Here is a 62,146-nt window from a genome sequence, read left to right on the forward strand (position 1 = left end):
ATAGATGGCCTGCACAAAAGTTTCAGGATCAGTATAGCCACTTCCCACATGGAAGCTGACATCAATGACATCAATATCGAGCTCTTTAGCCCATTCCAAAAGAAGCTTGCTGGTTTTCTGTGTGGCTCCAAATTTAACACTGAGGTGGCAGACTGCTTTGGAGTCATCGGTGGCAATCCACAAAATCAACTTTTGCCTTTGGATATGCCCTGGCCACTTTCATCAACTCAACCTCGCTGTCAAAAGTCATCATCTCAACTCCATTATTGGCGGCATAGTTAATTTGAGACACTTGTTTACAAGGGTTTGCATAGATTATCCTCTCTGGCGGCACCCTGAGACTCTGCACCAACTGGATTTCAGTCTTGCTAGCACAATCAAATCCTGTCCCTATGGAAGCCAGGGTCTTCACTATGGCTTTACTGTCATTACATTTGACTGTAAAGAAGGGGGTGACACAAGGAAGAACTTTTAACCATCTCAGATGTTTCTTTAGAATGTCTCCAAGGTCCGCAACATAGAAGGCATCTTTATCATCATCAGAAGAAACTTCATTAATTTTTTGGCCCAGAATGTCCTTGGCAGTAAAACCTTCATCAGGAAATGGCAGTCAGACTCCTCATTACTGAAGTTGTTCATGGTTTCTTGATGTTCCACTGAAACACAACAAAATGGAAAACTAAGAGACAGAATTTAAAGAGATTTCTTTCAACTTTTCAGGAAGGCAATTCTCCAGGAATTCCAAATCTTGCTGAATTATAAGACTTGTGCCCTTGATGCAGCAGTAGAAATGTTCTCCTAGCACTTGGGTGCTGGGGCCACACCCCAAGGAGGTCCTGCAGCCCGCAATGCTGCCACCACTGCTGCCCACCTCGCTCCCTCCCGCTGGAGGACTGCTGGCCCAAGGAGGCACCAGAACTGCTGCCAGAGGGTGGTTGGTGGCAGAGCTGCAGAGGCCTGACTTATTTTTCTTTTTCAATATATCTTTACCTATTCGGGGCCTCTTTCCTTTCCAAATAAATTTCATAGTGAGTTTTTCTAATTCCTTAAAGAATGCTGTGTTGATTTTTATTGGGATTGCATTGAATGTGTAGATCAGTTTTGGTAGGATAGACATCTTGATAATATTTAGTCTTCCTATCCATGAACAGGGAATATTCTTCCATTTATTTAGGACTTCTTTGATTTCCTTGAACAGTCTTGTGTATTTCTCTGTGTATAAGTTTTTCACATCTTTAGTTAAATTTATTCCCAGGTATTTGAAATTTTAATTTACTATTGTAAATGATATTTGTTTCTTGATTTCCTCCTGAGCTTGCTCATTATTTGTATATAGAAATGCTACTGATTTTTGTGCATTCATCTTATAACCTGCAACTTCACTAAACTCATTTAAGTTCTAGAAGCCTTGTTGTAGACCTCTTAGGGTTTTCTATGTATAGGATCATGTCATCTGCAAATAATGAAATTTTGACTTCTTCCTGTCCAATTTGAATGCTTTTTGTATCTGCTTCTTGCCTCAGTGCTCGAGCAAGTACTTCTAAGACAATGTTAAATAGAAGGGGTGAGAGTAGGCATCCTTGTCTTGTTCCTGATCTTAGAGGGAAGGATTTTAGGATTTCACCATTGTAAAAGATGTTGGCTGTGGGTTTTTCATATATACTCTTTATTATGTTAAAAAAATTTCCTTGAATTCTGATCTTTTGCAGTGTTTTTATCAAGAAAGGATGCTGTATTTTGTCCAATTCTTTTTCTGCATCTATAGATATAATCATGATTTTTTCCCTTTAATCTGCTTACATGGTGTATAACATTGATTGATTTGCTTATGTTGAACCATCCTTGCATACCCGGAATGAATCCCACTTGGTTATGGTATATAATTTGCTTAATGTATTGTTGAATACAGTTAGCAACTATTTTGTTGAGGATTTTTGCATCTAGGTTCATTAGAGAAATTGATCTGTAATTTTCCTTTTTGTGGTGTCTTTGTTTGGCTTTGGTACTAGGATAATGTTGGCATCATAGAAGGAGTTAGGTAATGTTCTTTCTGCTTCGATTTTTTGAAAGAGTTTCAGCAGGATTGGTGTTAGTTCTTTCTGGAATGTTTTGTAGAATTCACCAGTAAAGCCGTCTGGCCCTGGGTTCTTCTTTGTTGGGAGGTTTTTAATGACTGATTCTATCTCTTTACTTGTGATTGGCTTGTTGAGATCATCAATTTCTTCTTTCATCAATATAGGCTGCTTATGTGTTTCTAGGAATTTGTCCGTTTCCTCTGAATTGTCAGTTTTGTTGGAATATAGTTTTTCAAAGTATCCTCTCATGATAATCTTTATTTCTGTGGGGTCAGTGATGACATCTCCCTTCTTGTTTCTTATTTTGTGTATTTGCATCTTATCGCTCTTTTTCTTTGTTAGTCTAGCTAAGGGTTTGTCAATTTTATTGATCTTCCCAAAGAACCAGCTTCTTGGTTTTGTTTATCTTTTCAAGTGCTTTCCTATTTTCTATTTCATTTAGTTCTGCTCTTATCTTTGTTCTTTCTTTCTTTCTTCTTCCTGTGGGGTTACTTTGTTGTTTTTTTACTAATTCCTCCAAATGTGCAGGTAGTTCTTCAATTTTTGCTCTTTCTTCTTTTGGATGTATGAATTTATGGCTATAAATTTCCCTCTCAGTACTGCTTTTGCTGCATCCCATAAGTTTTGTATGTTGTGTTATCATTTTCATGAGATTCAAGGTAGTTATTAATTTCTTTTGAGATTTCCTCTTCGACCCACTGTTTTCTAATAGCATGCTGTTTAATTTCCATATCTTGGTGTGAAATCTGGCTTTACTCCACTGTGGTCAGAGATATTATTTTTTATGATTTTGATCTTTCTGAATTCACTGAGCCTTTCTTTGTGGCTAGCATATGGTCCATCTTGGAGAATGATCCATGTGCACTTGAGAAAAATGTATATCCTGCTGTATTCGGGTGTAATGATCTGTAAATGTCTATTAGATCCAACTCCTCTAATATACTGTTTAAAGTTTTTATTTCTTTAGTGTTTCTCTTTTGAGATGTTCTATCCAAAGTTGATATGGTGTATTAAAATCTCCCACTATAATTGTAGAGTCATCTACTCTTTCACTTAGTTTTTCCAGTGTTTGCCTCATGTATTTGGAGGCACCCTTGTTAGGAGCATAAATAATTATGATTATTTGTTCTTCTTGAGAGATTGGCCCTTTCACTAATATGTAGTAGCCTTCTTTGTCTCTCACAATTTTTTCACATTTAAAGTCTATTTTGTCTGATATTAATATAGCTACTCCTGTCTTTTTTGGTTATTGTTTGCTTGTAAGATTGTTTTCCAACCATTCACTTTCAACCTCCATGAATCCCTGGGTCTAAGATGTGTTTCTTGTAGACAGCATATAGATGGGTCATATTTCCTTATCCAATCTCCAAGTCTGAATCTTTTGATAAGTGAGTTTAATCCATTGACATTCAGTGTTATTACTTTCAAGGAATTATTTATGTTAGCCATATTTTGATTGGACTTGTGTTTGTCATATTTTGTTTGTTTTTTTCCTTCTCTCTTTGTCTTTTTTGTTGCTCTTACACTCTCCTCCAACTCTGCCTCTCCTGTTTTTTCCTTTCTTCCTGAAGAACTCCTTTTAGTATTTCTTGAAGGGCAGGGTTCTTGTTGGCATTCTCTTTCAATTTCTGTTTATCTGTGAATATTTTGAACTCTCCATCATTTTTGAATGTTAGTTTAGCTGGGTAGAGTATTCTTGGTTGTTTTTTTTTTCTTTTAGTACCTTGACTATATCATACCACTACCTTCTTGCCTCCATGGTTTCAGATGAGAAAGCAGCACTTAATCTTATGGAGCCTCCCTTGTATGTGATGGTTTTCTTTTCTCTTGCTTTTAGAATTTTTTCTTTGTCTTGAGCATTGGATAATTTGACACATATATGTCTTGGGGTGGGCCTGTTGGGATTTATGATGTTTGGGGTGTGTTGTGCTTCCTAGACATGTACATCCATCTCTCTCAGTAGATTTGGGAAGTTTTCAGTCATTATTTCCTCCAACAGTCCTTCTGTCCCCTTTCCCTTCTCTTCTCCTTCTGTGATGCCTATAATACATATGTTTGTGCATTCTGCATTGTCATTCAGGTCCCTAAGTCCTAGTTGGATTTTTTCTATCTTTTTATCAATCAGTTCTATTATCTGTTTTATTTCAGATGTAATGTCTTCCACGTCGCTAATTCTCTCCTCTGCCTCTTCTAATCTGCTGCTATTTGCAGCAAGTGTATTTTTCATTTCTTGAACTGTGCTGTTCATCCCCATCATATCTGCTATCTTTTTGCATAGGTCTGCAATTTCCTCTCCAAGTGTTTTCTTCATATTGTTAATCTCTAATATATGTTTTGAGATCTTTAATTACTTGTCCAATGTTCTGCTCCCCTTCCCAGCTTTTAGTTTGTTCATTGGATTCAGCCATGTTTTCCTGATTATTGGTTTGGTTTGTAGTTTTTGTTGCTGTCTGGTCATCATTTTATCTTGATGGGTTTAATCAGTTCCTTAGCTTCTTTGTCTATTCTTGGGGATTAATTAGTTGTTCTTGCATAAGTGTTATGTCTTCTCTTTGTCACTTTGTTCTTCTTATTCTATGTTCTTGTTGCTGGCTAAGTTCACTTTGAAGGAAAGTATTAGGGCCAGGGAAAGCAAAATGAGTAAGAAAAGAAAGTGTGTAATGTAGTATTGGTAATAATTGTTAACAGAGCAAAAATGTGAGATCTGGGAGAATGGCTATTAGACTCACATAAGTTGTGTTGAGTTATAGCAGTAAATAGAGTACCTATAATGAGACAGTCAACTGAATATGGGAGAAATAGAGTATGAATTAAAAAGCAGTGTTTTAATGAGAGAGGGAAAGAGAAAAGAAAGATAATAATATCAAGAGTGGATAAAAGACAAAAAACAGAACAAAGGTATTAGAAATTAAAAGTCAGACAATTTGGGGGCCAAAGAAAGGGAGGTGGAATGTAAGGGAGACAGTAGATGATGGAGGATAACAAGATGTAGGGTGGCCAAAATCAATTCACACAGAAAAGAGGAAATGGAGGATGAGGAAACACAGCAAATGTGAAGCGCTCCCTGCAGCTCCTATTATATAAATTAAATATAATAAAATAAGAAGAAAAAGAGAGAAAAGAAAAAAAGAGAAGAAAAAAGAGGGTGGGCAAAGAAAAGGGAGGGAAACAAGCAAGAAAAAGAAAAGGAGAAAAAAAACTAAATAAACAAAAAAGGACCTTGGGGGATAAAATGGGAGAAAAGACCAGGAGATAATGCAATATTAGCAACCAAGACAAAAAAAGAAGAAAAAAGAAAAAGAAAAAAAACAGAAATGCTGAGGGCTAGGATAATCAAAGACCTCAGTGGACTTCATTGCACGGTGGATTCAGGGATGGGAAGGCTGTGATATTGCAGACTTAAGGTGTGTGAGCCTCTGGAGTGTGGGCCACCAGGGTTTAGGGGACACAGACCTGGGAACCATGCATCCAGTTAACAGGGGGCCTGGGAGCACTGCAGTGCAACACAGCCTTCAGGGATCCCTGCAGCTGGGCACAGCCCTAGGGAGAGGGGCCCCACCTGCAAACTCTGACCTCTGTGTCAGAAACCCAAAATTCCACCTCTTACAAGAATCTCCTCTGTTACTGTCTCACCAAATCGACATCCAGACACCTCCTGCCCTGCAAGCCCCTGAAACAGCCTGCTGGGTGTGCTGCTGCACTACAAAGAGTTCAGGGACCACCCAGACAGGCTGCCAGCCCTAGGTGGAAGGGTTCCTCCTAAAACTTCTGACCTCCATGTCAGAAACTGCAAGTTCCACCTCTTGCAAGAATCTCTTCTGTCACTGTCTCACCAAATTGACATCCAGTCACCTCCTGCCCTGCAAGCCCCCAAAACAGCCTGCTCAGGTTTAGGAACACCCCACACAACAAAGATCCCAGGGATCACCATGGCCCAGCCGCCAGCCCTAGGGGGAGGGGCTCCAGCCAGAACATCTGGCCTCTGAATCGGAAACCCAAAATTCCACCTCTTGCAAGAATCTCCTCCATCACTGTCTCACCAAATCAACTTCCAGACACCTCCCACCCTGCAAGCCCCCAAAACAGCCTGCTCAGGGCTTGGGAACTCCCCAGCAAAGCAAAGCCTCCAGGAATCACCACCACCGGGCAGCCAGTCCCAGGGGGAAGGGTCCCACTCACAACCGCAACCTCCGTGAAAGAGACCCAAAATTCTACCTCTTCAAAGAATCTCCTCTGTCACCATCCCACCAAATCAACATCCAGACACCTCATTCCCTTCAAACACCCAAAACAGCCTGGTCTAGCAGGACTCCAACCCTACTCAGCCGCTTCTTTGCAGGAGAGATTATAAGGTGCACTCACTCAGACGCCATCTTGCCTCCTACCCACAACTATCTTTTTAACATAGGGTAAAGCATCTGCCATATCTGAAAAGATTCCAGGTGTTGATGCTGGGGCAGCCATAATTGCTGGCTTAACAGGTGCATTAGGTTGAACTGGATATAAGCTAGGATAAAGACCTGGATGATATATGGAGACCGCATATTTTATTAGAGTAGACAGGTATTTTCTTAACTATAAAAGGGTTAGTACTAGGACTAGGCATAAAGCCAGGAGACTCTCCTCTGCCTTTTGACTCAGAATTTCTTTCTTTCAAATGGCCCTCCACTTTCTGTTTCTCTATGGGTTTTGAAAATATAGTAATTTCTTCTTTGTCATCTTCCTCTGATTGTAAAGGATCTAAGGTGGCAGTAATTTGCTGGCACAAAGCTCACACAGATAAAAGGAATGGATTCCCCTCTTTGATATGCTCTCTGTAAAGCTTTCATTACACATCTCCATTGTTTCAAATTTAAAACATTATGCCCCTGAGGCTGAAACCAACCACAATGCTTTTGTATTAAAGCAAACAATTCAATTAACTCACAACTTTTTACAGGCACCCCACTAGCTTTCAACAAAGTTTTTAACACTTGCAAATATTCTTCCACACTTCCCATTTGAATACCCATTACCCTGATGACTTCGTGGAAATGTTACTTACCTGAGTCACACTGCTTTGGACGTCATTTACAACCCTCATAGGAGTCCTTTCCATGGGTCCCAATACTGTTTTGGAAGACTCACTTCTTTGGGCTCTGCATTGGGCACCATTTGTTGGAGATTTGGGCCTGAATGTTATTGGGAATGAAAGAAAGAGAAAAAGAAGAATGAAAGAAAGAGAGAGCTGGGATCAGGGGGTCTGTGAGTAGAGACTCATCAGACAACTTTTTGTTTACAAGGCACTCTATATATACCCGTCTACATGAGAACAAGCAGTTAACTATCAGAATTACTCATAGTCTAAGGAACTTAAAAAAATCTTATCTCAAGGTACAAAGTCTAAGTGTTCAATTTACTACAAAACGTATGTGCTCATCTTTTCTTTTAGTCTTTAACAGCTTCCTCCTGTTTACTGGGGAACTCTTTATTACCACATTCCTTCGGTTGCAAGCATAGCCATGGAAAGAGTATGTCTCTCCTTGTGAGACCTCTGTGCCACAGTTTCCAAAGGGAAAAAGCTATAAAATATTCCAGTCTGTAATTGGATGCAGAAGTTATACCATACTCAGCCATGAAAGGATAGTAGCTGCGGTTGCAACATTACATGAGGTGTCAGCTGACTTGGGCAGGGGGCGTACATTTTAGTTAATAGAGCTCATGATTTTCTGGTTGCTAATCTCAAGAAAAACCTAGCATATGTCAACTCACAGACTGACCTTTTTTGAAATCATACTGCTCACTCCTTAAAATATCCAAATCCTCTACTGTGATACTTTAAATCCAGTACTCTGTTGTCCATGCCTGAAAAAGATGATTCTCAAGATTGTGAGGTTCCTGTTTCTCAATTATTATCCCCAGGACCAGATTTACCAAAAATAAAGCAAAACAAAGCAAAACACACACACACAAAACAAAACAAACAACAACATAAAAATCCTTGCTAAACCTGGGTTAGATCAAATTTTAAGATGTGTCTTACCATAAAACAGAAACAGATAATTATGAGGCAGACTATGAAGTAACCACTACAGTAGAAGCAATTACTGGTCAAGAAGCCCCTAGCCTCACCATGCCCTAGTGAGCTGTGGTAAAACTTTTAAATAGAGGCAGTCATTTAGCTAAAAGGAAATCACAATATTTATACTGACCGTAGGTATGTGTTTGGAGTAATTCATGATTTGGGAAGTTTATGAAAACAAATGGACTCCCTGAAGTCATTAGGAAACAAATAAAAAATGGTAAATATCTGAAATAATAGATGTATTTCTATCACCTAAGGAAAAGGTAAAACAAAGAAAAAATGCTGTGATAAAAGTGGAAGCTCACACTCACAAAACTTAGAAGAAAAATGCCAACCTAGCAGCTCAACAATATGTGGAGACAACAAAACAGTTTCCTTATACAATGTCCCTCATAAGCCCTCTCCAAATGAGTTAGCTCACAGTTAGGAAAGTGTTTTTGTATTTGAAAAAGAAAAATAGAGTCAGTAGGGTCACCAATTAAATTCTGGGGATAGAATCTAGGAAGAGCTGGATGGTGCCCTGTTTGCCCTAGAGTCCCTAGAAGAAACTACATGTGAGCACTCCATGACATTACCCATTACAGAATGCAAAAAATGAAAAAGGACAAGGAAATATATTGGTGGGCAGTCTTTGATAAGGTACTTTAAAAAATCTGTAACCAGATTCATACATGACAGGCTTGTAAACTAGGCAAAATTTATTAATGTATGTATCTCCATAACCTTAACCCCCACACCTGGACTATTTGAACATCAGCTGAAGGGCTTTACCAGCCAGTTCTTTCAATGGATTTTAATTATATATAGTTTATGGCTTACAGGTATTAAGAATGGGTTGAGGCATTCTCTTGTCAAAATAAGAATGCTTTAACTGTAGGGGAAAAAAAGAAAATGGTTTTCCAAAGCAGGGAGTACCCTTTGAACTCTCAAGCAAGCTTCAAACTCACTTCACTGGAAAGGTTATAAAAAAGTGTGTCAATAAACATTTTTGGAGAGTTGAGGCAAGATGGTGGCTGCGTGAGCTTGCCTGGTAATGTCTCTGCAGGGGGCGGCTGGGCAGCGTTGAAGGCTCTTTGGGACCGCACTGTTTCGGGGATTTTTGCTGATTGGAAGGTGTCTGGACGTCGATTTGGTGGGAAGGTAACAGAGAGGATACGTCTATAATATATAAACAGAGGTCCCAGCTGGGTGCGGGAAGTTCCCTCCTTGGGTGGGCGGAGCCACGGTAGCAGGCGCTCCTGAAGCTCCGGAGCCGCAGCGGCCAGGGTTTTTGGTTTTTTTTTTCCTTTTTCTGGAGGCTTTGTGGTGCTGAGAAATTCGCGGATACTGGGCTGGCTGGTGAGGGTTGTTGGGACAAGACTCCTTTGCAGATCGATTTGGGGAGACAGACGGTGTTTTGTTGTGAAGCGGGGGACGTTTTGGTCGCCGGACAGGGGGGGTAGCGCTTCCGCCTGGAGCCCCATCCCCACAGGTCCGGCTGCTGATCTGCAACGGAATTGGATTTTGGGCAATAAGGGGACACAATTGGGAGACTGTTGTAGGGTGCAGCGAGGGAGGAGGACACGTCTGGAAGCCGATTGGGGAATATTTTGCGAAGTTTGGGATTTCGGATCTTAGAGTCTGTTTTCGGCGTTTCCAGCTGAAGCCCACCCCACCCCGCGGGGCTTGGGATCTGGGTCATTGAACTGGCTGTGGTGTAGAGGCGCCCTCAAGTGGCCGTTTTGTGGGAGCACAGGGAGGGAGCTGTCCAAAGGCTGAAACCCTGAGGAGTAGGTGAATTGCAGGGATCAGACATTCAAGATAGAGTTCGCGGACCTGGCTTCCCCCACGGGGCTGGCACCCAGCTACGGGGATCCCTGAGGGCTGTGTTGCACTGCGGGGCTCCTAAGCTTTCTGTGGACCAGATTTGAGGTTGCCAGGTCTGGGTCCCCTGGACTCTGGCGGTCCACACCCCAGACTCACACCTCTTGAGTCTTCAGTGTCTCAGACTTTCCACCCCTGAATCCATCATGCCCTGGGGTCTACCTGGGGTCCTTGAGTGCCCTGGACCTTAACGTTTGCATTTTATCTTTATTGGTTCATATTGTTTTGTTTTTATTTTCACTTTATCTTACTTTTTACTCTTTTTGATGCCCTGATTGCTAATATTGCATTATCCCCTAGTCTTTTCTCCTAGCGTGTCCCCCAAAGTCCTTTTTTTTTATACAGTTATTTAGGGGTTTTTTGGTTGTTGTTTTAGATAGTGTTGCAATTGTGACACGTGTATACCTGTATCTCTCTTCCCCCTATTTGTTCCCCACCGTTTGCCCATCCTCTTTTTCTTTCTTCCTTTCTTCTTGTCTTTCTTTATTATAATTAGTTTTTTTTTCGGTTTTCTCTTTCCCTCTTGTCCCTCATCTTCCACTTATTTTATTTTAATTCAAGTATACAATAGGTGCTACAGGGAACACCTCACATTTGCTGGGTTTTCCCATCCTCCACTGCCTCATTTCTGTGTGAACTGATTTAGGCTACCTACACTATCCCCCTTCCCCTGCATCTTGATATCCACTATCATCTACTGTCTCTCCTATATTCCACCCCCGACCTCCCATTCTTTGATCCACAAAGTGTCTAACTCTTAATTTCTAATACCTTTGTTCTGTTTTCTGTTTGTTATCCACTCTTGAAACTATTACATTTCTTTTCTTTTTCCCTCTCTCATGAAAACAATAGCTTTGTAGTTCATACCATATTCCTCCCATATTCAGTCATCTACTTCATAAAAGGTACTCTACCTACAGCTATAACTCTATACAATCTACATGAATCTAACCTCTATCCTCCCAGATCTCATATTTTTGCTTTGTTAACATACATCACCAATTCTACTTTACACTTTTCCCTTGCTTACACAATTGCCCTTCCCCAACACTAATACTTGCCTCTAAAGTGAACTTAACCAACAACAAGTAACTAGAATAAGAAGAAAAAAGTGACAAAGAGAAGATATAACACCTATGTAAAAATAACAACTAATTAACCTCCAAGAGCAGACAAAGAAGCTAAGGAACTGATTAAATTCGTCAAAATAAAGAGATGACCAGAAAGCAACAAAAATCTACAAACCAAACCAATAATCAGGAAAACATGGCTGAATCCAATCAACAAACCAATAATCACGAAGGGGAGCAAAACTTGGCACAAGCAATGAAAGATCTCAGAACATTTATCACCAACAAATTTGATGCAGTAATGAAAGAGGTTAACAACATGAAGACATCACTTGGAGGGGAAATTGCAGACATACGCAAAAACATAACAGATATGATGGGAATGAACACTACAGTTCAAGAAATCAAAAATACACTTGCAGCAAATATCAGCAGACTAGAAGACACAGAGCAGAGAATTAGTGATGTGGAAGACAGTACATCAGAAATCAAACAGATAGTAGAAGGGGTCAATAAGAAGATAGAAAAAATCCAATTAGGATTTAGGGACCTGAATGACAATGCAAAACGCTCAAACATACGTATTATAGGCATTCCAGAAGGTGAAGAGAAGGGAAAGGGGTCAGAAGGAGTGTTGCAGGAAATAATGGCTGAAAACTTCCCAAATTTACTGAAAGAGACAGATGTACATATCCAAGAAGCACAGCGCACTCCACAAGTCATAAACCCCAACAGGCCCACCCCAAGACATATACTTGTCAAATTATCCAATGCTCAAGACAAAGAGAAAATCCTAAAAGCAGCAAGAGAAAAGAAAACCATCACATACAAGGGAAGCTCAATTAGATTAAGTGCTGATTTCTCTTCTGAAACCATGGAGGCAAGAAGACAGTGGTATGATATAGTCAAGGTACTAAAGGAAAAAAATTTCCAACCAAGAATACTCTATCCAGCTAAACTAGCATTCAAACATGATGGAGAGTTCAAAATATTCGCAGACAAACAGAAACTGAAAGAGTATACCAACAAGAAACCTCCCCTTCAAGAAATTCTAAAGGGAGTTCTGCAGGAAGAAAGGAAAAAACAGGAAAGGCAAAGTTGGAGGAGAGTATAACACCACCACCAACAACAAAAAAGACAAAAAAAATATACAAACAAAATATGACAAACACAAATCCAATCAAAATATGGCTAACACAAATAATTCCTTGATAGTAATAACACTGAATGTCAATGGATTAAACTCACCTATCAAAAGATTCAGACTGGGACATTGGATAAGGAAATATGACCCATCCATATGCTGTCTACAAGAGACACATCTTAGACCCAGAGACGCATGGAGATTGAAAGTGAATGGCTGGAAAACAATCATACAAGCTAACAATAACCAAAAAAAGGCAGGAGTAGCTATATTAATATCAGACAAAATAGACTTTAAATGTGAAACAATTGTGAGAGACAAAGAAGGATACTACATTTTAGTGAAAGGGAAAATCTGTCAAGAAGATCAAACAATCATAAATATCTATGCCCCTAACAAGGGTGCCTCTAAATACGTCAGGCAAACGCTGGAAAAACTAAGTGAAAGAATAGATACATCTACAATTATAGTGGGGGATTTTAATACACCACTATCAACTCTGGACAGAACATCTCAAAAGAGAATCACCAAAGAAACAAAACATCTGAATAGTATATTAGAGGAGCTCGATCTAATAGACATATATAGATCGCTACACCCAAACACAGCAGGATATACATTTTTCTCAAGCGCACATGGATCATTCTCCAAGATAGATCATATGCTAGGCCACAAAGAAAGGCTGAACGAATTCAGAAAGATTGAAATCATACAAAACATTATCTCTGACCACAGTGGAGTCAAGCTGGAGATTTGCAAGGGACAGAAGCCCAGATTTCACACCACGATTTGGAAATTAAACAGCACACTCTTAGAAAAACAGTGGGTCAAAGAGGAAATCTCAAAAGAAATCAATGACTACCTTGAAACAAATGATAATGATAACACAACATACCAAAATTTATGGGATGCAGCAAAAGCAGTATTGAGAGGGAAGTTTATAGCCATAAATTCATATATCAAAAAAGAAGAAAGAGCAAAAATTGAAGAACTAACTGCACATTTGAAGGAATTAGAAAAACAACAACAAAGTAACCCAACAGGAAGAAGAAGGAAGGAAATAACAAAGATAAGAGCAGAACTAAATGAAATAGAAAATAAGAAAGCACTTGAACAGATAAACAAGACCAAGAGCTGGTTTTTTGAGAAGATTAACAAAATTGACAAACCTTTAGCAACACTAACAAAGAAAAAAAGAGAGAAGATGCAAATACACAAAATAAGAAATGAGAAAGGCGATATCACCACTGATCCCACAGAAATAAAGACTATCATAAGAGGATATTTTGAAAAACTATATTCCAACAAAAATGACAATCTAGAGGAAATGGACAAATTCCTAGAAACACATAAGCAGCCCATATTGACAAAAGAAGAAATTGATGATCTTAACAAACCAATCACAAGCAGAGAGATAGAATCAGTTATTAAAAATCTCCCAACTAAGAAGAGCCCAGGGCCAGATGGCTTCACAGGTGACTTCTACAAAACATTCTGGAAAGAACTGACACCAATCCTGCTGAAACTATTCCAAAACATCAAAACAGAAAGAACATTACCCAACTCCTTCTATGATGCCAACATTACCCTAGTGCCAAAGCCAAACAAAGACATCACAAGAAAGGAAAATTACAGACCAATTTCTCTAATGAACCTAGACGCAAAAATACTTAACAAAATACTTGCTAATCGTATTCAACAACACATTAAACGTATTATACACCACGACCAAGTGGGATTCACCCCAGGTATGCAAGGATGGTTCAACATAAGAAAATCAATCAAAGTAATACACCATATAAACAGATTGAAGGAAAAAAATCACATGATTATATCTATTGATGCAGAGAAAGCATTTGACAAAATACAGCACCCTTTCTTGATAAAAACACTCCAAAAGATTGGAATACAAGGGAATTTTTTGAACATGATAAAGAGTATATATGAAAAACCTAAAGCCAATATTGTTTACAATGGAGAAATCCTAGACTCCTTCCCTCTAAACTCAGGAACAAGACAAGGATGCCCACTGTCTCCGCTCCTATTTAACATTGTCTTAGAAGTACTTGCTCGAGCACTGAGGCAAGAGCCAGAAATAAAAGGCATTCAAATTGGAAAGGAAGAAGTCAAAATTTCATTATTTGCAGATGACATGATCCTATACATAGAAAACCATGAGAGATCTACAATGAAGATTCTAGAACTCATAAATGAGTTTAGTAAAGTCGCAGGTTATAAGATCAATGCGCAAAAATCAGTAGCATTTCTGTACACCAATAATGAACAAGATCAGGAGGAAATCAAGAAACAAATACCATTCACAATAGTAAATAAAAAAATCAAATACTTAGGAATAAATTTAACAAAAGAGGTAAAGAACTTATACAACGAGAACTATACAAGATTGTTCAAGGAAATCAAAGAAGACCTAAATAAATGGAAGACTATTCCTTGTTCATGGATAGGAAGACTGAACATTATTAAGATGTCTATCCTACCAAAACTGATCTACACATTCAATGCAATCCCAATAAAAATCAACGCAGCCTTCTTTAAGGAACTAGAAAAACTAACTATGAAATTTATTTGGAAAGGAAAGAGACCCCGAATAGCCAAAGACATACTGAAAAAGAAAAACGAAATTGGAGGAATCACACTACCTGACTTCAAAACATACTATAAAGCTACGGTGGTGAAAACAGCATGGTATTGGCATAAGGAGAGACACATAGACCAATGGAATCGAATTGAAAGCTCTGATATAGAACCTCACATATACAGCCACATAATATTCAATAAAGCCACCAAACCCTCTCAACTGGGAGAGAGTGGCCTATTCAACAAATGGTGTCTGGAGAACTAGATAGCCATATGTAGAAGAATGAAAGAGGATTACCATCTCACACCTTATACAAAGATCAACTCAAGATGGATCAAAGACCTAAATATAAGAGCCAAGACCATAAAAACCTTAGAAAGCAGTGTAGGGAAACATCTACAGGACCTTGTAATAGGAAATGGATTTATGAATATCTCACCAAAAGCATGAGCAGCAAAAGAACTAATAGATAAATGGGACTTCCTCAAAATTAAAGCCTTCTGCACCTCAAAGGAGTTTGTCAAGAAAGTAAAAAGGGAGCCCACACAGTGGGAGAAAATATTTGGCAATCATATATCTGATAAGAAACTTATAACTTGCATATATAAAGAACTCCTATATCTTGAAAATAAAAAGATAAACAACCCATTTAAAAAATGGGAAAAAGACTTAAACAGACACTTCTCCGAAGAAGAAATACAAATGGCAAGAAAGCACATGAAAAAATGTTCCAAATCTCTAGCTATCAGGGAAATGCAAATAAAAACTACAATGAGATACCATCTTACACCCATAAGATTGGCAGCTATGAAAAAAACAGAAGAATACAAGTGCTGGGGAGGATGTGAAGGAAGGGGAACACTCATCCACTGCTGGTGCGAATGCAGAAGGATCCAACCATTCTGGAGGACAGTATGGCGGTTTCTCAAAAAACTAGCCATAGATTTGCCATATGACCCAGCAATACCACTGCTGGGTATATACCCAGCAGAACTGAAAACAAGGACACAAACCAATATATGTACACCAATGTTCATAGCAGCATTGATCACTATTGCCAAAAGTTGGAATCAACCCAAATGCCCATCAACAGATGAGTGGATCAATAAAATGTGGTATATACACACAATGGAATACTACTCGACTGTAAGAACACACTACAAACACATGTGATAACATGGATGAATCTTGAGAACCTTATGTTGAGTGAAGCAACCCAGACATTGAAGGACAAATACTACATGACCTCAATGATATGAAATAAACAAGCTGCCCTAGATAGCAAGAGACTGAACGATAGGCTTACAGGAAATCAGAGGGTGGAGGAAGGATATGAGCCAATGTCTGCAGGGGTGGAATTTAAGACGAGATGGTGGTAAGTATGAACACAAAGAAGAGATAAAAGGGGGGCAAGGGGTTGCCTTTTGTTGGGGCTTTGCGGGTTTGAGGGAGGCTGGGGATGGGCGGATGGGTAACATTGCCCAAAAGTGGGGGGAGGGAGGGGTATCATACGAACACAGGAGAGGGTCAGGTGTTGGTGGAGAGTAAAATGCCGAGAAAATCATATCAAAATATAATAAAGAGGGTTACCTGTTTAGAATGCTCGGAGGGGAGGGTCTGATGCAGGACGGGCTCCTGGGGAATGTCTAAATGCTCATTCTGCCAGAGTGGGTGACACCATGGGGTAGAAACCCAAGTAGTGAGAGTGGGGGTGGACCCACATCCTGGGGAGGACTAATGCCATCAAATAGAGGGAACTGTATCCCTCGAGAGAAAGGGTGGCTCCCAGGGCATTGGGGCAGTTGAGCAAGTTAGGCCCTGAACACTATTCCATCTATCTCTGGAAGTGGCTCCTCAGGAAACGGAGGTTGGCTGTCACTGTGGGCACCAAGGTGGAAGGGAAAATGGACATTAAATGTGTGGAACCAAAGTAAATGGGGGGTAAGAGAGGAGTTTCTTGAGAGTACACAAGGATGGATATAAAACATGTAATATTACACCATAACATATAGGAGATGACAGACTGATAATGTAAACCATAATGTAAAACATAGGATAACTAAAAATGTAAAGGACTGTGTATCCTAAAGTATGCACCATAATGTAAGCACAGATGTCACCTTGTTAGAAAGCTAATGTCTCAGACTCTGTACATCACTTTAAGTAAATATGATATGAATAGGGCGTAAGATTATCACTTTGGAAGGGAAAAGGTTTTCTGGTGGATGTGTGGGAGTGCTGTATATAATATATATGCATTGCTGTGGTCTAGGACTCCTGTGAAGAAAAGCTGAATAATTAGGGGGGGGAAAAAAAAAAAGAAAAAGATAGGATGTGGAATTTTTTCAAGTCAACATTCTTTATCTAAGTTCTTTATCTAACTTTATCCAAGTTCTTTATCTATCCTTTAAACCCATCGCTATATGCCATTCCCTAGTTAGGGACCATGACATTATATTGGGCTTCAAATTTCGGGGAGTTCTGGATCACAGAGTGTTTCAACAATGGCAATGGAGGGATACTGGTATGGGATACCAATGACAGGTGATATATGGCTGACAGGGAGCTGTACAGAACATATGTCCAGGGTGCATGGTAATGTTTGGATATACTCATAGTGGCAACAATTAAAAACCACAGCAGGGGGGTACTGGGTTCCTGGCCAGTGGTGCTCTGTCGTGGTCCCTAGGGGAGAAGCGACAGTCTCCCAGGTACAGTGGCGGGGACCGGGAGGGAGTGAGGGTTCAACAGTGAGCCCCTGATGCTAATGACTATGCTTGTGAGCTGATAAACCTAAAATAAGAACAAGGCCTAGAGCAACGTTGTGCCTGGGAATTTCCTCCTGTCAGCCTTCATGTTACTCAAATGTGGCCAGTCTCGAAGCCAAACTCAGCATGTAAATGCAATGCCTTCCCCCCAGCGTGGGACATGACACCCGGGGATGAGCCTCCCTGGCACCGAGGGACCACTATCAACTACCAACTGATGATGCAACTGGAAAATGACCTTATACGGAAGGTTCAATGTGGATCAGCAGAATATCCATGTCTACATAAAATAACACGACTTTAAAATGCTGTTTGACCTAAAGTAAGGGGGAAATGGAAAGGAGAAATGAGTTTATATGGCTACGAGTTTCTAAAAAAGAGTCTGGAGGCTGGCAGAAGGATTGCCCTCATGCACAACTGAGCAGAGTCAGAGAGACAGATAAAGCAGATACAACCCCCAGATATTGGTTCCTTTGAGGGCTAAAGAGACCCATGGGAGTTATGGTCATGGCCGATGGGGTTAACTACCAGGTCAGATGGCCCCTCTTTGGAACTGGTGTTTATGTGTGATGAATCTGGACTCAGATGGGATCTCCCTTCATAAGACTTTCATGCTAATGTGCTGGAGGTGCAGTTAATGTTGGGGTTTAAGATATATTTAGGGGATTTGAATCTCTGGACTGACAATGTGATAGCCAGGTCCTGAGCCTCAACAGACTCCAGCACCTACAATCTGATCTATTGGACTTACCACACTCAGCTAAGATGGAGTTGAAGAAGGACAACCACCACACCATGGAGCCTAGAGTGATTACAACTGAAAATGGGAGGATTGCATCCAGCATCCATGTGGAATCTGAGCCTCCTCTTGACATAGAGGTGCAATGGACACAACCAATCCAATGTCCACATAGAAGAGGTGGCATTGGATTGGGAAAAGTGGACATGGTGGACGATGGGTATGGGGAAAGGCAGGAAGAGATGAGAGGTGGAGGCATCTTTGGGACATGGAGCTGCCCTCGATGGTGCTTCAGAGGTAATCACCGGACATTGTAAATCCTCACAGGGCCCACTGGATGGAATGGAGGAGAGTATGGGCCATGATGTGGACCATTGTCTATGAGGTGCAGAGGTGCCCAAAGATGTACTTACCAAATCCAATGGATGTGTCATGATGATGGGAACGAGTGTTGTTGGGGGGGGAGGGGGGGGGTGGGGGGTGGGGTTGAATGGGACCTCACATATATATTTTTAATGTAATATTATTACAAAGTCAATAAAAAAATAAACATTTATGTAATCTAAGTATCTTTTTAAAAATGTATATATATATATATATATATTTAAAGTTTGTGTCAAATGGTTCCCATCCCGCAAATCACCCACTGCCCATACCATCCAACACCTATGGTAAAGTAGAATAAATCCATGAGATATACAAATTAAAGCTTAAATATTGACTCACTGGTTCTGTCTTGGCCAAAACATTCCCTTTGGTCCTCATGGCCCTGAAGTCTATGCCATCAGGCAACACCACTGATCCCACAAGAGGTAATTATAGGGCAGCCCATGTATGGGGAACAGTTCACTAGAGAGGATCTGTAACAGTTTGATGCTGGATGGATCCCAGAGAATCATGTCCTTAGAGCCAATCCATTCCTGTGGGAGTGGACCTATTGTAAATGGGACTCTTTGATTAGATTACTTCTGTAAGGCATGCCCCAGGGTGGGACTTAATCCTCTTACTAGAGTCCATATGGAAAGAGACAGACACAGGTGCTCAGAGTGAAATGCTCAGAAGCTGAGAGAGAAACCAGAAACTGAAAGCAACAGAGTTCAGAGGAGAAAGCAGAGACTGACAGATGACACCATGTACCTTCCCATATGACAGAAGAGTCCAGGATCACCCACAGCTGATCTTTGAGGAGAGAGCATTGCCAGAAGATGTCTTGATTTGGACTCTTTTCTCAGCTTCACAACTGTAAGCTTGCAAGTCAATAAACTCCCTTTGGAAAAGCCAACTCATTTGGGGAAATACTGTTTTCATCAGCCTCGGTTAACTAAAACAGGATCCAATGATAGTGAATTGAGGTTTTTTCAGTACTGTAGGAAATCAGTGGAATATCTTCAGGGATTTTTTTTTTTAAGTTACTGAAGATTTACTGACCCTCTACCACCTAAAGACAACATCCCACCACCTGCAAACTGATGACATTATATTCTGGAAAAGAAAACAATGAAAAACCAATCTCTGACCTACTTGAAATAAACTTATCAGGTGTTAATAACTTCACATATAGTTGTCAAATTAGAAGGAAATGAGACTTGAGTACAACACATGCAGCTAAAACTGATGTCACTTCCAAGGTGGGTATATGAAATGGTACATGATTCAAAATTAAAATTAACCAAAATAATCCAGAAGCACTTGACACTGTGTGTGTATCTGATGTGGACAGGTACTGCCAAGATCATGGAACAAGAACCCATTCAGCCAAGTGTTTTGTAGATTATGGGGAAGTTTTTTCAGTGATGAGGTTCAAACACAGATACCCAGCAAGACTGCATGAAATGAGAGGCTCATAACATCAAAGAATCTGGAGGGGGAGAATGGAGAATCTTGGCATGGCAGGTCCCAGCTTACCTAGCCTAGGTTCCTGTGAGGGTTCATGATAAGGCAGGTTGGAGCACATGTTTATTCCAGGCGCTTGTCTTTACTGTGACCCAGATGGGAAGGATCCAATGGAACCTGGGCCTGGCAGTTTCACAATATATGGTACAAAAAGCAGATGTGACTAAGGCCATGTGGAGAAGCTGGGAGCAGCTTCTTATCATCCAAGGCATAAGGAAATTGATGTCTTGCAAATAAATTATGCAGCAGGAAAGAGCTGTTTTTCCAAAGCTGCACAGAAAGCTCACCTAAACACTTGGGCCCTGAGAGAGTGGCCTTTAGGGAGCAAGCTGGGCACCCAGCAGCCTCTGGGGCTGAGGTCCAGAAGCAGAACCCCCTGTGAGTGGGGACTGGACCATAAAGGCAGCAGAGAGGCCACAGGAGCCCAGAGACTTGGTGGGAAATCTCAGTCTCTATTCAGCCATGCTCCATTTGGTGTTCTCTGCACAAACCAAAGGCACCTGGATCCACTGTGTAAGGAGAGTGATAAAAGCACCTGGGGAAGTGGCTGCCTCCAGGGAGAAGACCAGGCTGGGGGAGCTCTCATTTACCCCCATGGAGCAGGGAAGAGCCTGAGGGCCATAAAGGACCACCTACTCACAGGGCCTCTATTCTCTAAGCACCAAGCTCAAGCCCTTGCGTATAAACCGGTATAAACCAATGGTCTCTTTCTGACTGCACTCACCACTGGGGAGGCATTACTACTGCCCATGTGCAGAGAATGGTTTGTCAGGTCAAATCCTCCAAAACTGCAGGTTCTCTGTGTGAAGGAGAGGCAGACAGGAGAGGAGTTACCCCTGAAGTAGCTGGCAGAGCAGCACACCAACCCCAGACCCCACTTGCAGGGTGTCACTGAGTCACAGATGTGTGGGCAGGTGGAAGTGATGGGGGAGAGGGTGCAGGACTCAGGTTCCCAGGAACCTCTTGCCTAAAGAGAGGTCCACAGTGCCCCTGACATACAAACGCCATGATCACCACAAAGCTCTCTGCATATTCTGTGCCCTAAGATTCCCAGTCTTGTCATGACCCAGCCTCCCATTCAACCTCCCTTATGTCAGTGACAAACAAAATAAGGGCTATTTATACAGGGTCATGCAGTTTTAGAAGAGAAGACAGAAGCCCAGTGGCTGCAGAGAGCCTTCTAATGGACTTCTGTGTAGTTTAAATCACTCAGAAAGGAACAAGGCTATGTTTATTGCAGGCTGACAGGCAGGCTCGTGCACTGGTGTCTCCTAACCACAGCCACAACTTTACCAACCTACTTAAATATGACCCTTTTTCTAAACGTGTAAAGGGAAGAGACCACATTTCCCCAGAAAGAAAAAGTTGGATGAACAACTGTCTTCAACCACACTCTTTAATTTCATCAGGAAATTATTGAAGTTTTATAAGGAAGAAGAACTTCAGTGTCCTTTTAGCTTGTTTCAAACTTCATGGAATGCCTTTATATTAGGTAATATAAGGCAGTAATTTTATATTTCCAGAACTTGATTTGAATACACTGTTGACTAAAAAACTAAACAAACAATACCTAAACTTCTAAGAAAATAAGTGAAAGCAAAAACACCCTATTTTTGGCACGGCTGATTATCTTTGGCACAGCTGAAAATCTTTGATTTTGTGATATAAATGAAGCTATGTACTCCTTGCATCTTCTGTACAATTATAGAAATGTTTCAGACATACTTGTGGAGAAGGCAGCTAGTAAGTGGAATATGCCATGCAGTTGTCATGCATGTCTCTTCCCCCAAACAAAAATTTAATGACCAAATAAAATAAAGACAAGTGACACATCCAGTGTGTATGAGGCATTATCATTTCCCTGAGGTTTCATTAAGCAAATATGGCATTTTTAGAAGACAAAAAGATCAAGGTTGAAGAATAAAGGACAACTTTCAGTAAAATGAAGGAAATATATGAAAAGGAGAATGCAGGGAAACGGACTTTGGTCCAGTGGTTAGGGCGTCCGTTTACCATATGGGAGGTCCGCGGTTCAAACCCCAGGCCTCCTTGACCCGTGTGGAGCTGGCCATGTGCAGTGCTGATGCACGCAAGGAGTGCCATGCCACGCAAGGGTGTCCCCCGCGTGGGGGAGCCCCACGTGCACGGAGTGCGCCCGTGAGGAAAGCCGCCCAGCATGAAAAGAAAGAGCAGCCTGCCCAGGAATGGTGCCGCCCACACTTCCCGTGCCACTGATGACAACAGAAGCGGGTGCCGCTGACGACAACAGAAGCGGACAAAGAAACAAGACGCAGCAAACAGACACCAAGAACAGACAACCAGGGGAGGGGGGGACATTAAATAAAATAAATAAATCTTTTTTAAAAAATTAAAAAAAAAGAAAAGGAGAATGCAAAAGAACTTTAAAAATAAATAGAGCAAAGAAAACAATCCTAACCCCCTGAAAAACAACAAGAAATATGTCTTATTTCTCAGTAAAATGTTGTTTTACATTACTTTCTCTGGATAATTAGAAAATTAAATGTTGTTTTCCTTATTGTACAGTAAAGAAATGTGCACAAATATAATTGAACACTGAACACATTTCAGCAAGTGCTAAACTGCCCAGTGCTGCCCTAAGTTCATAGTACCTTAAAAATATTTAAACTTGGGCTGAGATTACATACATTGCTATCATTATGGAGCAAAATAAATATTTTCTTTTAAACAATGGTACTTGAAAACAACCTTGTCTGATGTCTACATGATGCCTGTGGAATCAGTCCCTGACCCCCATGTTAGCACAAATCTGAAAAAAAGAACTTTCAGAGGCAAGTTCTTGATGAAGTTACATTGTTATAAATGATGACATATACAGTCTATGATTTAGGTATCATATTGATAATGTATCATCTTCTGTTGTGAACCTACATATATCGTGAATACCATGAGGGTCATATGAACAACTGAAAGTACTCAATTTGGAAAAATTGTCCGTGTCACATAATTTAAACCCACAAGGTTGGTCAGCCAATTAGGGAAGTGGGCTGTTTTATCATGGACATGAGCTGGGAAGACACTGGTGTGCTGAGCCTTTACCGAGTCTGGCCATGGTATATTATACAGAACAGATGTGAAGCTGACTGAGCAAGAAAGAGAACTGTCATTTCAGCACAAAAACAAAACCCAAACAAAAAATACCATGCTAGAAAGGAAGAGAAAACTTTTGCTACATAGTAATAGTATTAAAAGAGCCACACAAGATTCCTTTTTAGAATCTTTTAGAATGGAGAAGGGTGTTTCACATTGGTGCTGACCAGACAAGGACCTGGTGACATATAAGTAGCACAGCCTTGGGCTGGGGAGGATGGCAGGATGGAGGGCCACTGTCATCCTGAAGAGCTGGGTGGGAGCCCATGGCTTCTCCAGGCTCTGGGCATTCATACAGACCATGTGCCAGCTTCAAGGGGACAGACACATCCTCTTACCAGTCTAGCCACACAGTAGTAAAACTGAGAAGCATTTTATTATCTGTAAGCAACTGCTTCATTTCTGGCTACATACAGGAGAATAGACAAGATGTGTGTGTACATTTCCAAATGCTGCTTCTTTTGTTTAAAAAGATAAGAGCATCTAAGAGCTTAAGTAAAACAGAAGAGCTCTAATCTTCTTCCCTTTTAGTTAGCAGAGACAACAAGCATGTCTCTCAAGGCATCAAAGCAGAATGCTCTGATCCATATGGGTTCTCAGGAGGTTGGGGGGGGCCTCCATACTTAGCTTCCCAGCCCCAGTGGCCTCCCACTATCAAGAGGACAGATGGGAAGAGGGGGGAGCATGGCTATTAGCAACCTTTGTTCCTTTTGTTTGGGGCTTGTGTTACCCTGTGTGACTGGAAGGGGGATGGAGCAAGAAGTTGAGCCTTTTTCTGGTCAGAGCCTCTGACTCAGGTTCTGATGCTTTTGCCTCAAGGGATCTCCTATTCCCAACCTAATGTGTTGGAATACAATAGTGGTGTGAAATTGACACGCAGGCTTCCATGTGCCCCATGAACAGAACTGGGGAGCCTCAAAAGATCCCACTGTAGGCATGAAAAACCCTGCATGGCAAATGTGCAATATCAACAATTATCTATCTACTGATATGCTATGAGCGCCTCACAGATTCCTGTTTCAGAACCAGAGACCCTGGTTAGAACAAAACAATCATTACTGAAGTTGCTAAAGTCTGTTGGTGCACAAAAACACACACAATGAAAGACATTATATTTTATCTTGGCCACTATATTATGACCAAGTGATGAGAAACAATAATATATTACATATTGTTTAAATTATCTTCTAGGGGAGTTGTTTGTAGTGCCAAGCTCCTCTGTGAAAGAACACAGGAAAATGTCTACAGAAAGCTGGTAGTAGTCAACCAGCAGGAACCATCAGATTCAGGTGCATCTCTAAGTGAAAACAGGCATCACCTTCAAGATGGCAACCATCAGGAAGCAGACTTGGTCCAGTGGATAGGGTGTCCGTCTACCACATGGGAGGTCTGCGGTTCAAACCCCGGGCCTCCTTGACCCATGTGGAGCTGGCCCATGTGCAGCACTGATGCACACAAGGAGTGCTGCCCCACGCAGGGGTGCCCCTGCATAGGGGAGCCCCATCACAAGGAGAGCACCCCATAAGGAGAGCCCACCAGTGTGAAAGTTCAGCCTGCCCAGTAATGGTGCCACATGCACGGAGAGCTGACACAACAAGATGATGCAACAAAAAAGAGACACAGATTCCCATGCCGCTGAAAACAACAGATGCAGACAAAGAACACACAGCAAATGGACACAGAGAACAGACAACTGGGGCAGGGGAGGGGGAAGGGGAGAGAAATAAATAAAATAAATCTTTAAAAAAAAGATGGCAGCCATCAAAGGGACCCTGTGCAAGAGGTGTAGGAGGAGAAACCTTCATCCTCAAATTTGATTTTTAGACCTTCATCTAAAAGGAGAGTAATTAGTGAGACAGAAAATTCAGAAGACTTAGCTGGTGGACAACAGAGAAAGCACCACAAATCTGCTAGCATTTACCTTTCCTCTGATGAAAGTCTTGCTCTATAATAAGGAAGATATGGTGTAAAAGATTCTGTAGGAGTGAATCAATGGAGACTATCAAATCTGGATGTTGATACTGGTTTAAGTGAACATTCTGGTGATTGGTTGAATCAGGATTCAGTTTCAGATCAATTCAGTGTATAATTTGAAGTTGAATCTCTTGATTCAGAAGATTAGTGAAGAAGGACAAGAACTCTCATATGAAGATGATCAGGTTTATCAAGTTACTGTATATCAAGCAGGGGAGAGTGATACAGACTCATCTGAAGAAGATCGTGAAATTTCCTTAGCTCTCTGTGGGAAATGTACTTCATGCAATGAAATGTATCCTTCCCTTGTGGAAATGCATTACAACAGATGTGAGAATTGGCTTCCTGAAGATAAAGGAAATGATAAAGGGAAAATACCTGGGAAAGCCATACTAGAAAACTCAACACATGTGTAGAAGAGGACTTTAATGTTTCTGATTTCAGAAAAATGACATAGAGGAAAAGAATAAAATCACACAAGCCTCCCAATCCCAAGAAAATGAGGGCTATTCTCAGCCATCAATTTCTAGTAGCAACATTTATACCAGTAAGAAGATGTCAGCCATCTGCCCATTGGGATTTAAGCCCCCTCTCAAGTAGAAGCAGTGGGATCACCATCCTGAAATTCTCAAGACTGGGGAGTGAACAATGGACTAAAGTAGACTTAGTATTATTCTATTATAGATTTAATATTATTCTAGCAATGGAAGAACTTTTATCATTGATGTAAAGGTAGTGGCCACCAGAGGTTCTGAGGTGAGGGAGAGGGAAGAATAGATATAATATGGGGACATTTGGGGCATTGGAATTGTCCTGCATGACATTGCAATGACAGGTATAGGCCATTACATTTGGTCATAACCTATAAAATTGGGTAAGGCAGAGTGTAAGCTATAATAGAAACTATAGTACATTGTTAATAACAATGCTTCAATGTGTGTTTATCAATTGTAGCAAATTTACCACACTAATGAAAGATGTTAATGTGGGAAAGTGTGGGAGGGTTAGGGTGAGGGGTTGGGGACTATGGGAATCCCCTATATTTTTTATTAAACATTTATATAATCTAAAGCTTCTTTAAAAATTAAAAAAAAATTAAAGCTGTCCGAGAGTTTGAGAGGAATGAAACACAAGATAAAGAAAAATGCATGGAATCTAGTTTCCATCTTTGTGCCATTGAACCTTGTGACCTAAAATTGACTGTATCATCAAAAAAGGACATCTTATGGATTGTTTTACATGTTCAAAAGAGCTAAAAAAAAAACCCACAAAAAACAAAATAAGGCCTGCCCAATATGTAGGCAGCTAGTTCAAATGATTATGCTAACTTATTTCTCCTAATTGACTTGTTTGTAAGAGTAGAATTATATATTTCTAACTATGTAACTCTAAAAACTCAGATAGTTATTTTAGCAACATTAAATTTATTTTTATGTTTTTATACATATTGAAGTGTAAAAGTATCTCAGTCCATGTAGAATTCTTCTCCTTAATGTAATTTACCTACTTGGGGAGGGGATATGGTTTAGTGAATATTCATTTCATTTTAGGAAAATTTCACTTCTCTTTATAGTTCATATTTGGGTTTTAATGTAATTTGAATTGGCTATATAGCTGGTTATTTTGGCAACATTAAATTTATTTTTATGTTTTCATACATATTGAAGCTTAAAAGTATCTCAGTTCATGTAGAATTCTTCTCCTTAATATAATTTACCTACTAGGGGAGGGGATGGGTTTAGTGAATGAAAATTTCACTTCTGTTTATAGTTCATGTTTGGGTTTTAATGTAATTTGAATTGGTTATATAGCTGGTTTTTTAACTCTATCCTTCATATTTTAATTCATTTCTACCTTCACTTAAATAAAAATAACTGATTTTTCAAAATATAAGTAGGGTATTCACATATACATTATTTAGTACATTTCTTTTAAGGAGATAAATTTTGTGAGATTTATTATTTAAATTTTAGATACTCTTAAATCTTCTCATCCTTACTCTGCTCTTTCAGAGTCTCTTAAAATATTCTTTACAGGGAAGCAGACTTGGCCCAGTGGCTAGGGTGTCTGTCTACCACATGGGAGGTCCACAGTTCAAACCCCAGACCTCCTTGACCTGTGTGGAGCTGGCCCACGTGCAGTGCTGATGTGCACAAGGAGTGCCGTGCCACACAGGGGTGTCCCCTGTGTAGGGGAGCCCCATGTGCAAGGAGTGTGCCCCGTAAGGAGAGCTGCCCAGCATGAAAGAACGTGCAGCCTGCCCAGGGATGGCACCACACACATGGAGAGCTGATGCAGCAAGATGATGCAACAAAAAGAGACACAGATTCCCAAGCCGCTGACAATAGAAGCCAACAAAAACAAGAACACAGCAAATGGACACAGAGAACAAATGGCTGGGGATGGGGGGCAGGAAGGGCAGAGAAAAAAATCTTTAAAAGATATTCTTTACAGATAAATAGAAATTGGTAGTTATATTCTCTGCCACTGAAGTAAAAAAATGTACCACTTGTTCTCCAGGTATAGGTGGTGATGATATTGTCCATTGAGAGTCTTTCAGAAGAGCCAGTACAACTTTTTTTAAAGCTCTGCAGTAAAATGCGGAGTTGTCCTGGGAGGTCCAATGTGACATACATTTTCAGGATTTGGTGGGAATTGTTTGTTTCTCTCAAGTGAAAAACAGTTTAATTCACTTTGAAGTGTCTTCTTAGACAGGATTACACAGTCTCTATTAATTGCCTAGACATCAGAACTTTACTTAAGACCAGTTTCAGAAACAAGTGAATTCAGAAGGATTAATTCATAAATTAGTTAAAAGGAAGAACTGTTCATTTTTTAAAAAATAGCTGGAAAGGTCAACATTTCTCTAAATTATCCAGAAAATATACATCACTTCCTTCAAGAATTAATTACAGGGTCATGGGATTCTAATATTGCTGTCAAACTGCACAGATTAATTTATTGATTTATATATATGTATGAGTCCTTCAGCAAAATAGTATGAATAAACAAACCTTTAGATAAGTGGAGTTGAGTTTTAATTTAAAGTTCCAGTGTTTTGCTTCTGGTTATGACAAGTTGAGGGCAATAAAATAAACTGAACTATGAGTTTAGAACAGAACTGAGGGCCAATTTTAAACAGCAACATAGTGTGGGGGAAGCTGCCTCTGGCACAGGTGTTGTATTGGTCATCTTGTTGCTAAGCGCTATTTTTAGATACTAACCCGGTTAAGTTTCCATTTCCCCACCCTCGCTGAAGCAATTAAGTTTCTATTCTTACACCACTCCCCCGGGCTCCAATTGGGCACTCCCTAAAGAGCAGGAAAGTCTTTCCACTGACGTTGCCAAATAACCATCTGCACATGTGTGTGGCATGAGAATCAAAATCTAGCTAATCAATCATTTACTGACACATGTGTTGTCATCAGTATGTACCACCTCATTCATCCCTGGCTATAAATACCCCTGATTGACCCTCAATAAACGAGACTTGATCAGAATCCTGTCTTGTCTCCATTCTTTGTGTCTCTTGTCCCTTTTCATTCCCAATCCCTCCCTCAGGTCTTGGTTCTACTGATCCGCGGGTCGGGTCAATAGTGTGTCTGTTATTAGCAGTAGATTGTTATAGATAGACTTCATAAAAACAATAAACACATCCACATATGACTTACCCATGTATACGTATGTAAATATAAAACAAATGGCTGAAGGTATTGGTAATTAAGCCAAAGCTATTCTCAAATACAGTAAAGCTTAATTAATTTTTAATTTGATACCTCCAGCTAGAGCTAAACAGAATACATCCTTTCTTAGAAGAGTTAGTATAAATGAGATAATTAAATATACATTCAGAGTATATCTTTGCAGTGATTATGCTGCTTACAATGCAAACTGAGCAAATGGAATCTCATTCTAAATGCCTATGGATTATTAATGTGGTCTTGATTACCTAAATTTTAAAGCATGGTGTAAAATATTATTGATTGATTTACAAAGAAACAACTTATTAAGTGATTTTAAAAATTTAAAAAGCAATGCTATTGTTGTAGAGAAATCAGGTGTGTGAGGTATCGAAGACCAGGACACGAGAGTACCGAGAAGGAAGTTGGTTTATTTCAACCGGCTGGGCTCAGTGGACTCTTGTCCTAATAAAAACCGAGGCCCGAATAGCTTTTTTCAGACCCTTTTATACAGAGGATATAGGATTAGGGAGACTAACAGTGATGGCAAACAGACCTCTGGTTAGGTTCTTCAGTGTTTGATCTTAGTATCAGATAGGTTATTTCCTCCAGGCGAGTTACATATTCTCCACATCCAAGGCAGCTTGGATTAGCATATCTTCCATATCTCATCTGGAAGCAACCCTAAATACACATTTAGTCTCACATCGTATCTGATCATTCAGAGACTGTAGGGCCTATATTACTTATTTGGCTATTTTGGGGACCAGGTACACTGGGAAACAATTTTGAATTTATGCACAGGCTATATCACTATTAATCACTGCTACTTCTCTAAAGTTAGATCTAGCTCAACTCCAGTTATTTATGGGTTTCTAGCATTATAAATTTAACTGATTGCTGGGTTTGCCAATATCTAGATGATAAAGACAGACCTAGATATTTGCCGGTGCGGCCCGAGCCGCCAACAAAAAGTGCGCGGGAGACCGGCGGGCGCACGAACGGGTGCAGGGGCCACGGGCGCAGCGCCCCCTCGCCGCCTCACTGCTGCCACAGCCACCACCGCGGGCCAGCCCCGCACACCCTGCGCCCCGCCGCCCGCGGGGATGCCTTACAAACTGAACTTGAATGCGCACATGCCCGCCGCCTCCCTCAAGCGGCTGGAGTGTCCACTCTCCTTCTACCAGCATGGCGACATCCTCGCAGTACCACCAGCTGCTGAGTGACTATGGCGGCCATCCCTTGGCTACACCCAGGGAACTGGGAAGAGCCAGGTGCCCCAAAGCAAATATGCTGAGCTGCTGGCCATCATCAAAGAGCTGGGGAAAGAGATCAGACCCACCTACGCAGGGAGCAAGAGCGCCATGAAGAGATTGAAACGAGGCATCATTCATGCTAGAGGACTGGTTCGGGAGTGCTTGGCCAAAACAGAACAGAATGCCAGATCCTAGCCACCTCGTTAGCTTTGAAGGCTTTCCATCTTTACAAGATGAGAAGTTACAGTTCATCTACCTGTTCAGATGTAACTCTTTTGTTTTCAAAATGTTAACAGTTTGTTTTCATGGTTCATTAGGCTCTGAACCTACCGACTAAGATTGAGAAAAAATTTTGCAGTTGATTAGGATTTGTGTTTTAAGTAGTTAGGAAGTACCCGGGTATTTTTTTAAGCATTGATTAAAAAAATAATACATGGAAAAGTTACCTATCTTACATCAAACTATAGTTTGCCTCCAAGATACCAGTATCTCACTTTAATCTTCTCTTGAATATATTTATGTTACCTAAGTTGTTATTTTCATAAGCTAATACAACTCTAAGGATTCTGTTTTTAGCAAATACTGACAGCACGCTTTTCTTAGTAGCCAGTCCCAGTTTGGCAATACAGTGTAGATTCTGCTTAATATAACTTTTTGCTTAAGCATTTGCATGACTATTAGTGCTTTGAAGTCAAATAAAAAGTGCACAAGTTATAAATACAGAAGAGCAATCTATCATACCGAACAAGGATCCCCCAAAATTTTCATACTGAGACTGTGTAGCTTTCAGTTTTGTGTTTCCTGTAAGTTGATCAAAATGTCTGGGAAAAAATGACTGAAATTATTTGCATCTTTGTATGTATTTATTACTTGATGTAATAAAGCTTATTTTCATTAAAAAAAAAAAAAAGATGGACCTAAAATAGTGTTCCATTCAGGCAAAAGTGATCACTGGCCAAAAAAAGAGGTAAATGTTTAATAAAAAGATTTGGTATCCTGTTAAAAATTAGTCAGCCCTTGTTACAGATTAGTAAGTTAAATGTATTTGGCATTGGGACACTTTATTTGAAGCTTTAACTACATTTTCACAACTTATAATTTGGTGACTATAAACTCTTCTTTATGCAAGAAAACTGTAATAAGACAGGGCCAAAATTGGATATATACAAGTCTGGTTGTATATATTGGTTGTATATAACCAATCAATCAGGTTAGATTCAGACAATAGATTTGGGACTCCCATAGTCAAAGACTGAGAGCTTAAAAGTGACTCCAATAATGATACTTTTACTGTTGTAACAAAGAAAATCACTAAATTAGATATTCATTCAATGACAAGTATCCCACTTGCATGTGTAATGCCTGCATTATCTCTTTCCCCAATATGATAAACTTATATAACATGATTTAGTCAATATTCAGGTTATATTTAAAATGGAAACTCAACATACTTAATTGGGAGTAATATACATGATTTGTTACATCATTTAAGTAGGAATGCTTTCTTCTTTCTCAGACTAATGGACTCTTGTAAAATGGCAATGTGCTGATGCTTATATGACCTCCTTAAAGGGTAAAAAAATACAAATAGACACTCAAGATGGTTTTCTGGATCTAATCTTAACCTAACTTTAGATCATATTGGATTGCTTATTTTCCATGTGGGAAAATATATAAAACTTTTCTCCATGTTTGGTCAGGAAGATGTGTACTAGGTTATCTTGTTCCATGTATACCAAAGATATTTACACTAGCAAGGGAATTTCCAGGAAGATGGCAGAGCAGGGAGATTCAGGACTCACTTCTCTTCCAAAAGAGCTAGTGAAGAGTCAGAAACTGTCTGTAACAGCTGTTCTGGAGCTCAGGAAGCCAAAGGAGTGTTATACAGCATCCAGAGAATGGTGTATAGAAAAGGCTGAGAAATTGTGCTAAAAACTGTGTGTACAACATTATGATTATAATAAAAGCCATTGATTATACACTTTGGATAGATCATAGTGTATGTGAACACATCTCAAAAAAACAACTTAATGAACTAATAAATAATTTTGCAAGAGTAGCCAGAAATAGCAACTATGTACAGCAGGGGAATCATAGAGAGGTTGAGAGGTGAGGAATTTTCCTGTTTGTTTTTTATTATTACTGAAATAATAGAAATACTCCAATAATGATTGAAGTGAAGAATGCACAACTATGTGATCATACCAAATTCCACTGTTTTTTTACTTTGTGTGAATTGTAAGTTTTATTAATATGTATAAATAAAATTGATTTGTTAAAAAAGAACACTACACAGTCTAATTACAATTTTTATCAAGTTTAAAAAATACTGAGTAGCTCACTCTATACTTACAGCTGGCACCCATCCCCCATTCATGATATGGGCTATCTTAGGATCTAGTCCCTGGCTGGCTGTTGTGGGTGGAGAGGAACGTGGACGTCTACCCCCACAATGGTGGGATTGAGCATATCTTTTGATCAGCAAGTTTTGATTACTGAGTTCCAGTTCTGAACCGCTGTTTTAGCTAACCCAGACAAGGACAGCCACTGCCATTGACTCAACCCCACTGCTGACATGGAGGAAGGCAGTTAAAGCTTAAAGGCACAATACCCCCTTAGGGTTGCAGGGAACAGTTTTCTAAAGGGTGCCTATTTTTGGCAGGCCAGGAATTCAAGCTTCACCGAGTTGTGAAAAAGGCTTCTGGTGTCTTACCTGTACCTTTCTCCAGGGCTCATTGGGGCTGGTCTGAGCCCTTTTTGTGAGTCTCTGGTCCTCATTTGACTGGAAATACTGACTTCAGAAAGTCCTTTCTGAGGTGACCATCCTCCAAGATTTTGCATATCATGTAAAACAGCTAGAGGCAATGAAAGGAGTGTGTGAAAAAAAAAAAAAACCAGAACAGATCAATATTCTCAGAGAACTAGGAAAGAATCTTTTTTCTTAGGGTAAAACAATTATACACATAGTACAATCTTAAAAATTATACCAAATATCCAGGGCTAGAATGAGATGAAGAACTGGGAAAATTTGATCAATTAAATACAGCCAATTCTAAGTGTCAGAGAAGAGTTTTACTATAAAGCCAATCAACAAAAAATACTAGGCAAGAGAAAGAAACTGACCTTCATGTTGGGGCACTTTGTTTTTTTTTTTTTTGTTTTTTTTTTTTAAAGATTTATTTATTTATTTAACTTCCCCCCCTCCCCTGGTTGTCTGTTCTTGGTGTCTATTTGCTGCGTCTTGTTGCTTTGTCCGCTTCTGTTGTCGTCAGCGGCACGGGAAGTGTGGGCGGCGCCATTCCTCGGCAGGCTGCTCTTTCTTTTCTCGCTGGGCGGCTCTCCTCACGGGCGCACTCCTTGCGCGTGGGGCTCCCCCACGCGGGGGACACCCTTGCGTGGCACGGCACTCCTTGCGCGCATCAGCACTGCGCATGGCCAGCTCCACACGGGTCAAGGAGGTCCGGGGTTTGAACCGCGGACCTCCCATATGGTAGACGGACGCCCTAATCACTGGGCCAAAGTCCGTTTCCCAATGTTGGGGCACTTTGAAACTTTATGTGGAGCCCAGGAAAGATCACATATTCTTGGAGCTAATTCATTCCTGTGGGCTTGAGAACTTGAATTGGATTCAATTTGGGGTCTTTGATTGGATTACTTCAGTGAGTCTAGGGTGGGTATCGGTCCTCTTGCTGGAGTCCTTTATAAATGGAGGGCTGAAAGCAGCAGATGTAATATAGCCTGTGCACAAATCCAAACTTATTTCCAAATATGCCTAGAAAGCCAATTGAGAAGTATAAACTCTGTAGGCTTTGGATATTCAGGGAGGATATAAGCTGGAATGTGGGGGGGGGGGTTAGTGCTAAATGCTGACTTGGAATTTGGGGGATATGCATTAATTCAAGCTTACCTGCGGGAAATAACCAATCCAATACTCAGACAAAACACTTGAAGAAACTAACAAAAATATTTTTGCATACATACAAGCACAATTTTTCTTCCCACTCTTATTTCCTCTGTACAAAAGGGACCCAAAAAATTCTATTTGGGGCTCAGTTTTTATTATGACAGGAGTCCACCAATTCTGGCTGGTCTAAATAAATCAACTTCCAGGTGGTAGACTTGGTCCAGTGGTTAGGGTGTCCACCTACCACATAGGAGGTCTGCAGTTCAAACCCAGGGCCTCCTTGACCATGTGGAGCTGGCCCATGTGCAGTGCTGATGTGCACAAGGAGTGCCGTGCGATGCAGGGGTGTCCCCCACATAGGGGAGCCCCACACAAAGGAGCACACCCTGTAAGAAGAGCCGCCCAGCACAAAAGGAAGTGCAGCCTGCCCAGGAATGGTGCCACACAGAGATCTGACACAACAAGATGATGCAATAAAAAGAAACACAGATTCCCATGCCACTGACAACAACAGAAGTGGACAAAGAAGATGCAACAAATAGACAGAGAACAGACAACTGGGGTGGGGGGGAGGGGAGAGAAATAAATAAATAAATAAATCTTTAAAAAAAATAATAAGGCAAATTCCTTCTCAGAGTTCTCGTGTCCTGGCCTTCAACACCACATACACCTGACTTCCCTGCTACTACAATTCTGGGGGCTTGTCCAGGATTGTGCTGAGAAGATCAGAGGTGGCAACAATTGTTTGCCCCTTTCAGATGTCTCTGAGGAGGCTGGGAGGGCCCAGGTGAAACCCAGCCCTGGATGCCCCTGGACTCCCCTTTTAGTCCAGAAAGAGGTTGTGGTCTTCACCAGAGCCCTCCTGGAAGAACCAGAGCACCAGTGCATTTGAGAGACAATGAGAATGAAGCAAGGAGCACTACACATCAGATGGGTAAGACCCCCAGGGGCATAGTGCAGGAAAAGCCTAATTCTAAAATAAGGAGGGAGACTGATCAGCTCTCTAAAAGGGGAGGCCCCAGTACACCTGAGAATACAGGAGGAAGGTACCTCCTCTCCAGGTTCGAGAAAAGGAAAGGGGGGTGGTTGTGTGCATGTGATTGTGGCAACTGGGTGAGATGCAGAAAGTCACTTCTGTGTGGCAAGTGCAGAGTCCTGATCTGTGGTTCTGTGGTGACCTCATATGATCAAGGGCAGTCTGGGGGGTCCCTGCAAAGGGACCCTCTTCCAAGTCAGGGGCTTATACAGACCTGCTAAGGTTAAGAGGTGCCGAAAGTTTCCGTGAGGGTTGCGACCAGAGATGGACTAAGTGTATGGCTTGAGTGACTGTTGTGTACCATCAGCACAGGGTGGAAACATGGGAAACACACAAAGTAGGACCCTCTTCAGTTGTATGCTGAAAAACTTCCCCCATGCATTCCATGAAGATGTATACAGCATAAGGTTCCAACCAGGAAAGCTTAGGATGCTTTGTGAATTAGAATGACCAACTTTTGGCATGGGCTGGCCCCAGTATGGCATTTTAGATCCCTGGATCATCCATAAAGTCCATGATGCAGTAACTGGAAACCCAGGACACCCAATTCCCCTACATTGATCCTTTGGAAAATGCTGTAAGCCAAAATCCACCTTGGTTAGGGTAGAGTATGAATATGGAAGCTAGAATTTGCCTAATACAGAAACCAAGGAGTGCTGTCCCAGGGACCATACCAAACAATCACCATGCAAAGGGCCCAGAGAAAGTGTACCCTGAGTCCAGTGCCAATCTGCCCATTTTAGAAGGGCCATACAAACATGAATTTCTGCCACCGTATGCAATGACTCCTGCCCCAGAAATACTAAGGAATGAAAATGAGCTAGTCTCTCTAAGCAGTGCCCCATTATCATCATCCACACAGGGAAGAGACACCCATACCACCCCCACCACTGATTTTATCACCATCTGAGAGGGCACCTATACCATCCCTGCAGTTACCTTTATCGAACCAGAGAGCCCTATGCCATCCCTGTAGCAGCTTTTACCATCTCCTCAGTGGTCTTTGATACCTTCTGCAATGGAAAATACAGATCTGCAGCTTTTACAGCCCATTGCCCCTGGCAATGCTGCTGCAGTGCTGCCAATCAGTCAGGGTGGAGATGCTGAGAGGTAGCAACTTAAACCACAGGAACCCCTACGGGCAGAGGAAGCACAGAAAAAGCCTGCCTACCAGCTACCTTTCCATGAAGGCTGGACCCCAATTTTTTACGATGCACATGGCTAGGTTCGGGGGGGACCTGGACATTCATCTATCAGCCCTTTACCACATCGGACCATTTTAACTGGAAAAGCCATACCTCACCATTCTCAGAGAAGCCTCAAGCCATGATGGACATTTTCCAGTCCATCATACAGACCCACAAACCCACTTGGGTTGATTGTATACAATTTATAATGACTTTATTAAACTTTGAAGAAAGAATGTATGTCATGCAGGGAGCTCTAACCTGGCTTAGCACCCACCTGAGGAAAGTTTGGACAGTGACCAATATGCCCACTTGCAGTCCCCAGAGGAGGACCCCCTGTGGGATCCAAAGAGCACAACCAGGCTCAACTGACTAGAAACTTTCCATAGGGCCTTAGTTGAATGATTCATGGTGGGGAGCCACAAGACAGTAAATATGGCAAAAACTACTCAAATTCTACAGGCTCTGGATGAGAGTCCAGCTCAATTCTATGAGAGGCTGTGCAGCATGTTTTGTGTATGCACACCCTTCAAACCCAGATGCTCCTGAGTGCCAAACAATGGTCAACGCAGCATTCATTTCCCAATCACAAGCTGACACCCAAAGAAAACTGCAGAAGTTGGATGGGTTTGCTGGAATGAATATCTCTCAGCTCATGGAAGTAGCTACTAAAGTCTATGCCAACCATGATGTAGAAACAAGGAGGGAAGAAAGTCAGAAGATGAAGAAGAAGGCATATCTTCTGACAGTGGCAATCATGGAAAAATCCATTCCTGTGTCAAGGAGAGTAAATTGGGAATCCCCTGCCCCAAGGAGAGGGAAGGGCCTATGCTAGGGCAAAATTAGTGTGTGTACTGCAAAGAAGATGGGCATTGGAAGCAAGAGTGTCCCAGCTGGCCACTCAACCCTGCCACTGCTGTTAAAACATTAACCAGGAAAGCTAGTGGGGCATCACAAACAAAAACCTGGGTCCAAAAAAGTTCAGGAAAAAACCCCTGCAAATCAGATAATTGGGCTGACAGGAATAGAGGACTCTGATGGAGATTATTAGGACAGACTGGGTTCCTATTCTCCCGGCCCTGCAGAGCCTATGGTCAGAGTCCAAATTGGGGGCCACACCATACATATGATGTTTGATGCTGGGGCTCAACATTCTGTAATGACCAAGCCAATTGGGCCTCTCTCAAAAAGACAGGCCACTGTCATAGGTGCAACTGGCAAAAGTACCCAATGGCCCTTCCTGCAAGCCAGGACCTGCAACATTGGGAGAAAAGAGGTCACACACAAATTCCTTTATCTTCAGAGTGCCCAGTCCCCCTCCTGGGTTGCGACCTGCTGTCTAAACTGCAGCTCAAATTACCTTTGATGTCACGGGGCAATCCACACTGACACTGGGGCCACAGGACCCTCTGAGAATAGTGCTAACCCTTCCTCTGCAGGAGGAATGGAGACTGTTTTGCCTCAGTGAAACTGGCCAGTCCATGCCCATGCAGCTCCCTTTTGAAGATGCACCTGAAGTATGGGCAGAGGATAACCCAATAGGGATGGCACATGACATTCCTCCAATTATTATTGAAATAAAGGCCACAGACAGTCCAATAAGCATAAAGCAATATCCAGTACCACGTGAAGCACAAGCAAATGTCCAGCTATTTATTCAGAGATTACTGAATGAAAGCATATTGAGCCATGCCAGTCTCCATGGAACACTGCACTCTTTCCAGTTAAAAAAGCTGATGGGGATTACCGCCCAGTCCAGGACTTACTAGCAGTTAATTCGGCAGTAATAACCCTTCATTCTGCAGTTTCTAATCCATATACTTTTCTCAGCTTAATACCCTCATTGGCAATCTACTTTTCATGCCTAGATCTTAAGGATGCCTTCTTCTGCATTTGGGTAGTGCCCTGCAGCCAGCCAATTTCCACTTTTAGGTGGGACAATCTGAACCCAGATGAAAAGCAGAAGCTAACATGGATGCAACTGCCTCAGGGGTTTAAAAATGCCCCCACTATTTTTGGACAAGGTCTGGCTAGTGATCTCAAATCCTTTAAACCAGAAAGCCATAACTGTTTTCTCCTCCATTATGTAGATGACCTCATTCTCAGAAGTCCCACCTACCAAGACTGTGCTGGTGGAACCCATGGTCTTTTAAAGCATCTACAGCAAAAAGGCTATCGAGTGTCTAAGAAAAAAGCTGAAATATGCCTGCCTCAGGTCAAATATCTAGATTATAAAAATAATGCAGGGGCCCCATGAATTGGGACTTGAAAGAAAGAAAGTTATCTGTAGTCTCCCTGAGCCCAACAGCCACCAGAAGCTGCCAGTTCCTCAGTGCAGCAGGATTCTGCCACAATTGGAGCCCCAATTTTGGGGTCCTCATGTGCCCTTTATATGAAGTCACAAAGGGGAAAGATTATGATTCCCTGCTCTGGGAAAGCCCACAGAAAAATGCTTTCATTGCTCTCAAACAAGCTCTAATGGAAGCACTGAGCCTCAGGCTTCCAGATCTCAGTAAACCATTCTACCTCTACGTTCACAACTGCCAAAGGATCACAGTAGGGGCACTCACTCAATACCTCAGTTCCTGGCAAAGACCCATAGCTATCTGTTCAAGCAACTGGACACTAGCCCAAAGACAGGCTCTCATGTCTGCAAGCTGTAGCAGCTGTAGTCATTTTTACACTAGAAGCTATAAAATTGGTTCTGCATGCAGTAATCATAGTCTTCAAAGCCAAAGGAACACACCGGCTAACTAACAGCTGCCTGGTTAAATATCGAACCCCATTATGTGGTTTCCCTTCAACTGGAACTTGTAAAAACCCTAAATCCTGCCACTCTACTACCCGTGGAGCTGGGGATTCTAGCCCATAACTGCCTGAAAACATCACAAGAAGTATATTCCAGCAGGCCAGACCTCCAAGACCAGCCACTGGCAAATTCTGACATGGAGTTCTTTATGGATGGGAGTAGCTTTATGCAGGACAGCAATCAGTGAGTGGGATATGCTGTGGTATCAGGAGGCCCAGAGCCTCCTGGATAGCAAATCAGCACAGAAAGTCAAACTCATTGCCCTCACCCAAGCCCTACAACTTGCAGCTGGAGCAAAGGTTAATATCTACACAGGCTCCAAATATGCCTTCTTTACCCAGCATATGCACTGAGCCTTATACAAACAAAAAGAACTCATCAACTCAGGAGGAAAGAGCATTAAATATGGCACAGGATTCTGGAACTACTAGAAGCAGTTTGGAAACCTACCAAAGTGGCTGTAATGCACTGCAAGGGACACCAGACAAGCCACAGCCCTGTCACCCAGGGAAATCAGAGGGCAGATGCTGAAGCAAAAAGAGTGGCATGGGAAGGATCCCTATCTAAAAACCTGGCCACTGCTCTCATTCCTCAACCTTTTTAATTATCTGAAACTCCAGTATACACTGCCTGCCACAGCCTCTGAATCAACAAGAGCTGCAATACACTCAAGCCGAGAGAGTGGATACTCTCTGAGGGTGGGATATAAGGAGAAAATGGATGGTGGACATTGCCCGATCACACAATAGTTGTGCCACAAATATTAGCCACAACATTAGTTCAACACTACCATGAGAAGACACACTTGGGAAAAACCCATCTTAAAGAAGTTTTAGAAAGATTCTTCAGGTGGCAGACTTGGCCCAGTGGTAAGGGCATCCGTCTACCACATGGGAGGTCTGCGGTTCAAACCCCGGGCCTCCTTGACCCGTGTGCAGTTGGCCGATGCACAGGGCGCAAGGAGTGCCCTACCATGCAGGGGTGTCCCCCGCATAAGGGAGCCCCACGCACAAGGAATGCAACCAGTAAGGAGAGCCACCCAGTGTGAAAGAAAGTGCAGCCTGCCTAAGAATGGTGCTGCCCACACGGAGAGCTGACACAACAAGATGATGCAACCAAAAGAAACACAGATTCCTGTGCTGCTGACAACAACAGAAGCGGACAAAGAAGATGCAGCAAATAGACACAGAGAACAGACAACCGGGGTGGGATGGGGGAGGGGAAATAAATAAATAATAATTTTTTTTAAAAAAAGAAAGATTCTTCTACATCCCAAGTCTGGCTGCTATCACCCATGCCATATGCCAGTGGTGCATCACAAGTGCAAAAATAAAACCTTTGGCAGGGGGCCTATGGGAGTCCCAGGAGTCCAAAGAATTGACAATATGCCTCTTGAAGATCTAGTAGTTGATTTCACTGAAATGCCACACTCTGGAAGTTATAAATATCTCCTAGTCCTTGTTTGCACCTTTTCTGGCTGGGTGGAAGCTTTTCCCACTTGAACATAAAGAGCTGAAGAAGTAACCAAAGTTCTCAGGGAAATCATTCCTAGATATGGGCTACCCCTCTCAATTGGCTCTGACAATGGACCCACCTTCGTCTCTGAAACCACTCAAAAATTGCCAAAGCACTGAGCATCTGATGGAAACTGCACACCTCTTCCCATCCTCAAAGCTCAGGAAAGTAGAGTGAATGAACCATACAATAAAGACTTATATTGCCAAGATTTGCCAAGAAACTGGGCCAAAATGGGTGCAAGTACTTCTGAGTCCTCTTCTCCAAGTTTGGGCAAGCCCAAGCTGAAAGCCAAGCCTAACCTCTTTTGAAATCCTCTTTCAGAAACCACCCCCTTAATCCAAAATATAGAAGGGGATCTCGGAGAAAGAGGAAACTTACCAATAGCTCAGCAAATGATCAGCTTATGAAAAACCTTACAAAATCTGCAACACTAGGTCCAAGAAAGGGCCCCCATTAGCTTAAGCAACTATATACACCTGGAGAAGCCAGGTGATGCAGTCTGTGTCAAAGACTGGAAATCAGCTCCACTAATCCCTCTATGGTGGGGACGCTATCTTGTCATTTTATCCACCCCCAGTGCAATTAAAGTAGCTGAAAGTACCCCATGGATACACCATAGCCGGGTCAAGCAAGCTGCCCCAGAGTCCTGGACCTGTATTCCAGATGCCCACAACTCAACCAAACTCATCTTGCAAAAGAACAAAACACCAAGCCCTGCTCCAGTCACACCCCAGAATCTGACTGGTCCGTGCATGGCTGAAGGTTGAGGATGGGACACCGAGCTCTGCTCCAATCACACCCCAGAAACTGATAGGTCTATGTACAGATAAAGAATAGTTTAATCCCAGTTACAATGCCCCTTTGATTATTCTCCCTACTCCTAGCCCTCACCCTCCCCTGGTCCCAGGTTGGCATCACAGAGTGTGAGCCATTATCCAAAAGGTGTGAATGGGGGCCCATGTCAATACCACATTAATATATCATAACCATTACACCTGCAAGGGCCATATAGCTGCCTGCCAGTTTCAAGGAATCTCCTATAGTGTCTGTAACATATCTGGTCAAATAATCTGCTATGACCCCAAACCTCCAACAGTCTCCTGTAAATGGGAAATAAGGGTGCTTAATCAAAATGGGGAGCTACTTAGCTCTACCCCAGCCACTAGCCAGAACCAATGAGTGTCCCTCCTATTTGATGCTTGCCAAGTTATAGACTCTGGGATACCATGGAACACCAATTGTGGAGGGCTTAGCAGGGAGCAAAAATATACTCATAACAATAAGTATATGTGTGGTCCAGAAGTGAAAAGTGCAGTCCAAGGGGGGCCTTCTGGTGTAAATGCATAGGTGCATACTACTGCCCCTACTGGTCCTGTGTCACCTGGGCCACATGGAATACAGATGCAACTAAACAGCCATCCTCACCAAAGGAATGGCCCTGGCCATTTATGCTGTCATTGTAACCACTTAAACCTCACCATCCTTAAACCTGAATCCCGACAGACTCAGGGAGTCCAAACGAGTCTCTGCATTGATGGTAGAGGAATAGACCCAGAAGACTACATCTGGGTTGCGTATTGGGAATACCCACTCACAAGTAAAGCCCATTCTGTGTTCCACTCCTTCTATGAAGAAATGGAAAAGCCCTTTTCCATTCTACAAGGAGTGAGAAACCTCTTCATAAGCCTAGCTGAAGTAGTAGGGGCAGCTTAAATGTCTCCTTGTGCTAAGTATGTGGAGGTACTAATATGGAAGACCAACGGCCCTGGGAAACTAGAGAACACAATTACAGCCAAACATATAATGAAACTGGCCTCTCAGCTGTCCCCTGAGATAGCATGTGGCCCTTGTAAACTTCTGTCATAGGAAAATATTGTGCTTCAAGGGCCTGCCTAAACTCTTCTTTATCTGTTAGAAACCTAACATGTACAGGGGGAGAATTCCAAAATTATACCACCAATATAACAGAGCCTTGGGGAACATGGAATGAATCTGACCTCACTCTCATAAATTGTACTTTGCCCAAATTAATCAGTGTGGAACTCCACTGCAAAAGGCCCCTTTAATGCCCCAAATGGTCTGTACTGGATTTGTGGGAAAGTTGCATTCTGAGAACTTCCCCAAAACTGGTGTGGTACTTGTATGCTCAGTACAATAAAACCCTCCTTCTTCCTCATTCCCTTAATGGAAGGGAAAGAGCTAAGCCAGCCAGTGTATCAAAATATAAGAAAGGGCTGTCGTTACCTGGAGAGGTGAAGAATGGCCCCATGAATGTGTAATCCGGTACTATGTGGGCCAGCATCTCAGGCAGAGGATGACATGTGAATTTATTGAACCCTTATCTATATGCTAAACTGAAACATCCACTTGCAAGCCATGGTGGAAATAATAACTAATGAAACTGCCCATGCTCTAAACCTACTAGCCCAACAGCAAACTAAATTCAGAAATGCTATCTGTCAAAACCATCTCACCCTAGTGCGGTCACCAGTCGGGCTGAAGTGTGGTTTGCTGGCCTGGCGGGGGAGCAGCCGCGATAGGCCAAGCCGCTGCCCCCATAATAGGGTGGCTGGTCGGACTCACTGCCACCCCTGAAGGGAGCTCGGCATGGGCACAGAGTGCCCTCGGGTCTCCCCTTCTCGGCAGCCATGCTTCCGCGGCAGCCCCTCCTCCCGGATGGCGCCACCCGATGCCTGTGGGGCAGCACCCTTCTTCTTTCTCCCTGCGCAGGCGCAGGGTGGAAAATTCCAGTCTGCCCTTTTCCCCTCCCCCGACAGCAGCAACAGCCAGGTGTGGGTGGAAAAATCCAGCCCGCCCTTTTCCCCTCCCCCAACAGCAGCAACAGCCAGGTGTGGGTGGAAAAATCCAGCCCGCCCTTTTCCCTTCCCCCGACAGCAGCAACAGCCAGGCGTGGGTGGGAAACTCAAGTCTGCCCTCCACCCCAGCAACAGCAGCCACCAATCCCTAAACCCTGCCCCTTCCCCCAGCAACAGTGACAGCCAATCCCTAACCACCACCCCTCCCCCATCCAGTACCACCCACTGACCTTTCACCGGCGTGGCTTCGACCAATCAGCCTTCCCCAGCCCCTATAAAACTGTTGCCTCTCCCTCAGTAAAGTGGACTTGCGTGTTTACCTTGTCTCCGCGGTAGTTCTTCTGCCGTGCGCCCTCCAGTCCTGAGAGCCCCCGACAAGGGCCTGGCCTCCCTTGTCCCCAGTTCGTCGCCTGCTTCTCCGGGCGACCCCTTCGTCGCCGGCTTCGCCGGGCGACCCCGTCAGCCAAACCGCGCAACCCCTTGTGAGACCGATCCCTCGTCTGCTGCCGGACCGACCCCTCGTCCCAAGTGGGACCAACCCTTCGTCCCAAGCGGGACCGACCCCTCGTCCAGAGCTGGACCGACCCCTCATCCGCAGCCAGACCCCACCTCTACCGACCGAGCAAACCGTCGCAGTTGGCGCCCAACGTGGGGCAGAGCACCCCTACCGCCACCGACTGAGCAAGCCGCCGCAGCTGGCGCCCAACGTGGGGCAAGGCAACCCCACCACAGCACAACGTGGGGCAAGGCAACCCCACCACAGCCTCACTCCATAACCTGGCGGCCCCCCCTCCTCTCTTCTCACCTTGGGACTTCTCTCGTGCAACATTGCTGCTACCTGAGCCTTGGCTACCTCATACGATCCACGGTGGTCTGGGAGAATCGCTGGATGGCTTTCTCCTTCCATGTCGGGGGCTTATACCGACCCGCTATGATTAAGAGGAGCCTTGGATTTCTCGGGAGTGCGCGCTTGCACGTCTGAAGTAATCCTACCACAGCCCTACGCCCTCCTCTCTTCTCACCTTGGGACTTCTCTCATGCAACATTGCTGCTACCTGAGCCTTGGCTACCTCATATGATCCACGGCGGTCTGGGAGAATCGCTGGATGGCTTTCTCCTTCCATGTCGGGGGCTTATACCGACCCGCTATGATTAAGAGGAGCCTTGGATTTCTCGGGAGCACGCGCTTGCACGTCTGAAGTAACCCTACCATAGCCCTACACTCTCCTCTTTTCTCACCCCTATCTTTTCGCTCTGCATTGCTGCTCCTGAACCTTGGTGACCTCATATGATCCACGGCGGTCTGGGAGAATCGCTGGATGGCTTTCTCCTTCCATGTCGGGGGCTTATACCGACCTGCTATGATTAAGAGGCGCCAATAAAACTCTCAGGAGCGCATGCCTGAGCACCTCCACCCCTGCCTTCACCTCTGCCTCCTCCCCTCCGTGCTTGCTCCCCTTTGCCTTGCTCCACTGCTCGTCATTCTGCCCTCCCCTCGTTGGGGCCTTCTTTTGGCCCGCGACCACCGTCGGAGTACCATCGGCTCCGACCCCTCGTCTCACCGCGCACCTCGGCTCCCATCGCCGCGCTCTCAAGGTAAGGGCCCCTTTTCTTATCGGCTCCAAAAGGCCATTAGCAATGGGTAACATCCTATCTGCTAAGCAAGCCCCACAAGTTCGGGCCCTCGCCGGTCTCCTAGACATTCACCGGTGTAAGATCTCTTTCAAACAGCTTCAAGTATATTGGGACCTTCTTCTCCCCTTTAATCCGTGGCTTACCACGTGTCAGCTTTGGGACCCGGACACCTATACTCACCTTATAGATAGGGTCACTTTTGCTGTGGAGCAGGAAGGTAAAAGATTCCCTCCTGGCTTATTACAGGCAACATGAAGTCCAGAAGAAATCTTAAAGGGTATAATCTATGATATGCTATATAAACAAGGATTTAAAAGCAGCTATACCAAGAAAGTAAGAATTATGAGTCAACTGTAAATAAATTATATATTTGTGTTAATGTGTTGTAATTGTTCTGTGTTTGTCTGTCTGTTCGTTCAATGTCAACGTATATTGTGATACCTCCGGATGGTAAATATAAATTAATATTAAAAAGGTTAAAAGTTTGTAAAAATGCTAACGGAAATGTAATAAGTTTTGCAAAAAGACGTATTTTGTCCTAAAGTAAGATGGCTAATTTTTCATAAACTCTTGAAATTTAATTTGCATGCGGCAAGTGTAAAAGGTATTGTGATAACTTTACGTAAGGGAATGTGTTCTGTAAGGATAAAATTTATCTTCAATAGTTTACATTAAGGTATTAAATGGCTAATTCCAAAAGGTCATTCTTAAATATATATATATAAAACTAAATTGATGATAATAATAATAAAAGGTAATTTTATAACAGGAAAGATTAACAGCAACCAAGCTCCCCTGCCAACTTGCTTTTAGGAAACGGTTTCTAATATTGCATGCTACTAAGTATTTAAAGAAAAGTTATTCTTAAGGAAACAAAAAATGGTTTTGTCTTTGCAGCCATTGTCTATTTAGCAACACCCCTCGCTATCGGCCTAGCCACTGTTGCACCGGACGATTGGAACCTTAAACAAAGACTCCTCCTCACTGTCATCTTCCTATCTATCGTTACTATATTTACTGCCCTCATTCTCCTTCATTTATAAAGCAGTCTCCTACAAACCAAAAAGCTTCTGTCTTAAACATACCATTCTCAACCCTATCCTCTAAATGATCTTCTCACTTCCCCCACAGCCTTTAATACTCTATTTCTTCCTCATAACCTTTGCTTTCTTGATAATATTTTCCGCCATCTGTCTAGCCGCTACCACCCCAGAAGATTGTAACCACGGCCCCCCATGCCGCCATCGCTCTCAAGCAGCTCCAGCCCCGCAAAACGGCCCGCAACCTGCTTTCCCCAGCCTGCGGCCTGCTTTCTAGCATCTAATAACGTTTCTGCTTTTAACAGCTCCCCATACTTCTGCGGAGCTTCCTCCTGTCTCGACCTCACTCCTCTTCTCAGCCATCCAAAGCGTCCTTTCTCGTCCCCCGCCCCCCTCCTTTTTTCGCTTGAACCCCTACTGCGTTGCAGATTGGGCCGCCCCATGTCGGCCCGCCCCATTAACATCGGCCTCTCTCGCACCCGTGAAGACTTTGGCCTTCTTATTGTCCTCGCCTACGTCTCCACCACTCCCGACGCTGCCGCCACCACCGTCGCTGGTGCCCTGACGTGACTTGTCCTCACCGCTGCGATCCTCCAGACCATCACACAGTCTGCCTCTACCGCTCTTCGCCGCCAAGAAGAGATCAACTACCTGTAACGTGCTGTCATTCGGGACTTTTAACAGCAGATGGACCTTATAGCCACCGAGATCAACAAGAATTGGACATTGGCCACCCTTGCTTGCAATGGCAAGATACCGCCCCCTAAATTGTACATTTATATCCCTGTCATACTCACCTCCCTCTTCAGCCCCACTTCCCTCATTGCTTACTGCCTCTTGGGCCTCGGCTACTTGTTGCTGCTGCCATCCTGGCCCTTATTTGAAAAGAAGGGGGAAATGCGGTCACCAGTCGGGCTGAAGTGTGGTTTGCTGGCCTGGCGGGGGAGCAGCCGCGGTAGGCCAAGCCGCTGCCCCCATAATAGGGTGGCTGGTCGGACTCACTGCCACCCCTGAAGGGAGCTCGGCATGGGCGCAGAGTGCCCTCGGGTCTCCCCTTCTCGGCAGTCATGCTTCCGCGGCCGCCCCTCCTCCCGGATGGCACCACCCGATGCCTGTGGGGCAGCACCCTTCTTCTTCTTTCTCCCTGCGCAGGTGCAGGGCGGAAAATTCCAGTCTGCCCTTTTCCCCTCCCCCGACAGCAGCAACAGCCAGGTGTGGGTGGAAAAATCCAGCCCGCCCTTTTCCCCTCCCCCAACAGCAGCAACAGCCAGGTGTGGGTGGAAAAATCAGCCCGCCCTTTTCCCTTCCCCCGACAGCAGCAACAGCCAGGCGTGGGCGGGAAACTCAAGTCTGCCCTCCACCCCAGCAACAGCAGCCACCAATCCCTAAACCCTGCCCCTTCCCCCAGCAACAGCGACAGCCAATCCCTAACCACCACCCCTCCCCCATCCAGTACCGCCCACTGACCTTTCGCCGGCAACCAATCAGAACAGGGCGTGGCTTCGACCAATCAGCCTTCCCCAGCCCCTATAAAACTGTTGCCTCTCCCTCAGTAAAGTGGACTTGTGTGTTTACCTTGTCTCCGCGGTAGTTCTTCTGCCGTGCGCCCTCCAGTCCTGAGAGCCCCCGACAAGGGCCTGGCCTCCCTTGTCCCCAGTTCGTCGCCTGCTTCTCCGGGCGACCCCTTTGTCGCCGGCTTCGCCGGGCGACCCCGTCAGCCGAACCGCGCAACCCCTTGTGAGACCGATCCCTCGTCTGCTGCCGGACCGACCCCTCGTCCCAAGTGGGACCGACCCTTCGTCCCAAGCGGGACCGACCCCTCGTCCAGAGCTGGACCGACCCCTCGTCCGCAGCCAGACCCCACCTCTACCGACCGAGCAAACCGTCGCAGTTGGCGCCCAACGTGGGGCAGAGCACCCCTACCGCCACCGACTGAGCAAGCCGCCGCACCCTAGACTATCTCCTGGCAGCTAAAGGGGGAGTTTGTGGAAAATTCAATCTCTCTAACTGCTACATTGAACTAGACAGCACTGGAAAGGTTATTGAAGAAATTACAAGCAAAATGGTAAAAATTGTTGATGTTCCAGTCCAGAGCTGGAATGGGTGGAATTTAAGTAATCCCATTGGAAGCTGGAAGCCAATAGTAAATAATTTCAAGTTTCTACTGGGAATAATTGCCTTCATCATAGGAGGATGCACCATACTTCCTTGCCTCCTCCCTTTCATCATAAACAGAATGTGCACCCTAATAAATGATATAGTAAACAGGCAGACAGCTGCCCATCTCATGGCAGTATATACATACCAGTCAGTCCAGAGAGACTCTGACAATAGTGATGCCAAAGCTTAATAACCTTAAGCAGGCATCAAAAGAGGGAAATAATATTGCCTGTGCATAGATTCAAACTTATTTCATATCCAAATATGTCTAGAAAACCAATTGAGAAGTATAAATTCTATAAGCTTTGGATATTCAGAAAGGATGCAAGCCAAATGTGGCAAGCCTACCTGAATGTGGGGGATATGAGTTAAATCAAGCTTACCTGGAAGAAATAACCTATCTAATACTCATGTAAAACACTTGAAGAAACTAACAAAAAGTCCTTTTGCATACAACCACCATTAGACCCCCACTCTTATTTCTTCTGTATAAAAGGAACCCAAAAATTCTACTAGGCATTCAGTTTTTATTAGCACAGGAGTCTGCCAAGTCCAGCTGGTTGAAATAAACCACCTTGCTTCCCAGAGTTCTCATGTCCTGGCCTTTGATACTGCATACACCTGACTTCTCTGCTACTACACCTTCTTGCCAAGGACCAGCTGAGTAGGTACAACCACAGGTACTGGTACTCCTGAGTGCTAAGGAGACACACAGTCTATGTTCATATCTGATGACTCCAGATTTCAGTGCCCTGCCAGTGGGTCCTACTTTGGAATTTGTGCTCCTGAGTGTGATGGAGTTGGACTCAGATGTGACTTTCTACACATACCTCTTCTGTCACTTTGACTGAAGTTGTGTTTGGCACTGGGGTTTGTGTATACTCAGGAGTCTTGAATCTCTGGACTGCCCATGTGCCAGCTGGGTCCTGAGCCTCAGCAGAGTTACAAAACCTACTCTCCAGTTCATTGGACTTACTCAGGTGAGCTAAGAGGAAGATGAAGATGGTCACCCACCACACCAGGGAAGTGAGAGTATCTATACCTGCAAGCAGGAGAATGACACCCCCCAACCATGTGGGGTCAAAGCCCCCTCTTCACTGAGAGTTGGAGTGGACATAATCAACCCAGGGTGGAGGAATAAATTATACGTTAGAGTGGACTTACTGGTATTTTACTATAGAACTACTGTGACTCTAGCAATGGAAGTTTCTGGTTTTCAGTTTTTGGTGTTTTAAAGGATGTTTACTGCTTTGTGCTTTTCATTGCTTTCCTTTTTTTGTTTTTCATAAAGACATAGTTTATTTCCCCTTGAAATTCCAGATAAATGTTACTAAATTGACACATGATATATTAAAGGAACGATTCAGAATAGACTAAAGAAGAATTTTACAAGCTGGAGGGTCTAGAGCTTGCAACAGCCTTTAGGATCAAATGACCATGACCTCCTCCCATCCAGGGAGATAATAGTTTCCTCTAAAGCATTTAGTCAAGGGTTGATTAAGTGTGCAGGAGGCATAACAAAAGTAGGCTGATGAGCTATCAAAAGATCATCATCCTTATTACCAGTAATAACACATTAGTTAAATTACAATGCAAACAGTATACATAAAAATACCCTTCTACTTTTGTAATTTTCAGGCCTCCCCTGCCCCAATACCAAACAGATAACAGATGACAACAAACACCCACCCTGCCCTTGATTCAACAGGATATACTAGTACCTGTGCAATCATAAATGAAACTTGTTGTTTTTACATTAACAGAACTGGTCAGGTAAAAGAAAATCTTAAAATCCTAAGAAAAACATAGAAATCATTCAGAAAATCCAAAATAATAACTATGAAAATCAATCACGGCTATCCTCATTCCTTTTTTATTTTTCTTCATTCATAAAATCAACCCTTTTACCCTTATAACATCATTATTAACAGTATTGCTGCTGCTTTTTTTAAAAAATTTATTTATTTTCTTTATTTAATTCCACCCCCCTCCCCCAGTTGTCTGTTCTCTGTGTCTATTTGCTGCGTCTTGTTTCTTTGTCCACTTCTGTTGTTGTGTGCGGCACAGGAAGTGTGGGCGGTGCCATTCCTGGACAGGCTGCACTTTCTTTCACGCTGGGCGGCTCTCCTTACCGGTGCACTCCTTGTGCGTGGGGCTCCCCTATGCGGGGTACACCCCTGCATGGTGCGGCACTTCTTGCGTGCATCAGCACTGCACATGGGCCAGCTTCACATGAGTCAAGGAGGCCCGGGGTTTGAACCGTGGACCTCCCATGTGGTAGACAGACGCCCTAACCACTGGGCCAAGTCTGTTTCCCTGCTGCTTCTTTTTGATCCTTGTCTCTTACAGCTTCTTGTCCAATTCATACACCAAATCATACAGTCAATAACCCAGGAATATGTAAATGGTGTCTCTCTGCTACATGAACAACAATGTCAATGCCTATGGGACCTAAAACCACAGCCTACTATACAGGATGGATGAGAACTTCTTTTCTCTGCCCCTTGACAGCAGGAAGTAGCCAGACAGAACCAACACCCCAAATCCCCTCACCCTCTGATCCTTCCCATATATATATATATATAAACAACATATATATATATAAACAAAGAATTAGGAATGTTAGAGATTTGCAATAATTAACACGCTGTAGCTCAATTTCCCCTGATATGCATTGGGAAAAGGCAAACCCCCTCCCCTGGGTCTGAGGGCATAGCATGGCACTTTCCCACAGGTTAAAGAAATCTCATAGAGACAGGAATAAAGGGAGATAGAGATCTTCACCATCTGCAAATCAGAGGTAGATGGAGATCTTTACTATCTCTACCTGCATATCAGAGGGAGAGGGAGATGGAAGTCTTCAGTATTTACATATCTTTTAATACCTACAGATGAAAAAAAAAATCTGCTCCTGCAGCATTCCAAAAAGCCGTAAACTCCCTCAACCCTTTCCCACTACCGCACTTAGACCCTCAATCCCCCTCCCATGAACTATCGATTCCCCTCCTAGGAAAGTTCTGTATAAATTCAAGTCCCCCCCCCCTTCCAGAATTGCACTGAAGCCTCTCTTCAGACCCCCACCATGTTGGTCGGGGGGGGGCTGAAGTCTGTTTTTCAGACCCCCTCCATTGGGAGAGCTTCTCAATAAATTATTTTTCTGCCTGTGGTCAATCAGTCTCCATGTCCCAGTGAATGCCATTTTTCTCCAACAGTAATATTAACAGTTCCTTCTATAATAACATAAGGAGGCACACAGGTCTGAAGTCTGTAAGTAGGCTCAAACTGCTAGTTTGCAGTTCCAGGATCTGTAATGAGAATAATATGATGTGTGGCAGCTACCATTTGCCACAGTTCTCAATGAAGTATTTTAACCTCCAACCATAACTACATATTTCCCCCTCTTTGGTTTTGCAAAGTACTGAATATAGCTTGGGTGGTTTCTTGTTGTATTATTCCCCAGAGGGTTTGTAGCATGCTGCTGAGGGCTCATCCCTTTCAAGACCAGGAGGGAACCAATGTCATAGTCACTGAAGTGAGCATGAAGAACACTCATGGATGATGTTTATGAGTTGTTGGTAGGAAACAGGCAACAGGAACTGCTGGTCTAGGCACCAGAAGGTTTGGTACTCATGATGTTCACTTTTTTGGTGGAACCACTTTGCCTCTTCTCAGGTTTTTTTGTTACCAGGCCAGGACAGATGGTTGAGCTATGCACACAGCCTTGGGGAGGCACTGCAAAAGACCATTGTTGACTTTTCTGCAGATAGGAGAATGTGGGCTGACTTGATTTCCCTAAGAAGATATTAGTAAGTTTTTTAAAAAAGTAATAATAATATAAGTGAATATTAATTTCTTCAAACAAACTAACAATATTTGGGGCTGTGGCATACAGCAGTGGTATTATTTAATTTATGATAAGAGGTTGTTTGGTGACACATACTATTTTTAATAATAATTAAAATGATAACTAACCACATTATAATTTTATCTAATATGGTAAAACACTATTAAATTTGCAGGAATTCTATACACTCTTTAAGTATTTACATGAACTTTTTACTCATACTGATGTAGGCTATGGATGGGGGGGTCTATTCATGTCTTCACATATAATCTGTCTTATCTAAGCTTATCTAAGATGTGGAAGATATATATTAATACAAACTTATTGAGCACTAAAACAAAGGACCATTTGGCCCTCTGAGGCAACAAACCAGCATTAGGTGATGCATATTTGCAAGCAATTTGCAGATAAAGAACACTGACTCAGAAGCTTGCTTGGGCGCAATGGGGGGTATCCACTCCTGCCATTATAAGCCCAGTCATACAAAGGATTACACTCAGCTCTCATGATTAGATCTGAGTTTTTGTCAATAAAAATGTTGTGGTTCATGTTTTAATTTCACGTAGTACCTGCTGGCAAAATCATATTTTTTGAAAATGCTGACATTTGAATACTCGGCACCGTGTGCCATCTACTCAAAGGATGGTATAACCTAAAAAGAGCTGAGGCTTGGACCCAGGTGGACGCGGCAGAATCCTGAGTATATTCGAAGGTAGGAAAGCAGCCAGAGAGAAAGCACAGAGATGCTGAATGTGAGGTGTCAGGGGTGGAGATCTGACTGATAAAGCAGGGAGGCTGGAGGGCCCTGCCTTGCATTAAGTTATGCATGCTCAGGTGGCCATGGACAGGGAAACCAGGGGAGCTCTGTCTCTCCCCATCAGCCGAGTCCCTCAGCCTCGGTGGGTGAGCCACACGGTGGTGACTGCCAGGGCGGTGCTGCAGCCCCACCTTCCCAACTGTTCACTTGGCACCACTGCTGCCCACCTGCCTCCATGTCCCAGTGTTCCTGGAACCTGCCTCTTCAGGGCACCAAACCTCCAACCCTCTCCCTCAGACAGGCTGGAGCAGCCTGGGGCTAAGGAGAACAATGAGGATGAGGAGAGGTGTGGAGGCTCTACCCTGTGAGGTGGGAGGCCTCGGGGCACACCTTGGGCTGACCTGGGCCTCAGGGCAGATACTGCCAGAGAAATGGGGGAAGCTCTGTCCCAGTCAGCCCTTCAGCACTCAGGGCAGCAGGGCAGCATGACAGTGGCTTCCCATAATTCCCTGAGGCTGCAACACCACCAGCACCTGCAGCCACTGGGCACTAAACCTCTCTCTCCCTTTGGCACAGCAGTCACCCCCGTCCCTCAGCCCACCAACAGACTCCGTGGTTACCAACTCCCAGCAGGTCAGCGGCTGGATGACCTGTGCTCCTCACTGCTCAGCCCTTCGGCCCCAAGTGCCAGGCCTTCTGATGGGCTCCAACCAAGCCCATACGTGCTGTGACCGCTTCAGGCTGGCTGTCCTTGCCAACAGCCCTTAGAACAAGGGAGGCCTGCTCAGACGGAGGGGAAGTAGTGAGAAGAGGCTGAAGAAGAGTTGCTGCCTGCAAAGAGGTGGGAGCAGCCCAGGAGGGCCTCACCAACATGGTGCAGGACCACCTGCCCTAGACTGACCCAGCCAGGGGTGTGCTGCTGAGGAGGAATCTCCTCCAAGCCTGGACAGCTAAGGGGGCAAGGCCTCCTCACCAGCTTCTGCAGGGTCTGCTGCAGCCCAGAGGCCTGGGAAAGGTCCACTGAGCACTGTCACCCTGCCGACAACTTCCTACATGCAGAGTCTACGTGACCCCCAGCCCATTCCCCTCTCACGGCAGCTTCACCGAGATGCCAGGCGCTGAAGTGAGCCATTTCATCTACCTGCAGGAGGGAAACTGTGAGGACACCATTTTCTGGGTCAGGAGCAGCTGGCGACCAGAAGACCCTCCTAGCTACACCTCCCTGCCTGCCAAGGGCTGCTGCCATTTCCCAAAGGCACACTGAAAAGGGAGCATAGGCCTGTGCCTGGAAAGGCCTCCACCTGCCCCTTCTGTTCCCTGGGCCTGGTCCAGGTGACTGGATCAGGACTTTAACAACTTGCAAAAGGCAATCTACCCAGCAACCCCAGGAATTCCCCATAAGCAAACCTGGATGTCTTGCCCCAGGCTCTGGGCATGTTGCTAAGAGCCTGAGGCACTGAGAAGATTTGACCTTGTTCTGAGGTGTTCATAAAACCAAGGAGCAGCAACCAGAATCCCTACAAGCCCTGCCACCCAGCTGGGGGAAGAACAGGCCAGACTGGAGCATTTTCCATCAGTCAACGTGAACATTAGAAAATGTCAGGCAGTATCATATGCCCTCAGCTGAGGGCCACAGAAAAGGGGACTGGGCTACATCGCATGGGAAAGTCCACCTGGTTGGAAGATCATGGCTTTCGAAGTGTGACAGAAGTTTCCCGGGGCCTCATTGGCAGATTGCCAGCTGAAGCCACGAAAAGGCCTAGAGCACTTCCCAAAAGGCCACGCCTTCCGCCAGGAGGGGAAGAGCTCTCCAATGAAAAGCACTGTGTGGGAGCACTCCATCCTGAGCACGGCATCCATGCTCTGCCCAGCAAGAGGACATGGAGAAGTCTGCAACCCCGCTCTTCCCCAACACCCCGCCACCCCTTCACTGTCAGCTCCTCCCACAACCTGGACCCTCTTAGGCAAGCTCATGGTGGCCACAGAGCCAGAAGGTGGCTCTATTCTGAAACGAAAGCCCTAGCCCAGAAAAAGGACCTAAGCCCCAATCGTGAACCCTCATCTCTACCTAATGACAAGTTACTTCTACTTCTACACTACTTTTCCAATAAAGTAGAAAAAGAAAACTGAAGAGGGAGAGAAGGTATTTGGAGACCCTATTTCTGCTAAGAGCGTAATGTACAGGCCATGAAGAGAATGACTGTAACTCCACGAAAGCACAAACAGCCGCAGCCATAAATGGGAAAAGGGCTTGAATAGACAAAGCTGCCAAGAACACATACAAATGACTGAAAAGCACTTACACAGATGCCCACCATCATTAGCCATGAGAGAAATGCAAATAAGATACCAAAGATAAAGATGAGGTGCTACTTACTACCCACACGCTTGAACGCTGCTGTCAGGGGGAAAATGGCTGAGAAGGTGTGGAAAAATGGGCCCCTTGGCCACTACAGGTGGGGAAATTAAAATGCTGCAGCCAGAAAGTTACACACAGAATTACCATGGGAGCTGGCAATTCCACCCCTAGGTATACACACCAAAGACTGAAGGCAGGTCCTCAACCAGCTATCTGTATGCCAATATTCATGACAGCATCATTCAGGAGAGGAGTTGCAAAGGGAAGAAACTGGGAGTTATTGCTAAAGGGGCATGAGGTCTGGGTGGGATGATGAAAGGAGTCCGAATAGAGCAGTCAAAGCTACCCAATATTTTCAATAAACTCAATTGATGTCACCATGTGTCCCACTCACAAGGATTAAAATGATTTTTATGCTAGGAATGTTTTTCCACAATTGGAAGGAAAAAATCAAGTATGGTCATGACCACATTTATAGAATGAAAGATACAAGCCACATGATCCCCAGCTGTCAAGATGAAAAGACCTGCTCAAGAAGGAAAGACTTTTCCCTAAGATCACAAGAACAGGCTCAGCAGACCTAACAGCTTTTCTGCAGGAAAGTCCATTATCAAGAAAGGAGAGAGGGAATTTCCTGAAGAAGGGACAAAACACTTGATCATCAGGTGTGTGGTAAGAGTTTAATAGGGCAAGCCTGTAGGCTACTGAAAGTCACAAATAAAAGGACAAATGCTGCCATTAAAAATAGGGGCAGGTGACTGGACCTTTTCCAAAGGAGATACACTACTGAGAAAGAAGCACCCGAGAAGGTGCTAAACATCCCGAGACATCAGGGAAATACAAATAACAAAGGAAGTGCTACCGCTTCCTTAAAACATGTTGGATAACCACTGAAGTGGATATAGAGTCATCAAAACCCTCACACATTGCAGAGAGAAAGATGAAACGACGGTGAAGCCACCGTGGACTCCAAGTTGGTGATGCCTCAATTAGTTAAACATAGAATTTCCACAGGACTTAGCGGTTGCACTCCGACTTTTACACGGAAAGATCAAAAGAGGTATTCAAATCAAATATTACCCAAGAATGATGTCAGTGTCTTTACTCACAATAGTCAAACGTGGAAGCAACTCAAATGTTCAAAAGAGGTATTCAAACCAAATATTACCCAAGAATGATGTCAGTGTCTTTACTCACAATAGTCAAACGTGAAAGCAACTCAAATGTCCATCAAAGAATGAATCAACTAAATGGTATACAGAGGCAACAGAGAACTCTAGAGCTGTAAAAAGGAAGGCAGTTCTGTAAAGAGCTGAAATATGGATGAACCGTGAAAGCGCTGTGCGAACTGAAGTAAGCACAAGGAAAAGCACTGCAGAACTGCACTGAAAGCAGCTGGGTAAATGGTGAACTCCACAGAGACAAATATCGATGACCACACGGACTTGGGGCAGGCGACAGGCAGTAAAGGATTTCCGTTTTGCGTGATGGGACATGTCTGGTAATGGTGGAAGGGGAAAAGAGCACAGCATTGTGAAGGTTAACAAGATGACAGTGTTGTGTGCTGTACTAGTCAGCCAAAGGGGTGCTGATGCACAATTCCACAAGCCTGCTAGTTCCCACAAGGGGTATTGATATCAAGTAGGAGGTTACAGATACCAGGCCGTAATGCCTAAGATACTTCCCTTGACAAAGTCTTCTCCCACATGTTGGAGCAAGAGGACTGGCAACATCAGCCAGGGCACAGGCTTCCTGGCTTCCTCTCTTCCCAGGTCTTGCTTCTCTCTGGGCTAAGCACCTGTTTGTTCCACAAGGGCAGCTGTAGGCTATGAGGTTCTCTAGGCGTTGCCTGGCTGCACAAGGTCAGCTGAAAACAATCAGGTGAAGGGCTTCTGCTTCTTGCTCACCGCGGGGATTCTGGCACGTCGAAGGAGCTGTTTCTATTCCTCTGTGTTCTTCCCCTGCCTCAAGTCCTGTCTTCCTGAGGCTTGCTTCTCTTTCCTCTCTGAGCTGACTTCCCGGGATTCCAGCTAAGGCTTCAGCATCAAACTCCAACTTTAACTCTGTCCTTTGCCATGCCTTTTCTCTGCCAGTCACCACTGCCCACAGGATGGGGCCTCCATGTCCTAGTGATGTGGCCCAATCAAAGCCCTCCTCATACCTTAGTCTTTCCCAGGTTCGGATCAGATGGCAAACACATTCTGATATCGGTTTTTGGAATTCATCACAATAACGAACTTCTACATATAATGAAAATTGGTTCAAGTGGAGGGAAATGAAGGCAACAGATTATAAGGGGCTTGCTCCTGTTAAGGACAGACTGCTCAGTTGAGCTTATCAAAGAAGAGCTCGGGGCTTCCTGCCAAGGTCAAACAGGTGGAAAATCACCCTCTATGCATAGATTGCACAGAAGGTATTACAAAGATTACTGCAAGACAGGTAAGAATATATTGAAAGATATGGATAAAACACTAACTTGGGAATACCTGAAGTGGAATCTGCTCATATGGGACAGCTCTGATTGTGGAAAAGTTGTGACAGGCAGCCAAAAGAGATTCAGACAATGCAGGTGGCTCCTGGAAATGTAAGTCATTTAACACCTACAGCTTTTTTATCCCATTATTCACAAGATGGTATTGGAGCGAACTCTTTAAACCTCTCATGTATTAAAGAAGGATAGGGTCCCATGAACATTCCTCTTATCTGAGTCTCCAAGCCAGTATTTGGAAATGCACATTTGCAAGCAAATCACAGATAAAGGACACTGACTTGGAACTCACTTAAAGGAACCGGTTCTATTAATTCCTCTCATTCCTGCTATCCTTCACTCTGGTGCCTGCCAAGCCCGGACTAAGCCACCAGTGCCCCACAAGCTGGGGTGGCTGTACCCACCTCCTCCCTGGCATGTAGGCCTCCATGCCCCTGCACACATCAGAGTTGCCCCACCCCTATCCCACCTCCTTGCTTTGGAAACATTGGCCACAGGCATTGCCTACAGCAGGGAGTGCCAAGACAGTTGCGATGTGGGGGCGTTTTCTTGACTTGGACTTGTCCCCCATGATAGTTCCAGGACAGATGTGGCCATTATACATCCTGCTGAAACCCGCTGAATGGACTGGGGAATGTGTCAAGTGCCATGGAAACTAATGCATTGCAGGGGAGCAGTGTTCCAAAATATCACCACACTCACCACATGCCATGAGTAGGCCCCACAGTGATAAAAGAGATCACTGACGTGGAAGGAGTCTGTTGAGTGGAGCCTGGGGTTGAAGAGAACCTCTTCTATTGTGTCTTGTACTGTTGTTTTCTAATCTATGTATCATGGAAACAAAAGAGACAGAAGAAGAAACATGAACAAGAAAGCTACTCCATTGCAGAAAGCCAGAGCCAAATGCCACCACTAGGTGCCACGTTGGATAAGAAATGTTCCTTCCTCACACTTCCTGGAGGGCAGGGGCTGGATTTGAAGGCAGGAAGAGGGGCAAGGACCCTTGCAGAAGGGGCAGTAGGGGACCCCTGAGCCAGATCTGTGACTGATGTGAGAACCTCTCTCCATCAGATAGCTCACCTGGTCCAAGCCAAGAGTCTGGGTTGGGCCAGGCTGCCAGGTCACTTTTCAGAGGGGGATTCCTTGCCAACCAAAGTTCCAAGGCCTGGTCAAATGGGCCTACCTAGGGCTGGCATTGCCCTGCAGGTCTCTCCCATGGCAATGGTCACAGACATGCTGTCTCCAATTATATCACCTCCATCTTTTTTAACTGAAAACCTGGCCTTTTCCACTGGTTGCCTGAGGGCTCCTGCCTTGGCTCCCTGCCAGCCAGCCCCTCCCCCCCACCCTGACCCCCACCCCCAGAGGCCTGTCCCCCAGAGAGGAGAGGCTCAGAGACTTTCCTGTTCCTTGTCAATTACCTCTCTTTCTCTGTGTTTCTTTCCTGGGATGAGAGGGGCCCCTGAGGACCTATCTGACTCTTAGAAATAAGCCTGCCTTTTCTCTTCTCACCCTGCTTTTTGGTACAGTATTAATGAACATTTTTCTTTTCTCCAGGTTTGGGGGACCCAAAACAAAGCTGTTTACATCTGGTTGTGAGACTTTTCAGTGGAAATAATTTCTGTTCACTTGAGTCACTACGGTCAAGTGGGATTACAGGTCCTTGTGTTCCGTGTACAAGGTACATTATAAGAAGCCATCATGACCGTCAAAAGTGGTTGTATGGGTTGCTTTGGCATTGACTTGAGTAATAATGATCAGTTTCTGAAAAAATAAAATAAAATAAAAACCGGAAGCACATTTTGCTTGGCCAGAGCACGCAATGCAACCAGGTGATTTTCCTACTGCTTGTTGTTCAAAGCCACCATAGCAGGTGATTCAACATGTATATTGCCAAGATTTCCAAACTAAAGCAGACTACCTTCTCGCCGAGGAGTGGCTGAGTAGATAAAGCCCCAGGTACAGGTGCTCCTGAAGGCTGTGGGGACACACAGGTCTACATTGATGGCAGGTGGTTCTGAGCTTCAGTGCCCTGCCAGTGGGCCCTACTTTGGAATATGTGCTCCTGAAGGTGATGGAGTTGGATTCAGATGGGACCTCCCTACACATGCCTCTTCTTGCACTTTGGCTGAAAATTAGTCTGCAGATTGCCACCTGAAGCGATGTAGGTCATAGAGAACTTCCCAAAAGGCCAGGCCTTCTGCCAGAAGGGTCCAGTGTTCCCAGGGGGGGAAGAGCTCTATGAGTGAGAGCACTTTGGGGGAGCACTTCATCCTGAGCAAGACATCCAAGCTCTCCCCAGCAACAGGACATTGGACAAGTCTGCAACCCTGCTTTTCCCCAGCAGCCCTGCCACTCTTTCATTTTCAGCTCCTCTCACAACCTTGACCCTCTTAGGCAAGCTCCTGGGGACCACAGAGGGAGAAGGTGGCTTGAACCTGAAATGCAAGCACTGGACCAGAAAAAGGACCTAATCCTGAATCATGAACCCTCATCTCTACTTAGTGACATATTACTACTATACTACTTTTCAAATAAAGTAAAAAAGAAAACCAAAAACAGAAAGAAAATATTTGGAATCCCTATTTCTGCTAATAGCATAATGTATAGAACACAAGGAGAACAAGGAGAATTACTGTAACTCTACCAAAGCACAAAGAGCCACAGCAATAAATGGGAAAAGGGCCTGAATAGACATATCTGCCTAGAATACATACAAATGACTGAAAAGTACATAAACAGATGCTCAACATCATTAGCCATTAGAGAAATACAAATAAGATACCAAAGATAAAAATGAGGCACTACTTTCTACACACACTCTTGAAAGCTGTTGTTAGGGAAAAAAATGGTTGAAAAGATGTGGAAAATGGAACCCTTAAACACTATGAATAGGAATTTAAAATGCTGATGCCTAAAAGTTAAACACAGAATTACCATAGCAGTTGGCAATTCCACTCCTAAGTATACACACCAAAGGAATGAAAGTAGGGTCTCAACCAAATACATCTATGCTATTATTCATAACAGCCTCATTCAGAAGAGGAGTTGTAAAGGAAGGGAGTTGGGAGTTATTGCTAAAGGGGCATGAAGTCTGGTTGGGATGATGGAAAGGGTCTGAATATAGTGGTGAAAGCTACAAAATATTATCAATGAACTCAATCAATGTCACCATGTGTCCCACTTACAATGATTAAAATGATTTTTATGCTATGAATGTTTTTCCACAATTAAAAGGAAAAAATCAAGTATGGCACTGACCACATTTATAGAATGAAAGATACAAGCCACATGATCCCCTCAATTGACTCAGAAAATGCTTTTGAAAAATTCCCACACCCGTTCATGTTAAGGAAACATTCAGAAAGGTAGGAGGAGATGGCATCTTCGTCCATATGATAAAGGGTATTGACGAAAAACCAGCTGTTAAGATGAAAAGACCTGCTCAAGAAGGAAAGACTTTTCCCTAAATCAGAAGAAAAGACTCATCAGATTTAAAAACTTTTCTGCATGAAAGTCCATTATTAAGAAAGGAAAAAGAAAATTTCCTGAAGTAGGGCCAAAACACTTGAACATCATCTGTGTGATGGAAGTTTAATATGCCAAGCCTATAAGCTACTGAAAGTCAAGAATAAAAGGAGAAATACCACCATTAAAATAGGGGCAGGTGACTGGACCTTTTCCAAAGAAGATATACTAATGAGAAATAAGCATATGAGAAGGTACTAAACATCCTGAGACAACAGGAAAATACAAATAACAAAGGAAGTGCTACCGCTTCTTTAAAAATGTTGGATAGGGTGGCGGACTTGGCCCAGTGGTTAGGGCATTCGTCTACCACATGGGAGGTCCGCGGTTCAAACCCCGGGCCTCCTTGATCCGTGTACAGCTGACCCGTGTGCAGTGCTGATGCACACAAGGAGTGCCCTGCCACTCAGGGGTGTCCCCTGTGTAGGGGAGCCCCACGCACAAGGAGTGCACCCCCTAAGGAGAGCCACCCAGCGTGAAAGAAAGTGCAGCCTGCCCAGGAATGGCACAGTCCACACGGAGAAATGACACAAGATGACATGGACAAAGAAGAGGCAGCAAATAGACACAAAGAACAGACAACCGGGGTGGGGGGGAAGGGGAGAGAAATAAATAAATAAATAAAATCTTAAAAAAATGTTGGATAACTACTGAAGTAGATGTAGTGTAATCAAAACTGTCACACATTGCAGAGAGAAAGTTAAAGCGGTGAAGCCACCTTGGATTCCAGTTTGTTGATGCCTCAATTAGTTAGCCACAGAATTTCCATACGACCTAGCAGTTACACTCCTACTTTTATACTGAAAGGTCA

General features: G+C 43.6%; 1 long non-coding RNA gene and 2 pseudogenes across 1 annotated transcript; 1 reads left to right on the forward strand and 2 right to left on the reverse strand.

Annotated features, from left to right (window-relative positions):
• Nucleotides 1-749, reverse strand: part of LOC131279318 (ornithine decarboxylase pseudogene) — a 1,500-nt pseudogene extending 751 nt beyond the window's left edge.
• A 6,448-nt stretch (nt 750-7,197) lies between these two features.
• On the reverse strand, nt 7,198-58,627 carry LOC131279250 (uncharacterized). The gene is made up of 3 exons (XR_009186656.1): nt 58,510-58,627; nt 32,968-33,109; nt 7,198-7,246 (listed from the first exon to the last, which is right to left on the reverse strand). It is a non-coding gene; the product is annotated as an uncharacterized lncRNA (long non-coding RNA).
• On the forward strand, nt 30,105-30,466 carry LOC131279249 (cyclin-dependent kinase 2-associated protein 1 pseudogene; annotated as a pseudogene).
• Nucleotides 58,628-62,146: the final 3,519 nt, after the last annotated feature.

This window comes from Dasypus novemcinctus, chromosome 7, assembly GCF_030445035.2.
Source record: "Dasypus novemcinctus isolate mDasNov1 chromosome 7, mDasNov1.1.hap2, whole genome shotgun sequence".
Lineage (NCBI taxonomy): Eukaryota > Metazoa > Chordata > Mammalia > Cingulata > Dasypodidae > Dasypus > Dasypus novemcinctus.